At 39.5% G+C, this 72,089-nt stretch overlaps 3 protein-coding genes and 1 non-coding gene across 6 annotated transcripts; 3 read left to right on the forward strand and 1 right to left on the reverse strand.

The window, feature by feature from the left end:
* Positions 1-1,594: 1,594 nt before the first annotated feature.
* kri1 (KRI1 homolog) lies at positions 1,595-29,890 on the forward strand. Its single transcript, XM_028454691.1, has 18 exons — positions 1,595-1,817; positions 1,895-1,971; positions 4,968-5,070; positions 5,196-5,295; positions 16,731-16,773; positions 16,849-16,898; positions 16,959-17,064; positions 17,139-17,216; positions 17,291-17,400; positions 18,284-18,512; positions 18,596-18,766; positions 20,017-20,092; positions 20,175-20,269; positions 20,363-20,522; positions 20,602-20,732; positions 28,813-28,877; positions 28,939-29,034; positions 29,100-29,890. The coding sequence occupies exons 1-18, from the start codon at positions 1,733-1,735 to the stop codon at positions 29,500-29,502; spliced, it is 2,178 nt and encodes a 725-aa protein (XP_028310492.1). The 5' UTR covers positions 1,595-1,732; the 3' UTR covers positions 29,503-29,890.
* On the forward strand, positions 28,644-28,740 carry LOC114469091 (Z30 small nucleolar RNA). Its single transcript, XR_003674718.1, has one exon. It is a non-coding gene; the product is annotated as a Z30 small nucleolar RNA (small nucleolar RNA).
* A 772-nt stretch (positions 29,891-30,662) lies between the features above and the next one.
* spc24 (SPC24 component of NDC80 kinetochore complex) lies at positions 30,663-43,906 on the forward strand. The gene is made up of 6 exons (XM_028454695.1): positions 30,663-30,741; positions 31,922-32,110; positions 33,145-33,289; positions 35,848-35,952; positions 42,870-42,946; positions 43,735-43,906. Exons 2-6 carry the CDS (start codon positions 31,945-31,947, stop codon positions 43,839-43,841), a joined length of 600 nt encoding a protein of 199 aa, XP_028310496.1. The 5' UTR covers positions 30,663-30,741; positions 31,922-31,944; the 3' UTR covers positions 43,842-43,906.
* A 1,771-nt stretch (positions 43,907-45,677) lies between these two features.
* Positions 45,678-48,432, reverse strand: s1pr5a (sphingosine-1-phosphate receptor 5a). Of its 3 annotated transcripts, XM_028454693.1 has the most exons (3): positions 48,298-48,370; positions 48,000-48,040; positions 45,678-47,915 (listed from the first exon to the last, which is right to left on the reverse strand). In XM_028454693.1, exon 3 carries the CDS (start codon positions 47,724-47,726, stop codon positions 46,524-46,526), a length of 1,203 nt encoding a protein of 400 aa, XP_028310494.1. In that variant the 5' UTR covers positions 47,727-47,915; positions 48,000-48,040; positions 48,298-48,370; the 3' UTR covers positions 45,678-46,523. The 3 variants fall into 3 exon arrangements, with proteins under 3 accessions (XP_028310494.1, XP_028310493.1, XP_028310495.1); XM_028454692.1 differs by lacking the exon at positions 48,000-48,040 and having other exon boundaries at positions 48,298-48,432; XM_028454694.1 differs by lacking the exon at positions 48,000-48,040 and having other exon boundaries at positions 45,678-47,805; positions 48,298-48,362.
* Between the last annotated feature and the right edge of the window lie 23,657 nt (positions 48,433-72,089).

Genomic DNA, 72,089 nt, shown 5'->3' on the forward strand with positions numbered 1-72,089 from the left:
TTAGTAATTAGTAATAAATAAATAAAAAGGTTTAGGGTTAGTAATTAGTAATAATAAATAAATAAAGAAGAAAAAATAAATAAATAAAAAGGGTTAGTAATTAGTAATAAATAAATAAACAGGGTTAGTAATTAGTAATAAATAAATAAAAAGGGTTAGGGTTAGTAATTAGTAATAAATAAATAAAAAGGTTTAGGGTTAGTAATTAGTAATAAATAAATAAAAAGGGTTAGGTTAGTAATTAGTAATAAATAAATGAAAAGGTTTAGGGTTAGTAATTAGTAATAAATAAATAAAAAGGTTTAGGGTTAGTAATTAGTAATAAATAAATAAAGAAGAAAAAATAAATAAATAAAAAGGGTTAGGGTTAGTGATTAGTAATAAATAAATAAACAGGGTTAGTAATTAGTAATAAATAAATAAAGAAGTAAAAATAAAAAAATAAAAAGGGTTAGAGTTAGTAATTAGTAATAAATAAATAAACAGGGTTAGGGTTAGTAATTAGTAATAAATAAATAAAAAGGGTTAGGTTAGTAATTAGTAATAAATAAATAAAAAGGTTTAGGGTTAGTAATTAATAATAAATAAATAAACAGGGTTAGGGTTAGTAATTAGTAATAAATAAATAAACAGGGTTAGGGTTAGTAATTAGTAATAAATAAATAAAAAGGGTTAGGGTTAGTAATTCGTAATAAATAAATAAAAAGGTTTAGGGTTAGTAATTAGTAATAAATAAATAAACAGGGTTAGGGTTAGTAATTAATAATAAATAAATAAACAGGGTTAGGGTTAGTAATTAGTAATAAATAAATAAATAAACAGGGTTAGTAATTAGTAATAAATAAATAAAAAGGGTTAGTAATTAGTAATAAATAAATAAACAGGGTTAGTAATTAGTAATAAATAAATAAAAAGGGTTAGTATTTAGTAATAAATAAATAAACAGGGTTAGTATTTAGTAATAAATAAATAAAAAGGGTTAGTAATTAGTAATAAATAAATAAAAAGGGTTAGGGTTAGTAATTAGTAATAAATAAATAAAAAGGGTTAGTAATTAGTAATAAATAAATAAATAAACAGGGTTAGTAATTAGTAATAAATAAATAAAAAGGGTTAGGGTTAGTAATTAGTAATAAATAAATAAAAAGGATTAGTAATTAGTAATAAATAAATAAACAGGGTTAGTAATTAGTAATAAATAAATAAAAAGGGTTAGGGTTAGTAATTAGTAATAAATAAATAAAAAGGGTTAGTAATTAGTAATAAATAAATAAACAGGGTTAGTAATTAGTAATAAATAAATAAAAAGGGTTAGTATTTAGTAATAAATAAATAAACAGGGTTAGTAATAAATAAATAAAAAGGGTTAGGGTTAGTAATTAGTAATAAATAAATAAAAAGGGTTAGGGTTAGTAATTTGTAATAAATAAATAAAAAGGGTTAGGGTTAGTAATTAGTAATAAATAAATAAACAGGGTTAGTAATTAGTAATAAATAAATAAAGAAGAAAGGAGGTGACGAGGGAGAAAAGAAGAGTTGCACTGTCACGGAATGAACCAGCACGAGGCGCTAGTGCATCTAACCGGATGTAACCAGTTGTAAAAATACGAAGAAGAAGAAAACTACCGGAAACCACGTGCTGTTGACCAGCATTGGTGGAGGGCTGGAAAACATTACGTCTTTAATAAAGGACATTTACAGTGTTTTAACCTATTTAAAAGATACCTCAATCATGTCCGGAAAATCTGAATTGAAGATTAACACCCAGTTCGCGCAAAAATACGACAAATACCGACAGAAAGAGGAGCTCCAGAGACGTGAGTCAGTTTTGTGCTTTTACTTAGCACGTGTGTTGAACTTATTATTATTTTTGTAATCTTTTACATTCGTGCAGTGAAGGATCGATACGGGGATCGAGGAGAAGAGAGCGGGTCTGAGTCGTCCGATAGCAGCTCTGATGACAGTGAAGTGGTCAGTTCTTCTTCTAATGGTTTCCAGCAGGCTGCACTCTAAAAAGGCGCAATGCTGCCCTCTTCTGTTCAAAAGAATCACTTCACTTTAGATTCTCAGAGGTTGGTAGAGAAAAGATAGCTCATGACTGCCTTATGTTATCTATTGAACACAAATTTGTTCTTGACAAAAACATCGATTTGATTGAAAACACTGTAAGCCCAAGGGTTGAAAGTTCTTTAAATTACATTTCTCTTTCAACAGAGTAACGTACACTCGACAATAAAATACGTGAAATAGTCTCAAGCTGACCGCACTGACATAGTCCATGTGGATGCTTGTCCATTTGATTTAAATATGCAGCAAGCCCACAATGCCCCAGTCTTAATCTGGTTATTTTCACTTGATTTGATTGTCTGGTTGACCACAGGAGTCTACTGCCCTGTACACAAGGTTAACAATTAAAATAGTCTCTCCCTCTAGTCCCATTCTCACACTCCATTTGCCATTGTTGATACATAGTAGGTTTAAAAATACTGATACTCTCAGCCTTCCCCAAACGGAGCATATCTTACATTTCCGTGTGGAGAAGAGCCTCCTTAGTTAGCTTATGGTAAATGGACTTGATTTTATATAGCGCTTTATCACCACACTGAAGCAGTCTCAAAGCGCTTTACATATCAGCTCATTCACCCAATCACTCTCACATTCACACACCAGTGGGACAGGACTGCCATGCAAGGCGCTAGTCGACCACTGGGAGCAACTTAGGGTTCAGTGTCTTGCCCAAGGACACTTCGACACATAGTCAGGTACTGGGATCGAACCCCCAACCTCTCGATCAGAAGACGACCCACTATCACATGAGCCACGGTCGCCCTTATCAACAGCTTCATTCCCCACAATACCTGAATGAGATGGGATCCAGGCAAAAAACAATACTAGACCCCATCAACTCTATCTGACGAAGGCAACACAAAGTCTCCAGCACAATATCTGCCCCAGCCCCAAGAACGGCTGTCAGAAATTGTCTGTAAGGCAGCCATAGAATCAGAATAAATGTATGTTTCTAGGTTTATTTTGCTCAATTCAATCTAAAGCCCACCAAATAGCTAACAGCTCAGTAGTGAACACAGATACATAATCAGATACTCGCATACCTTTCCCAATTTCATCATTCATAATGTAGACTCCCAAACCAGCTTTTTTCAAGCTCGGATTCTTCGACCCATCTGTAAAAATGTGATAAGAAGTTTCCTTATTAAAAACCACAAACTCATTTACTTGGCCATTAACAGGACTCTTGTCCAGCCCCAGCAGGCCCAATTGGACCTCTGGTTTTGGCAAAAGCCAGAATGGAACGGGGGACCACACTGATGCAATCCTGCTAGTCTGGCCCAGTACTGGAGCCCCAGCTTCTGCCTTCTAATGTTTAAAGCTGTCTCCCCCATTTCAACCAATAGTGCGGGTGTGGGTGTGGTTCTAAAAGCTCCACGGCAAACAGTTTTAGCCACAGCACCAAATACAAACAACCATAATTCAATGTCGATCTTATCATTGCTCTATAAATCATAAGCAGAGTTGACCTATCTGCTCCCCAGTCACCGCCAGCCAAATTACAAAGTACATTAGTAACTATTTCACACTTACCAACAATCTTTTCCAATATGCGTGTTCCATGTTAGCCTCTCATCCATCCACATTCCAAGAAATTTAAACACTTTTACCTTTTCTAACTGGTTTTCATATAAATACTAAAGTCATTTGGGGAATTTTCTTTTTCAGACCAAAGATCATATAATTACCTTTAGATGCTAAAACCCCACATATTTGCCCAATGTACTACTTCATGAGTTTGATTAATTAAATGTTTCATATTTTTACCCCTACGTCAAATAGCTCCATCATCTAAACAGGGATGTTCCAAAAACTGGATTAACACACTGAAAAATACTTTTCATCATTACATTAAATAAAACAGGACTAATTACGTTTTAGAGAGTTGATTTTCTATTCTTACCTGTATTGTTCTACCGTTAAAGAAATCTTTAATCCATAGAAACATTCATCCCCTAATGCCGGCATCAAAAAGTTTAAACAGCAAACCCTCCCACCACATACTTTCATAAGCCTTTTCTATGTCGAGGAAAACTGCCACCACATCCTACTTGTTAATCACTGCCCTTTGAATATCGTGATCCAATACTGCAACTGAGTCCGTGGTATCTCTACCAAACCTAAATCTGTTTTGATAATTCACAAAAAAAACCAGTAACCTCTAAAAAATACAAGTCTATTAGTGACCATCCTCTTCATCGCCTTACACAGCACTGAAGTCAATGCAATAGGTCTGGAAGACGACGGAGAGGATGGATCCTTTCCCGGCTTCAAGATTGGAATTACTAAAGCATGATTCCAAACCTTTGGTAGCGACTCAGCTTCCCAAATGTAGTTAAACAAGGCATGGATCTCTTCGAGCACTGGATCATCCAGACGTAGCAAAAGCTTATATCGTAATTTCCGGGCTATAAACACACTGTTTCATTGGCCGCATTACAATAATTTAGTAATTTTCGAAGAAAAATTCACACAAATGCTGCAGCCTAACTTAGGCCGCACCCTAATGGCTGATGAGGGTGCCCTTCAGACAACTCGGCCAATCAGAACGGGCAGGTAGGCGGGCTGCTGTCACGGAAATGTCCGTGTTTCAACTGATAAGTTTCCTTTACTACATGAAGTCTCCTCCTCACTGCCCCACGTCTACATATCAGTCAATTTACAGCTTTTTATGGTCACTTTTTACTGGAACCAGACTGATACACCACTTCATCTACTCTTCTTACCTAGTTACTGTGGTTTTCAAGAAGTTAACCGCTTTAATTTTCCCCCGATAAATTGAGGAAGCCGTACAACCTCCGCTGCAGATTGGGTTATGAAATCTTATTTTATCATACAGTCATGCAATGCAATGAATGGTTGAGCCATAGTGATGATTTGTTGATGGATTGTCTCTTTAGGAACTGGACCCTGACACAGAGAGGGATTTCTACAGGACATTGTCTCTGTTGAAGCAGAAAGACCCCAAGATCTACAACAAAGATGCACAGTTCTACGCCAAAGGTGATTGTGTTTTTATCTAAATTAGAATATTCTACTCGTATTAAATGTAAGCTGGCCCGTGGTGAGACACTGCTGTGCTATTACTGAGACAGGCGACGCTGATGATGGTTTTTTGTCCTGTTCAGACGCAGTAACCGGTCAGGAGAAGCCCAGCACCTCCAAGCATGTGGTGAAGCCCATGTACCTGAAGGACTATGAACGTAAAGTCATCCTGGAAAGAGACGGGTCAGTCTGTCTGTCACTCATCTAATACATGCTTTATTCTCGGGATGTTGATGATAAGGCTGAACGATTAACTTTAATCGCATCAGTATTAAGGTTTTTACTACTGCGATTACGTAACCTCAGATGCTGGAGGTTTTTTTCCATCTCCATCATTTGAGTGACATATATGTTCACCAATCAGAATGGCTGAGAACCGCCTTCCTGGACTGCTGGCCAATCAGCAATGGTTACAGGACACGCGCTTGTATGCGCGACAGCGAGACTCTGAGTGCGCTAACATTGTCAAATAGTTTTTTTAAAGACAGTGGATTTGATAGATATTGGAGCTCTTGTTGAGTATCAGAGCAGCCACAGCCAGAGGTTGGATGCTCTATTTACAAATGAGACACGACGGAGATGGCTCTGCACGACACAAGACAGCAGGAGCGTGAACGGACTGACCGGGGGGCGACATTGGACCCATTTAGAGGAGAACAATGTATTAGAGAAGTTCCCATTGGCACAGCTAATGTCTCCTCGACCACATGTTTTTTACCTCCATGCTGCTCTACAAGGAGTTTTAAAGACAGTTACTCAATTAAACCTCTAATTAGGGCCAGAGCACAACGGTGCATAAACCCTATTGTACTGCACCTTGTTTTTATTGTATTTGGCATTGAAAATTGCCAAATACATTGTAATCGTAGGAGTTATTATTTTTCTTCCCCAACTTGATTTGTTGTCCTAGGCTATTAATGCAGCACTAGTGATACATATGTCAACTTATAGGGGCTATGCCAAGGGTGTGCAGTTGACATTTTTTGGCGCCAAAATGTCAAGGTCACATCAAGTGTCAAAATCCAAATTTTCCTGTATCTCTGCGAATATTCATCGTACAAGTTTGATGCTTACATTTCTGAAAGGCTCATCTCCAGTTGAGTATTTTATTTTCATGTGGCGAAGCTCTACGACCCACCAGTAAAAAGATTGGTAGGGGTCAAAGTTCATGACCTCACAGAGAGAAAGAAAAAACCTGAAAAATTGGGCACAAATTGAGATACAGTTCTCAGACTCGTACCTTTGAACATTTCCTTTCAGTGTGTGACCTTGAACTTTGCTCAAGGTTAAAAAAAAAAATATGTTGAAGGTCAAAGTGAATGGGGAACACCATATTAGAAAAATGTATATAACTTTAATATACAGAGTTTACACTGCCTCATATTCGATACACATCATGACTGTCCATCCCTAAACAAGACTCAATGTTGAAATTACCCATCATGCCTTGCGTTCTTGACTGGTACATTTAGCATGCCATAAGAGAAAAACCGCTATAACTCTCAAATGCAAAGTTCAAATTGCTTCATATTTGATACACATATTGACTATCCAATCCTAAACAAGACTCAATGTCAAAATTACCCATCATGCTTTGCGTTCACAAATGAGGAGTATCTCTGATTTGTTACTTTTTAGGATTAGAAAGTTTTCTTGGAGCCATGTTTTGATATCAGAAAGACAGTTTGAGAGTGTGGAGTGGGTTTCATGGGTGATAGACTTGGTGGAGATGTATAATTGGACGTCATCGTCGTAACAGTGAAAACGGAGACCATGACGACGAATGATTTGACCGAGGGTTAGGAGGTAGATGGTGAAGAGGAGAGGGCCAAGCACAGATGCCTGGGGGACTCCTTGGAACAGGGGGGCAGTGGAGGAGGAGCAGTTGTTAATGAAGATGAATTGTTTTCTGTTAGCAAGGTAAGACTTTAAACAGGTGAGGGCATCGCCAGTGATATTGAGGAGGGATTTTAAGCAGGAAAGTAGGATGGAGTGGTTGATTGTGTCAACCATCAGACCGAGAAGAACCAGAATTGAGAGTAGGCTGGAGTCAGATGAAATTCACATGTATTCTTGACCCCAAGATGAGCTAAAAGTTACATTATGACCCCGCCCAAAACCAAACAGGAAGTCGGCCATCTTGGGTTGATGGCGTTTCGATATAACTTTCAAATGCAAAGTTCAAACTGTTTCATATTTGATACACATGTTGATTGTCCATCCCTAAACAAGACTCAATGTCAAAATTACCCATCATGCTTTGCGTTCTCGACTGGCGGCATTTAGTACGCCATAATAGAAAATGCGATAACACTCATATACAAAGATCAAACCGCTTCATATTAAATATCACCTTCACTCAAGGTCATATTTAAGGTCAAGGTCAGTCTTCTGTTTTTCCTGCATTTTTTTTTTTCAATTTAATTAGTGAAAACAACAACATTAAGGGACATTGCTCAAAAACAAAACACACACAATAAGATGTCTTTCACATGAACAATTCTTACAATTCAGAAATTTGAACTTTTAACTAGGGATGGGCGATATGGACTAAAAAAATTATCCCAATAATTTCTGGTATTTATCACGATTACAATAAACATCATGATAAATAAAAAACTATAAATAAATAAAACAATTCCCAGCTTAAAGTGTAAACAAGTTCAACAAACAAATTTGAATACATCAACACATTATAAAAGGCTACAATAGCTGCTGACTCAAAGAGCTCATGAGCTGATATTTTATGGAATCTATCAGTACATGTGGATCACTATTAGTGTTATTGTACGAAATTAATTTATTTCCTCACTTAAAATGAAATTATTTTCTAAAAAAAAAAAAAGCACATGAAAAGCACAAATAACTCCATCAGTGTTTTTACTGTTGCTGAATCTAGTTTAATTTATCTTATGAGTTACATAAAGTTATGATTGATAAATAACTCTGATTTCCTATAATTAAACCAGATCAAGCTGATGATTTAATTATTCAGCATATTTAGGTATAATAATCTCAATAGTTACATTAGTCTAATGGGACCAGTTTTGTCTGTGAACTTGTGAAATATAATTACAAAATATTGCGTTTCACAAGTTGGGACGGACGAATAGTGACATTAATATTATGTTAATATTTATTGCACACAACGTGTGACATGTTTAGATTTTATCCTTCCATACAAGTGTTAAATCTTACTATAAACAAATCAGTGGCTCTCTGTGGTTTTATGACATTAAGTTCTTTTTATTTGGTCTATTCCTTATATGGAGTGGTTAGCATTAGCTCTTAGCCCAGTCTTTGTGTCGGTGGGTTAGCTTAGCATAGTTAGCTTTAGTTGAGTTTCCAGTTCATAATCGTTGCTTCGGGTTCATCTCTGTCCCCGTGTTTGTGGAACTTTGGGTGGACATGACGGAGGAACTTGGCTTGGTTCACTTTGTTGGATGGTTATCTGGTTTTAACCAAGTAGTGGTTCATGACCAGAGAATCTCTGGTCTTTGGAGACAGCAGACGTGTTTTCGTTTGCTCCGATAACACGACCTTGGCTACAGCTGGCTACAGCTGAACAGCCTGAACAGCCTGAAAAACTGGGCCCAAGACTGAAGGAAAATGGTGAAAAAACCGCAGGGAGGCCCTTCAGAACCCAATTCGGGTTTGGAAGAGGTCAAGGAGATGATACGCGAGGGTCTACAAAACCTATCTGCCGAGATAAAGTCGTTGGAAAAGACGCTGGAAAACTCACTGGAAAGACTACAAAGCGAAACAAAGGTACTGAAAGAAAAGAATGAAAGAAATGCTGAAGAGATAAAATTGTTGAACGCGAGGGTTGAACAGCTGGAACAAAAGGAAAGAGAGAAAGATGTCATCATCACAGGCCTAAAGATAAAACCCAGGAGTGACGAAGAAACAAAATCGATTGAACAACAGGTCATTGACTTCCTGAAGTCGAAGGACATTGTCCTGAACCCTGACAACATCAACTCCTGCCATCTCCTGCCAAAGAGAAATGATACCAGAGCTGTAAAAATAACCTTCACGAATATAAAATTCAAAGGAGAAATACTCAAGCAAGGAAACAAACTCAAGGGAACGAAGGTGTACATCAATGAAAACCTGACGAAACAAAATGCAAGCATTGCATGGAAAGCACGCCAAATAAAAAAAGAAGGAAAGATTATGAAGACTTGGTCAAAAAACTGCAGGATTTACATCCAGGAAGAAGAGGACGGAAAACCAGTTCTCGTCAAAACGATGGACAACTTGGGAAAATACGAAGGATCCACCTAAACAACAACATTACTGATGGTAATCATGGATATGGACCCAGATCTATATAAACACTGGAAACAAAACTCAGACTGTGATTATTTTACGGAGACCGATTTAAATGTGAAACCAAGAGTAAAAAAGGTCTGTCATTTATTCATTTCAATTGCTAGGTGGTGGGGTGATTAAGGATTACATTAAATTTAAATTCAAAGTGTTTATTGTCATATGTGCAGTTAGAAACACGTTTTTTCTTTTTATACAATGAAATTACTGCCTTGCTTATGAGCTGGGATATAATAATGTGTTTATACAAGTTAAATCTAACAGTGGAAAATACAACACTGCCAATAAAACTAACAACAGCAGTTAGAAACACGCTTATGAACTAAGATATATTACATTAAAATACTGCCTTGCTTGTGAACTGGGATGTAGTGATGTGTTTATACAAGTTGGATCTGATCCCATCATCAGACAGTGGAGGATACAACACTGCCAATGGAACTAACAACAGCTGGATTACCCTTGATGTAGAGACAAAACAAGGTGACATTGTGGATGAAAAGGGAAAAACCTTCCAAACACCTTCGAAAGAGGAACTATTCTTGAACTGGAGGAATGCTAACAACGTCTGGCAGGGAACAAGGCCAATACAAACAAAGATAGAGAGGACAACACTGACTACAGATGGACGTTCAGAAGAAATCAAGAATGTTTGACCAGAGAGACATGTAAACCCATGTAAATTTGCGATGGTAAAACAGGGGACGGGACCCGGATAAGCAAACTGCTTCTCTCGTCTCCTTTTTCGGCATGTACAAAAAAAGAAAAAAAAAAAGTGAATGTAACCATGTCGGAAATAAACTGAATAAATGATGTATCGCTGCTCGGCAGCTTCAGGTAGCCATGACGAGCACCGCCGTCTGTGGGTGTGAGAGCTGGGGGTGGGAGGCGTGGTGGGAGGCGTGGTGCACACCGCGGCTACGGAGGCTTCGCTGCGGAGTTCCCGTAAACAGCGTTCAGCTCATAAAATAATAAGTTGACAACATACAGAGGCAGTTTTGTCCTGTGGAACAAGGTTTTTAGGGACATTCTTGGCTAAATTGAGGGACAAATGGCCTGTGGCCCTCTCTAATTTCCGACATGGGAATTAATCGTTTATATCGTGAGATGACATATTCTTACCGGTGAGATTGTTGTTGTAGCGGCTAAACTAGCATGTACACAAGGCGATCATGTCTGCACTGATTTAATGCATTAAGGGGTCCGCTGACGGCTAGGTTTCTTTTGCTAGTTACTCTGATTTTAAACATAAGTTGATGTTCACAATGTATCGTACCTAGCAACATCACTGCTTACTACTAAGAAGTTCGTATCTTTGACTTAGGGCCCTATAAAATCTGTTTTATTTTTTTACAAATTACGTTTTATTTTTTCCCAAATTCTATTTTATTTTTCCCCAAATTCCGTGTTTTACACTTTATTTTTTTAAATTACTTTTTTTAAAAAAAAATATTTATAATTTTTTAAAGAAAATGTTAGTTTTTAACTCCTGTGAGGAAACAACATAAATAATAATACATAAAAAACTCATAATTAAACAAAAATGTATGTCAACAATAAAGTAAGATACAATTAAAAGGTAGATATAAATTGTAGTGACATGGATTATTCTGACTGCTCCTTTTTAATTATTTATATGTCATATAATGATGTATGAGAACAGCATTAATGTCACCACATTTCCTCTCAATGGTTTACTGACTCTGATCAGGTTTAATAATTAGGTTTTGATCAACTTAGTTTAAATTGACCTAATTTAAATTATCCTATCTTCTGTAGCTCTGAAGAGATGTTGTTTGAATGTAACTAATAACGTTGTTCCAACGGACTTTTATTTTGTAAACTGGAAGTTCCCATTGAAACGTTTTTACTTTTTTTGTTTAATGTTTTTATTAATGTGCACAGGAACATTGTATCTCAATTGTACAATACAAGTGAAAGTAAGCACACTGTTTCATTTAGTTTTTCTTTTAAACATAATGTAAAGTAAAAAAAAAAAAAAGTAAAAATAAAACAAAAAAAACAAAAAAAAAAAACAAAGAAAGAAAGGGGGGGGGGGTTACGCTTCCTCAAAAAGGTTAAGAAATGCTTGCCACTTTTGAAAGAATTTGTCAGTCATACCTTTCTTGGAGTATCTAATCTTTTCAACTTTCAGAAAAGACATGACCTCATTTATCCATTGAGTGCTGGATGGGGAACTTGTTGACTTCCTATGTATGAGGAGATGCCGTCTGGCAATAAGAGATGTGAATGCTAAAATCTGCAGGTGAAGAGCTGAATAATTGGAGTAGTTCTCGGGGGATACCGAAAATAGCCACATGAGAAGAAACATCAACGTTTTTTGAAAGCACTTTAGACATGGTATTAAAATAGATTTGCCAAAATGTATTTAAAGTTGGACAGGAGAAAAACATGAGCAAGATCACAGGGCGATCCACCACACCTATCACAAATGTCTATGGTAGTTGGAAAAATTCGAGCAAGCCTTGCTTTTGAGTAATGACACCTGAACAAAACCTTAAATTGGATCAATGTCAAACGAGCACAGATAGTTGTCTTATGAATAAGTTTCAACGCAGAGTCCCACCAGCATTGGTTAAAGACTACTCCTAGTTCATTCTCCCAGGCTTCTTTTGTTTTTTGTGGTTAAATAGTTATCATATGATTGAATAATGTTATATATTTTAGAGATGATTGACTTTTGTGAGGGGGTTAATCGTAAAAGTTCAGTCCAAGGCTGCTCAGGAGGAAGGTAAGGAAAACCAGGGAATAGTGCTTTGGCACAATTTCTCACCTGGAAATATCTAAATAGATGAGTGGGCAGTAGATTAAAGTCAAGAGAAAGATCTGTAAAAGAGCAAAAAACCCCGTCCTTGTAGAAATCTTTAAAACGCCTCAATCCCTTATCATGCCATGACTTAAAAACAGGGTCAGTAAATGTGGGTTTGAACCTATGATTTTTCAACAATGGTGTTAAAGGCGTAGAATCGATAAATTTGAATTGCCTCCGAAACTGAAAAAAAATCCTAAGAGTAGAAATCACCACCAAGTTACAAGTAAGGCCAGAGAGGTTGACAGAAACAGAGTCAGTTAATAACGCAGAGAGGGATGACAAGGGACAGGACAGCATCTCCAAATTACACCAGGGAACATCAACTGACCCTGACCAATATGTAATCCTAGATGTATTCACTGCCCAGTAATAAAACTGGAAATTAGGCAAGGACAAGCCACCATCAAATTTGCAACTTTGAAGTACTTTTAGCCTGACACGAGGTGATTTGCCGTTCCACAAAAAATGTGAAATAGTTGAATCAATCGATTTAAAAACCGTTTTGGTAAAAAAAATGGGCAGGCACTGAAAACAAAAATAAAAATTTCGGTAAAACATTCATCTTTACTGTATTAATTTTCCCAATCAACGTGAGGGGGAGTGAAGCCCATCTTTGAAAATCAGATTCAATCTCAGATAACAGGGGGGAGAAATTGGCAGAATGAAGAGATTTGAAGGACCTAACTATATTGACGCCCAAATACCTGAATCCAGAGGGGCTAAACTTAAAAGGAATATCTGATGGACACATTTGCATTGCTAGTTTATTAATAGGGTAGCATTCACTCTTTGATATATTGAAAAAGAACCAAATCTATGAAAAAAGGAAAGAATGTTTGGAAAGACAGTCTTAGGATTGGTAATATACAACAATAAATCATCAGCGTACAGTGAAAGTTTGAATTCCTTTTGTAGCCGGGTAATGCCAGTGAGGTCTGGTGCAGACCTCAAATATATTGACAGGGGCTCAATTGCGAGTGCAAATAGGAGGGGCGACAGTGGGCAGCCCTGCTTGCAGCCTCTATTTAGAGGAAAACATCTAGATCTGACATTATTGGTGACGCTGCTAGCACATGGAGATGTATAAAGAAGTCGTATCCATGATATGAATTCATCACCTAATCCAAATTTTGCCAGGACTGCAAACAAGTAATGCCATTCAACTCTATCGAACGCCTTTTCTGCGTCAATCGACAATACTACTTCCGGTTTATTAGTGGTACCTTTAGAATAGATTATATTTAGCAGAGTGCGAACATTGTAAAACAGCTGGCGCCCCTTTATGAAACCTGTCTGTTCCTTAGAGATAATGCTTGGAAGCACATTCTCTAAACGGCGAGCGAGAGCCTTAGCCAATATTTTCGAATCTACATTCATTAAAGAAATGGGTCTGTATGAGGAACATAACTGTGGATCTTTATCTTTTTTTTGAAGGACGCTAATAGAGGCCTGCCTCAGTGTAGGGGGAAGATTGCCACATGATAGGGATTCAATATAAACTGAATGTAATATCGGAATAAGTTTAGAATGAAATGTTTTAAAGAACTCCACCGGAAATCCATCCGGGCCCGGCGCTTTATTATTTTGCATGTTTTGTAAAGCCAAATTAAGTTCTGCAACTGTCAGTTTCGAGTTTAACTGATTAAGTGCTTCTGAGTTTACAGTAGGAAATGTAAGATCATCTAAAAAAGCATGCATGTCTGTTGAATCAGAGAATTCGGAACTGTACAAGGACTCATAGAAAGAGGAGAAAACTGAATTAATAAGGGCAGGGTCTTCCACCAGGGCTCCAGAATAATTTTTAATACGAGGTATTAATCGGGATGCTGCTTGACGGCGCAACTGATAAGCAAGTAGTCTGCCCGACTTATCTCCATGTTCGTAATATTTACAACGTGAGTGTAATAATAAAGGCTCCGCCTCGTTGGTAGTAATAAGGTCCAACTCTGTTTGTATGGCAACTCGGCGTCTAAGCAAATCAGTAGTTTGGATGACTGCAAGCTGTTGGTCTAAAGATTTAAGTTCGGTCAATAATGTTTGGATTTTCCACATCCTTATTTTTTTCACGTGCGCAGAATATGAGATGATCTGGCCTCGCAAATAGGCCTTTAAAGATTCCCATAGTAACGCCATTGGGATAGGCTGCGACTCACATTGGTTAAAGCTGATGAAATCATCTATTGCCTTGGAAATCAGTTCACAAAATTTTCCATCTGATAAGAGAGGTGTTGAATCTCCAGTGTGAGGAGTAATTCAGACTAGGCAATATTTGTACATCCAAAGACACAGGCGCATGATCCGAGATAGTAATAGGGTGGTACCCAACATCTGAGACCTTAGGCATAAGCTTAGCATCTACAAAAAAATAATCTATACGCGAAAAAGTCTGGTGCACGTGCGAGAAAAACGAGTACTGTCTGCCAGTCGGATTACGAAATCTCCAGGGGTCTACATAGCCTCCACTGGACATAAAAGAACTAAGAGACTTAGCCATCTGGGAATGAGCTGGTCCAGGGTTAGAACGGTCTAACTGAGGGTTAATTGTACAATTTATATCCCCACCAAATATCAATAAGCTATCATTTAAAGAGGGCAATTTTTCAAATAGTGTATTCATAAAATTTGGGTTATCAAAGTTTGGCGCGTATACATTAACTAATAAAACAGGAACTCGAGATATAAAACCAGAGATAATCAAGTACCTGCCATCTCTGTCAGAAATGGTTTTGGTGTGAGTGAATGGGACAGATTTACCAATCACTACGGCAACCCCTCTGGCCCTGGAATTGAAGCTAGAATGGAATATCTTGGCAACCCAGGGACAACACAGTCTGACATGATCATTTGTTCTCATGTGGGTCTCCTGCAGAAAGACAATATCAGATTTTAAGCGTTTTAAATGAGAAAAGACCTTGGATCTTTTAACAGCACTTCCTAAACCTTTGATGTTCCAGCTAATAAATCTGATATTTTAGCTTTTAGTGTCAGTCATGTGTATTAAACATTAACACAAAGGGACAACTTGAATCCAAACCCCCCAACCCCAAGAGGGAGAGAGTGAGAGAAGAAAAGGAAGCAGAGAAATAAAAAAAAAAAAAGGGGGAGAAAAAACACCAACATGAACGAGTGGACCCCGAACCCTCCCCCCTCCCCCCAAAGCACTTACCACTACCCCATCCCCAAACGATAGGATGCCAGTGCAAACTCCACTAGGAGTCAAACCCCAAAAAGACAGACTCAAGGCTGTAGACCTAAGAACCTTCCTCATACATACAGGCGCCCGCAGAGGAAGTAAATAATCAAACTGTAAGGCAAATATATTTTGAAATATATACAGGTATATATTAAACAAAAGTAAGTTATATCTATTCAGGTTATTACTAACAAGAACATTATTTAAGTGTGCAAAATATTGTTTGAAATGTGTGTAACAGTGTGTAGCTGCATTGTATTGAATGTTCTCTAATTATGTTCTTAGAGCGTGTGCGTCTCTAAGCATGTTCTTAGAGCGTGTGCGTCTCTAAGCATGTTCTTAGAGCGTGTGCATCATTAAGCATGTTCGTAGAGCGTGTGCGTCTCTGAGCATGTTATTATAGTGTGTGCATCTCTAAGCATGTTCTTAGAGCGTGTGCATCATTAAGCATGTTCTTAGAGCGTGTGCTTCTCTAAGCATGTTCTTAGAGCGTGTGCATCATTAAGCATGTTCGTAGAGCGTGTGCGTCTCGAAGCATGTTCTCTAATTATGTTCTTAGAGCGTGTGCATCATTAAGCATGTTCGTAGAGCGTGTGCGTCTCTTAGCATGTTCTCTAAGCATGTTCTTAGAGCGTGTGCTTCTCTAAGCATGTTCTTAGAGCGTGTGCGTCTCTGAGCATGTTATTATAGTGTGTGCATCTCTAAGCATGTTCTTAGAGCGTGTGCATCATTAAGCATGTTCGTAGAGCGTGTGCATCATTAAGCATGTTCATAGAGCATGTGCGTTTCTAAGCATGTTCTTAGAGCGTGTGCGTCTCTAAGCATGTTCTTAGAGCATGTGCGAGTCTGTGTGCTCTGATTGCAGCGTGCATCATTTCTCGTGTGCGCTGGTTTAATCCTATTCAAGTAATGATCTTTATAACATGGACCACGTACAGTTGTGATAACGTCCAGAGAAACATAAAACACACGAAGACACTTTAATGCTCAGATTAATTGAAATACAGACGCTCCACGAGTCCACGGACAAGTTGGCCTGTTTCCAGACAAGCGCTGACCATGCTGTTTGCTTGCGTCATCACAACATTCTGTGTTGGTCGGCTTGTTTCCGTGAGAATAGTGTTTAGTCTGAAAACCAAAAATGCACTTTTAGGCCATTTTTGGCCGAAAATCTTTGCTGGCCGAATTTTCAGTCATTGGTCATCAAATCTTAGGGAAGTGATGCTCATCCAATGTAATTTCTTTCTTTTCCTTTTGCAGTAAATTTGAAGATGAAAGTGATGATGATGAAGAAGCTGCCAAGGTAATGGAGGTGGATCACATGACATTAATAACATATCAGAGATGTCACTTTGACCGCTATTGTTTTCCTTTGTAGAGGACATCCTCCCCCAGCTACATGCAAGAGCAGAGGGAGCTCAAAGAAAGGTACATCACTAACCGCTGCCCCAAACTACTTTCTCACTGACCAGCCAACTCTGTCTGTAGCTTCAGGAAGTTCATCCAGGACAGTGATGAAGAGGAGGATGAGGAAGGCAAAGAAGGCAGAGCTTCCCATCTGTTGACCAGGAGGATCAAAACACAGGAAGAAAAGGTAGAAAAAGCTGCAGCTGCTGCTCACATTTTTAATCAGAGTGAGATCACAGGTGTGTGTGTGTGTGCGTGTAGGACCAGGAGGAGGAGGACTATGTCGCCTGGCTCAAAGGTCAGGCTGAACTGGATAGTCCACAGGAAGTCACGGACATGGTGAGTGTGTGAAAGCACCGTACCACAAGCATGTTTGTGTTCATGAAGTTAAAGGATGTTATTTGTTGAGACAGAAACACTTAAGAGACTACTGGAATGACCCTCAGCTGGATGAAAAGGAGCGCTTCCTCAGGGATTACATGCTGAACAAGGCCTACCTGGAAGATAAGGACACTGATGATCGGTACTGCACACATTACATAATTTGGGCCCCCTGCTACACATGATTGAGTGTATAGAAGCAATCAGACATCAGCTTTAGATGTTTTTTCTTCTTATTAATCACTGTACTGTATTACATAAATTTTGGTTGAAATATTAACTATAGAGAGCAGAACATGCTTTAATGTGACTGGAAAAGATGAGGAAAAATCTTGTTTACAAAGAAAGACATTTGGTGCATGGAGAAACATGAAATAAAAAAATTACCTTATGGAGCAAAATGCTACGTTCATCACTACAATGAATACATGCAGAGACATGAAGACTTCCATGTTTTTTTAAATTCTCTCACTATCAGGCTCCACTGACAAAGTGAAGATGTCGTCCACGTGATTTGTTATTTTACACTTTGAGAGTAGATTTACAATTGGCATACCTGTGTACAGGAACACATCTGTAGGAGTCCTGTAAGGGGAGCCGTGGAGTTAGACTGGAGTTCCACTGACTACATCTACATGAACAGAAAAGAGCTGCACTAGCAACTCAAATACTGTTGCATTTTATAGAAAATGTTCTTCTCATGTTCCCAACTAATGATAAACTTTTATCAGTGTGCCACTCTCAGTTGTGAGACCAACATTCTCTCATTCTCTGGTCATATATTTACAGACCTGACGGGAGACCAACAGTGCCACCTACTCCTAATGTAAAACTATGGCACTTAGTGGTGATGGGAGGAAGTGCAACAAAAAATACATTCAGACTGATGGGATTGGGGGAAAATATTTAAAAATTAAAAATAACAATTTCAAATATGGCCAAGGGGCCAAAACCAATCCGGGCGCTGAATTGGACGTCCCTGGTGTATAGGCTGAGCTAATGATGTGATATTATCATGTGTTCAGCATCCCAACCTATTATGAGCTGGTCCAGGAGGACGTGGATGACTCTGAAGAAGAAGAGGAAAGCTTCTTAGAGCGACAGGAGAACTTTGAGAGAAACTACAACTTTCGCTTTGAAGAGCCCGACGCTCAGGAGATCAAAACCTACCCACGCAACATTGCCACGTCAGTGCGCTCCAAGGACGACCGGCGCAAACTCAAAAGGGATGAAGTGAAAGAAAGGAAAACTAAGGTGTGGTTTTTGGTTTAATCAGGATCTGGACCTGTTGCTTTCCTTTGTAGCAATTGCATTAAACGTGTGTGTGTGTCTTTCAGGAGAAAGAGCAGAAAAAAGAGCAGCTGAAGCAGCTGAAGAACCTGAAGAGGAAGGAGCTCTTGGAGAAGCTGAAGCAGCTACAGGAGCTGACGGGCAATGAGGAGCTGGCTTTCAGCCAACAGGACCTGGACGGAGATTTTAATCCAGACGAACACGACGAGCTCATGAAGGTCAGAAAAGTTACCGTAATTTCCGGACTATAAGCCACTACATTTTTTCTCATGCTTTGAACCCTGCGTCTTAAACAATGACGTGGCTAAATTGTGGATTTTTCCCGGTTTTATAAGCTTCATGTCGCCAAAAAATTGAGCTCTGTCACATTAGACCAGGTGGATCAATGAAATTGTTAACATTAAATCGTCGTTGCTCGCACTGAATCATTTTGATCACTCATTTGGTCATGATACACACTGCCTCACATAGCAACGACGTGGAGAAATGTTGTCAGAGAGAGAGAGAGAAAAAGAGAGAGGGTATCCAGGCTGTATTCAGGCTGTTCTGATCTCTGCTCCGTCTACAGTAAAAGTCAGCCAGTTTGTAATAGTAGCATAAATAAATAAAGTTACCAAATCACCACATTGGATTTGTTCAGAAGTGATCACGTCCATTTTCTGACTCAGAGTCTGACTCGATGTGATCGCTCCATGGTAGTTCACGGTAAGAGGAGCAGATGAAGTAGTGTATCAGTCTGGTTCTAGTAAAAAGTGACCATAAAAGCTGTAAATGGACTGATATGTAGACGTGGAGCAGTGAGGAGGTGACTTCATGTAGTAAAGAAAACTTATCAGTTGAAACACATTTCAGTGAAACCGAACTTGAGTACAGCAGCCCGCCTACCTGCTCGTTCTGATGGGCCGAGTTGTCTGAAGGGCACCCTCATCAGCCATTATAGTGCGGCGTATGTTATGCTGCGACATTTGTGTGAATTTTTCATAATCCCTGATTACGTTTATTTCAACATTGTAATATTTAAACAAGTTAAGTTCAAAATGTTTAAATTAAATGTTTTTACACTAAATGAGTGAAGTGAACATTATAAATAAAATGAAAATAAACTAAAAGATACAAATGGTATTTATTAGTGTTCAACTTTTCTGATGAAATCAAGTTGAAATACTGCCTCCTGTTGGAACGAAAAAAATCAAATTCCTACAGAATTATTTTGAATGTTCAAACTGAAATTGATATCCAGATCAAAACCAGGATCGGATTATGATCAGAATTCTTCTTTCATTTTGAATAACCTTTGACCAATAGGAAGTTAGTTTAGGTGTTACTGCCCTGTGCTGTTTGATGAACAGGTGGTAATAAAGGTAAAGTCTATAATCAGCCAATCAGCTGCATGTTGTTTAGCTGAGATCCTGATTACTAGCTGTTTAAAGCTCATTTAAGTGACGTGAGTGCATTTCTCTGCTTGCAGAAGTTTTTTGGTGAAGACTATTATGGAGAGCAGGAAGAAGAGAAGCCTCAGTTTGAAGATGATGAAGATCTGGAGGGTTAGTTCTTCATTTCTTAATCCATTAAACGATTTTCATCAGAAGCTGGGAGAGTGTCACCGGCTACTTGTTTTTGTAATAGAGCATTGGAACTGGGACACCTGGACAGGAGAGGAGCGATGTGAGGAAGACGAGTACAAAGCCTCTGAGCTGCACTGTGAGGACCAAGGCTTTGTCGTGAGTCAGCTTCTTTTAAAGAATATTTCAAAGCAAACACTGTTGGACTACTTTAACCTAAGTTGTTTGTCTGTGTGAATCCTCTGTTCAAAGATGGATGCCGACTTTGACCCCAACCAGCAAAGCACCTCCAAGAAGAAGAAGAAAAAGGAAAAGAATGTGAAAAAGCAGGACCTTCCAAAGATGGGCAAAAAGAGAAAGAGGTCTATCTTTGCTGAGGCTATCACAAAAACCAAGCCAGTGTTTGATCCCCGTGAGTGAGTGTGTGTGTGTGTGTGTGTTAACGCCCTGTAGGTGTGTGTGTGTGCTAACTGAAGGCTGCTGTTCTATAGAGGAGAAGAGCTTCGACCAGTACCTGGATGAGTACTACAAACTGGACTATGAGGATATTGTGGATGACCTTCCTTGCAGGTTTCGCTACAGACAGGTTGTGGCCAACGACTTTGGTCTCTCCACAGATGAGGTGACAACACTAACACTGTTACTTATGTGCTCTCATTGTCTCACATATGATCCCTATTTCTGCCCTTATGTGATTTTTAGCCCTCGTTAGTTCATGTTGGATCAGATGGAACCGTGGTAGTCCCCTGATTTAACCTTTTACAAGGTGTTAGTCTAGCTCTGTTTAAAGGGACATGTTTCTGATACCAATGAGTGTTACCCAAATATAGGGCCCTATGAAATCCACATTAACAAAATCACGGAATCGACCAAAGAAAACAGAATTCACTGTTGAACATGGAAATGGACAGAATCAGCATGGAACACTCTCACTGGCAAAGGATGTATTTTAATGAGGAAACACCCTCCCCACTCTCATCCTGGCTGCTTCAAACACTGCTTAAACCACCCCAAACGCCGTCTAAACTACCACACCGCCTAAATCACCCCAAACACTGCCTTAATCACCCCAAACACCACCTAAACCACCCCAAACACCATCTAAATCACCCCAAACACCACCAAAACCACCAGACCACCACCCTAAACACTGTCTAAACCACCCCAAACACTGTCTAAACCACCCCAAACATGATCTAAACCACCTCAAACACCGCCTAAACCATCACACTGCCTAAACCACCCCAAACACTGTCTAAACCACCCCAAACACCGCTAAACCGCCCCAAACACTGCCCAAACCACCACAATCACCACCTATACCGCCACAAACACCACCTAAACCACCCCAAACACCGCCTTAACCACCACAATCACCACCTAAACCACCACAAACACTGCCTAAACCACCCCAAATACCGCCTTAACCACCACAATCACCACCTAAACCACCCCAACCACCGCCTAAACTACCCCAAACACCACCTAAACCACCCCAAACACCATCTAAACCACCCCAAACACCACCTATACCACCCTAAACACCGTCTAAACCACCCCAAACACCATCTAAATTACCCCAAACACCGCCTAAACCATCAAACTGTCTAAACCACCCAAACACCACCTAAACCACCCCAAACGCCTCCTAAACTACCTCCTAATTTACACCAAACACTGCCTAAATCACCACAAACGCCATCTAAACCACCCCAAACGCCGTCTAAACCACCCCAAACACGGTCTAAACCACCCCAAACACGGTCTAAACCACACCAAACGCCTCTTAAACTACACCAAACACCGCCCAAACCATCCCAAACACCTCCTAATTTACACCAAACACTGCCTAAACCATCCCAAACACTGCCTAAATCACCACAAACACTGTCTAAACCACCCCAAACACCGTCTAAACCACCCCAAACACCGCCTTCACCACCACAAACACCGCCTAAAACACCCCAAACACCGCCTAAAACACCCCAAACACCGCCTAAAACACCACAATCACCACCTAAACCACCACAAACACTGCCTAAGCCACCCCAAAAACCGCCTAAACCACCCCAAACACTGTCTAAACCCCCTCAAACACTGCCTAAACCATCACACTGCCCAAACCACCCCAAACACCGCCAAGATTAAGATTAAGATTAAATCGGGGCTTTCGCCTTTAATTGGCCATGTAATGTTACTACATTAATGGAATTTGTCCTCTGCATTTAACCCACCCTGGGGGGGAAGTTAATCACCCCAAACACCGTTTATATCACCCCAACCACCGCGTACACCACCCCAAACACCGCCTAAACCACCCCAAACACTTCCTAAACCACCACACTGCCTAAACCACACCAAACACTGTCTAAACCACTCCAAACACCACCTAAAGCATCACACTGCCTAAACCACCCCAAACACTGTCTAAACCACCCCAAACACTGTCTAAACCACCCCAAACACCGCTAAACCACCCCAAACACTGCCTAACCCACCCCAAACACCGCCTAAACCGCCACAATCACCGCCACAAATACCACCACAAATACCACCTAAACCACCACAAACACCGTCTAAACCAGGGCTGTTAAACTCCAGTCCTGAGACTTTTAGATGTGTCCCTGCTCCAACACACCTGAATCTACTGAATAGCGCGTTATCATGCTTTTGCAGAGCTTGATGACATTGGTTTCAACCAATGTGGTGTTTGATCAAACCCAGCTCAGGGTTAAGTCCAGGTTTAACCTGAGAGTCCGGCTCCGTTAAGCCGGACTCTCACCTGCACCTGTAGTGTCTATAGTGTTGGATGTGATATCCAACAGCATCCAACAGCCCTGCTGCTGCTCCCACTGTTCATTTAGTGCTGAGTTCAACAAACTATTCATCAAACACGCACAAGTCTCATTAATTATATATTATTTAATTGTGATTACATTATCTCCTTTATTAAATGCTGACAGGTGTTAAAAAACTTATTAAACACACATGATCAGTTGTTTGCTATGATAAATTGACTAAATAACACCTTTAACCCTTTACTACTTTTAAAATGTTCAAACCACAGTCTGTTTTTTTTTTTTTTTAAACTAACGTGTTCGTCATTTATTTTCACTGCTCAGTAACAAATGACGTCACGTCCTGTTGTTCTTAGCATTGGTTCCTATTGGCTTCTCATTCATCGTAAAAGCTGCAGCTCATGCGCCGTCACCCTCTAATCATTAAATCTGTGATCGATTTCGTGGGTTTAATGAAGACAATTCACTTAAGCTAAACACTGTGAGCTGATTGGCTCAGCTGGAGAGATTGAAGCTGAGAAGAGTTTGATGAAATGGTTAAATCCATCATGGTCACGGATGGCTCAGCTGAACCAGGCTTAAAGGGGACATATGCTAAATCCACTTTTTTAGCCCTTAAATGCATTTTGATATATATTTAGAGTGTTTAGAAGTACAGAAAAGTTCAAATTAGTCTCTTCAGGTGCTCCGTTGATATCTTTATATTCTGTTTTGGTCATATTTTTCAATCTGTTTTGATTTTTCGATTCTCTATTACGTTTTTTGAACAACAACGTCACAGTATTTGCAGCGGAACTGCCAAATTAGGACATCGACTCCAGGCCCAACACTTAGAGCAATCCGCCATTTTTATTTCTCGCTGCGATTTTGTAGTCCAAGCTCAAGGATGCCGAAGTTACGACAGGATAAGTCAAAATGTTCGGTTTTTGGATGTAGTAACCCACACGCTTCATTACACCGTCTCCCAGCATCAGAACCTTTTCAAAGTACCTGGTTGAGTTTTATTTTTTATGGAAATGTACCCACATCTGTGGTTAAGGTCATTTTTGTGTGCGCGAAGCACTTCAAGGATAACTGCTTCATCAACCTCCACCAGTATAAAGAAGGATTTGCCGAAAGACTTTGTCTGATTGAGGGTTCAATTCCTTCTATCTTTGGAGATGACGAACAGAGCACTTCGGTAAGCTGTAAATAATGCTAAAAAGTGTGATGATAAGACGTCCCTGTCATTGTTTTGTTAGCATTAGCAGTTGCACCATCTTCATATGTTAGCGCTGTGTGCTCGTTTTCGATCCTTGATGATATGGCCTACGTGATTTAATTTAAGTCTAAAGTTTTTATTAGTCATTTCCTTTTGCCGTTTTTGTCTCCGAAAAGACTGTATTAAAATGCATTTCGTGACGTTAGCTTGGCGCTAGCGTTAGCCCGGTGCTTGTGTTAGCTCACTTGTTAGGGTTCTGCAGGTTCATCATCTTCATTTTCATCTCGCTCCGCCGGGTCAGACTCTGGTTCGAACATGTAAAGCTGGATGAACAAGTCTTCCGTTGTTGACATTGTGTAAATAACCTCTGAATAAAAAGTTTATGCGCCGCTACATAGCCGTATCTCTTCTATCAAACTACAAAAATGGCCGAGCAGGGTGGAGTTGAACCGAGTGTCACCTGAAGAGGGGGCGGGGTATGGAGTGTCTCATTTGCATTTAAAGAGGCCGCACCAAAACGAGTTTCTCTCAGAAGCACATCAGAAAAGGGGTAGAAAAGGGGCCTGTGGAGCTATAATAATGAGGAATTCAGACCCAAGCATTGCAGTTCCGCTTTATATAGACCACAACTGTATGATTTATATCTAAAAAGAAAGGATTTAAAACCATGATATGTCCCCTTTAAACCATAAGCCTGGCTCTACTTAGAACACTTTGATGAAATAACCCCCAGGTGTGTTGGAGCAGGGACACATCTAAAAGTCTCAGGAATCCGGCCCTCGAGGACTGGAGTTTGACAACCCTAGCCTAAATCACCCCAAGCACCATCTAAACTGCCAAAACACTACGCAAATCATCACTGACTTCTAAATACAGAGCTGACTAGTAGGGCTGTAGTCAACCAAGGAAATGGTTGGTCGACCAAGACTATGGCACATGTAGTGATTAGTTAACCAAAAAAAAAAGAAAACGGAAAATTAATGAGCAGGTGCAGAGGAGGACAAGGAGAAAGAAAAAGAGAGATATATTTAGTTTTGGTGTTTTGTGGCGCTGCTTTGCTTTTAAACACAGACCATTTATGAAATGAACCTTTGACTTTGACCAGAACCCTACAAAGCAAAAGTGAAACCTACAGGTCCGACAGACATTAGGTATTTATATCAGAGCCTGACCTGAAACCCACAATTAAAACCGATTTGTTCCTCATACAAATGACGTATTTACATTTGTTTTAGTGGTAAGCCTGCTTTTATTAATAAACTGTTAATGTCAACATCAGATCAGCGCACGTGGAAACAAATGCACGTCAAACACAGGTGAGCAGTGTGCCCACAGTGCCAGAGACAGCAATGGATCTATTTATATAATCCACGTATCAAATATAAAGATAATTCATGTTCTTGTGCAGAAAAAGGATTGATTCAATAGTGGATGCTTGTGCGTCAAGCCTGTCTTAATTTGTTCCCTCTCTGCTCCAAATCAGAGCGGTCAGTGACAACACTTTTTTTTCTTTTTTTTTGCAGCCAGCACTCACTCACACAGAGCTGTATGTCTCTGGACATATAATCATGTTTAGACTTTAACTCATTCAGTGCCAGCCATTTTCAGATTTTCTACCCCCTCAGTGCCAGCCGTTTTTGAGCATTTTGACTGATTTTAAAGACCCACAGAATATTTTCTATGACTATCTGAAATCTGACACCAGATTCTGAAAGATTGAAGACTCTACTTTTATCAAAAAAATTCATTTGTTTCTGGCTCATTTCATTCTTTTGTAATCATCCGTTGAATAGAGCAAGTTTTACACAAATCTTCAGTTTCAGAGCAAAAAGCTGAGAAAACAGATATTTGTAAAAAAAAAAAAAACCCTGTCAGTGACTTGAAAGCTATTTTTTTTGCTTTAGTGACAACTAACATCTGAACATTGTTTCCTTATATAAAACGGAAAAAAAAATCAAACAGGGCTTTTGATGGCAAAATTATTATTATTTATCTATGTCAGAGTTGAATGTATTTCTTACTGTATTTTGGCGTTCCTCCAGCTTTCTCTCCCATCAGTCTGCACACACATACCTTCCTCTTCCTCCCCGACATGCAGAGTGTCACTGCTTGCCCCGTTTTTTTATGGTTTTATCTCACCATCGCCACATTATCCATGAGTTCCACACATGCTCTGGTCGAGTGTGCTGGGAACGTCAACTCTGTATGTAGTGCCATTTTCTGTCTCAAACTCCTTTCTTCTCTCCCTCTGAGCTCTGCTGAGCATGGATGATCTCTCATCCAAAGGTGCGCTGCTACCTCCTACATGTCACCTATTATTTTGCTATCTGGCCCACAGGCTGGGGGTATTTTGTACCCCCCTCCTCCCGACACGCAGCGATGACCCGTTTAGCCTGGGTAGTTGATGGTTTTATCTCACGATCACAACATTATCAATAATCCACTCAGGTCCACACATGTTTTGTGTTAGTATGTGGAGCTGTGAGCTGCTGGATACGTCACAATATCACTCTGTAGTGCCATAATCTCCCTTTTTCCTGCTTCTTCCTCCTTTTCTGGGTAGCATCAGTGGCTAGTCTCTCATCTAAAGGTGTACTGCTGCCATCTTGAGGTCACAGGTGGTCACTACATCACCCCACAGCTTAGATATTGATGAGGGACCTCCGCCAGGGTGTTTTCTAGTAATCCCTGAGAAAAAACGCAAATGACGAGTTATCTCGTCAATGGCACTGCGCGTTTGGATTTGAAATGACAAGTCATCTCATCAATGGCACAGAGCGTTTGGATTTGAAATGACGAGTTATCTCGTCAATGGCACTGAGTGAGTTAAATACATCATATTGATATTTAATCCTTATCACCATTATAAGTGCTTTTTTTTTTAAAAAAACGGTATTGAAACTGATACAGTTGCTGGTCGACCAATGAAAGTCTTGGTCAACCACGACGGTATTAGTCGATTAAACGACCAAAGTTGGCAGCCCTACTGACTAGTGCCCACTTAACTTTGCTGTGCCTGTGAAACTCTGCCTGTTTCTCGTCAAGCGGGAAATCAGGTGACATTAATGCTGTTCTCATACATCTTTATATGACATATACATAATTAAAAATGAGCAGTCAGAAAAATCCATGTCACTACAACTTATATCTATCTTTTACTTGTACAGTATCTTACTTTATTTTTGACTTACATCTTTGTTTAATTATGGGGTTTTTATTTATTATTTATTTTGTTTTTTCACAAGAGTTAAAAACTAATATTTTCTGAAAAAATTGGATTAACATTTCAAAAAAAATTTAATTAAATTAACGTGTAAAATATGGAATTTGGGAAAGAATAAAAAAGATTTAATAGGGCCCTATATATAGTTATTTAGGAATCAAGTTAAGCTGATGTTGAGAGGACGAGTCTGTATCGTTCACGCTATAATCCATTAGTGTTAATCTGAGCAGCCTTTGGTTTTACTCGGACACCTCAGTGAAACTACAGCTCCTCTTCGTTTGAATTTCCCAAAGAAAATGTTACGAGGCAAACTACAGTAACCTTGGAATATACTTAGTCCTAGGATACACTAAAATACAAATAAAGTGAAATTAAATCAGGACTAAGCAACAGCAGGAAATCTGACAAGCCACAAATAGTGAAAAAAGAAATAAAGTAACTAATATCTTCGTTAAAATGGAGAGAAGGAGTCCTGTGAGACTTAGTTCAGATTTACCATTTCTAAAAACCCTGACTCAGCAATTTTGTACTTGTCCAGCAGCAGCACAAAGACATCACAATTCCCTCACTCTCTGGCTTTTCTACATGTTAAACACAGTCAATTTTAAATTGATTGCTTCATAAGCTTCATTTTTTTTCAAAGTGTTATTAGTGTTCATTGTTTAACAATAAACTACCATCTCATTTAAAGCAGGACTAAGTAACTTATGCTTAGTGCTCCTGCTAAAGGTCTCTTTTGGTTATGTCACTGTCGTAAACACTCTGCACCCAGCCCCCTGCCCCACCCCACAGCTACATGCACACCTTTGCTCTCCAAAGACATTAGCAACAGTGGCTTAGTCCGTACGGACATGGGTTGGGAACCGGAGGGTCGGGGGTTCAAGTCCCATGTACATGTTCATGCACATGATGAATGCAAATCCTTACATTTCTTACAGAAATATGTGAAATATTTTTTAAAATATAGTTTTTTTAAAAAGAAAAACATCTTTAGTGCCTGTCTAATGCATTTTTCCTCTATTATTAATCTAAAAACGATCATTGTTTTTTTAAAGTGAAGGCAACTTCAGTTTTTAAAGAAAACAAAACTTTTATTTACATCATTCCGTCATTACAAGGTTTCCAACAGTTTTAAAGTGTGTTGTGGAAATATATTCAAATGTAAATGAATATACAGTAAATAACAAATGCTCGCCATGTGTTTCCTTTTAAAAACGGAGCTGACGGGTGGTCATGTGACGCTCTGAGAGGCGTCTGTAGGATGTCTGGCATTGCACAGGGGACAAGCGTAGTCATGCGCACACACACACCATGCAGTGATGAGCCGACAGTGACTGAACTGGTATTGTCTCCTTACTAATGAGCTCTGACCAGGAAATGATGTCACAGTAATCTTCTCTCTGAGCAGAATCTTTTCTAAGTGTTTGTAACTTATACACAAAGTTCGTCTTTGTCTTAAAAACATTCTTTTTCTTCTCAGATTTTGAGCGCAGACGACAAGGAGCTGAACCGCTGGTGCTCCCTGAAGAAGACCTGCATGTTCAGGTATGATCCACACCTCCATGTGTTCCTGGACTTTTTCTACTCATCTTTATCTCACCATAAGGTCTGAGAAAGAGGAGCTGAGTGATCTGAAGAACTATCAAATAAAAGCACAGAATAATGGAAAGAAGAAAGAAATCCTGAGCTCTGTGTACTCTGGGTGAGTAGAACATATTTCACCCATCACTGCTGTCAATGTGACGTTCCTCTGAATATCACCTGCAGAGAGGACAAAGAGGAAGCCTTGGCCCCAGGAAAGAGGAAGAGGGACCCTGAGAACAAAGCCCACCGAGCAGAGGACGAGAATGTGTTCACAGCTGATTCTAAAGAGGAAATCAACAGCACTCGCCAGGAACTAGGAGAAGATGACGAAGAGGAAGAGATCCTGATTCCCAAGAAGATGAAACCAGAGGTGACTGCTGAGGAAGCAGCAGTGCAGAAACCAAAGGATGGAAGCAGGACTGACAGGCCACGGTGGTTAAAGAAGCCCCAGCGTTCAGGGGGGGTGAGAATCGGTGGGCGAGAGTTCAGCAGACAGAGACTGAAAGCTTACGGCCTGAATCCAAAGAGACTTTACTTCAGACAGCTAGGCCGACAGAGAAGGAAAGCACAGAAAAACAGTCAGTGAGTTCACATTGTGTTAGAAATAAGTTCCTGATTGGAGGGTTAGAGTGTTTTATTCATACATTCTATTAACAAACACCCATTTTTCAACACATTTTGGTCTTTTCCATTGAAATGTGTGACTGGAACTCTGGTTTGTACCACAACTAACTCTACATCCTCTTTCAGCTAAAGAATATATATATATATGAAGCTGCAAACTTGTGTTTCCTGTTAAGAATGTAATTCTAATACAGTTAAGAGGCCATGTCACTAACATTTACCCATGCAGTTCTCTGAATGAATATTAAAATGTTCTTTGAGTTTTAAAAATGTTAAATGTTTGACTGGTGTTTGCAAAATATGTGAAGTTTGTAACTTCCATTGCAGGAAAAATAAAGGAAATAAGTTGTTGTAGTTTTTGAATCATGATTTTGCTAAAAACAAGCTAAAGTAAAATTCATACAGAATTTAGTTTTTTAATTGCAATAATAAACATGCAATGCTGTCGCAAAAAGATTCCACTGCATTCTTTTATATATATAACCAAATTCATACAGAAGACAAAGTGATTTCATAGTTTATATCTTGTCAGAGGCTAAATGCACAGGAGAACAAAACACTTAATAATAATAATTTTGCAGGTAAGAGAAAAGATATGATGAAAGAAATGCTATCAAAACATTATTCATCAGAAACGAAGAGAGTTCAGAACCTAAAATAATTTCTAGTGAAATCTTTGAATTGCTTATAAAAAAATCATATTTGATCAACTTCCCACATTAACCAAGACTAAAGTTTATTTGAGATGCGTAAATTACGATGAATGAATTGTGTAAATTAATTCAGATACATTCAGACAAACATTTGGGATATCATTAAAGATTTGTATCCAAAGTTCTAATTGAAGCTCTCAGTGAACAGAAACTTCCTCCAAGTATGACACAGGGTTATGATTTTAATTTTAAAACCAGGTAAAAGTGGGACCTATCACTTTGTTTAATAATGGTTTTATACTACTAGCACTACACGTACACAAAATGTGTAAAAAGCTCATCTTAAGTGGCCAATGTCAGGATTCCTGAATAAGACGCATTAGATCAGTGTTTTCTCACCACAAATTAAAGGTTCCAGGGAAAAATCAGAAGCTTAAGTTCGATGAAGTGTTGTTTTATTGTGAAGTTCTCCTCCGATACAGCACGTGGCGCTGACAACCGGAAACCAGCCTAATGAGGCGCGCGCTGCAGCGTTTGAACAACAACCGGTACGTTTGCTTTTCTCATTTAAACTACAACAGTTATGAACTATTAACTATTATAAATATATAAACTTTAAAACCGTCGATAAAGGAACAATAATAAGATTTCTATGAAAATATATCTTTACTCATATTTAAGAGACAGTTTTCTACACGGCTTCTGGCTGTTGCTGACAAATATAAAATTGTTTATGTATTTAAAACAAGACAATGTCTTAACTGGTGTACCGTAGTTTTGTATGAAGTAAAGATTGACGTAACTTTAAAAAAATAAAATTAAAGCATAACAACAGGTTACATGTTCGTTTTTTTATTTTGCAGAAAGGTTGTACTTTAATTAAGTTAACAGTAGCATAACCAACTTAGCATCTGCATTGTTTCACCTTATGGAATTAAATTCAGAGGGTCCAGCTCTGATAGTGGGGTCTCCTAACCCTCTTCCCCTGGTCAGGGGTCTGTGACCTTTACTCTACAAGGAACCATTTAACCTCATCTCACCTGGATTATCTCCTCCTGGAGCCATAAATACCTTCTCAATGAAGACAATACAGTGTATTAAATTATATACAGTTAAAATTATATAGAATAATGTTTGATTTAATTTGATGTGATTTCTATTGATCATGTAAATGGAAACTTAAAAACAGTTTAAAAAAAATAAATTGACATCAAGAAATAAAACAATATCTTTCATCTTCAAATTCTTACACATCTCAGTTTACATAAACACAATGTTATATAAAGAATATTTTTATAGTTAATGTATTTGAAAGGCTACAAAAAATAACTTGAATTTGATAACACATGATCATGTGATCAACACATATACTCGCATATGCGACTATCTTGGTCGCAGTCTCGAGCCGTGATGTGTCATTGAAGGAGATGTGTATGTTTTTAACGTTATCTCATTTTGTCTGCACTAATTTGTATGTTCAGCAAAATGACAATAAAGCTTGATTTGATTTTGATTAAATAAGGTGTTGAAAGATATTACAGTGCATTGATATAACTATACATTAATGCACCTAGTGAAAAGAGGGAGGGGCCTATATATCGGGCCTGCTGTAAAGTATGAGAATCTTTTGGTGTGGATTATGAAATAAGGAGTGCTTTTTAAATATGTCCCTTCTTGTGTTAGATGGCTTTTGTTGGAGACTGACGTGTGTCCTGACCTGCTTTTTAGATCAATCAGACGTGTGGCGTGCCATGGCTCAGGGCCATAAGTTCCAGGACCTGGAGGAGACTGGAGAGGCTCTGGTGGGCTTCATCAACAGCAGTCAGCTGGAGAGTCTGAGCCGTGTGAAGCAGGAGCACCAGGAGCTGTTTGATCAGCAGACACACACGGCACAAACACTCATCCACATTCTAAAAGGTCTGATCAATAATGCACTTTCATTCACCCCCAACTACACTTTCTGTTTTTTGCCGCTTATTGGTCGGTTTCAACATTTTATTGCAGGTTGTGTTCACATTCAGGGTGTAAGAAAAAATGGATTCAGCGATTTATCACGACATTTCACTGTGCAATTATCGTACCACTTTTTGTAGCCTTTCAAATACATTATAACTAAAAAAATCTTCTTTATATAACATTGTGTTCATGTAAACTGAGATGTGTAAGAATTTAAAGTCAATTTATTTTATTTTAAACTATTTTAAAGTTTCCATTTACATGATCAATATAAATCACATCAAATTAAATCAAACATTATTCTACATAATTTTAACTGTATATAATTTAATACACTGTATTGTCTTCATTGAGAAGGTATTTTTTGGCTCCAGGACTTTAATCCAGGTGAGATGAGGTTAAATGGTTCCTGGTAGAGTAAAGGTTGCAGACCCCTGACCAGGGGAAGAGGGTTATGCTACTGTTAAGTTAATTCAAGCACAGCATTTCTGCAAAATAAATAAAAAAAAGCATAATACATGGAACCTGTTGTTATGCTTTGCTGTCAATTAAAAAAAATTGTTACGTCTTCTTTTAAAATTATATAAAATAAATAACCTGTTATTTCAGTGACTGCTTGTTGCAGAAAAACTTAATATTGGCACTAAAACATTAAAACATTTAGCAAATATATCTCGAGTCATTGTCAATCTTTACTTCATACAAAACTACGGTACGGTTAAGTCAACTATTCATCAGCATGCATGGCTATGCTGTACACAGCCCCCCCCCCGTTCAAAAAAAGGGTGCGACCAAATTATGTGCTGCACCAGTGCTACAACTGGAAAAGTTGGTGTCGAGCCCTGAATATTTAGTATCAGAATATAATGTGTCATGACGTGTGTAAATAGTGAATTGTATGGTAGTGTACAGCCCTAGTTCACATAAAGTCCTCATCTACTGTATTTTTCAGCTTCCACTACATTTCATGTGTAATAATTGTGCGTGTGCTGCAGACGTGGCTCGTATTGAAGAGAATGTGGGTCAGACGCTGCTGGACACGGAGAAGGAGAAGAAGGAGAACGAGAGGCAGCTGGAGAGCCTGGAGGAGCAGCTCAGACGGTGCACGGCCAAGGGTCAAATGACTGACTCAGAGATACAGTATCCATCAAACATATAGTGAAAATACCTTGAAAGAATAAATCATATCTATGTATAGATTTAGAATCAGAATATACTTTAATGATCCCAGGAGGAAATTACTTGAAGCTAGGGTAGGCGATTTCCTCCAGATACACTTTTTAAGTTTTTGGTTGAAATTGTCCTTATGTCCCAACAGAAATTAAGATCTCATGTGCTCTGAAAAAGGAACGAACAAAATCTATCATCTGCAGCATTTGTAAACCTGTAATAACTTTGACCAATGGAATATACATATATTTTATTTTATTTATTTATTCAGTTTATTTCCGACATGGTTACATTCACTTTTTTTTTTTTTACATTTTTTTTTTTTTTGTACATGCCGAAAAAGGAGATGAGAGAAGCAGTTTGCTTATCGAGGTCCCGTCCCCTGTTTTGTACATCGAAAATTTACATGGGTTTGGTCAAACATTCTTAGATTGTTCTGAACAGTCCTTTTTTGTGTAGGATTTATTCTCATCTGTAGTCAGTTGTCTTTTTTTTTTAATTTTTTTTTTTTTATTCCTCCTCCTCTCTATCGTTGTTCGTGTCGGCCTTGTTCCCTGCCAGACGGTGTTTGCATTCCTCCAGTTCAAGAAAAGTTCATCTTCTTTCGAAGTTGTTCGAAAGGTTTTTCCCTTTTCATCCATGACGTCACCACTCGGGAATGTCTCTTTTGGACACACAAGTTTGCAGCTTGTTTTGTCTCTACGTCAAGGTTATTCCAGCTGTTGTTAGTTCTATTGGCAGTGTTGTATTTTCCACTGTTATATTTAACGCTTTCTTGTATAAACACATTACTATGTCTTAGTTCATAAGGAAGGTAGTAATGTAATCCTTAATCACCCCACCACCTAGCAATTGAAATGAATAAATGACAGACCTTTTTTACTCTTGGTTTCCACATTGAATTCAGTGTCAGTGAAATAATCACAGTCTGAGTTTTTGTTTCCAGTGTTTATATAGATTTGGGTCCATGTCCGTGATTGCCATCAGTAATGTTGTTTTTTAGGTGGATCCTTCGTATTTTCCCAAGTCTTCCATCGTTTTGATGAATATCGGTTTTCCGTTCTCTTCTCTCAGTGGTGTGATATAAATCCTGCAGTTTTTCGTCCACGTCTTTAGAATCTTTCCTCCTTTTTTATTTGGCGTGCCTTCCATGCAATGCTTGCGTTTTGTTTTGTCAAGTTTTCATTAATAAAAACCTTCGTTTCCTTCAGTTTTTTGCCTTGCTTCAGTAGTTGTCCTTTAAATTTCACATTCGTGAAGGTGATTTTTACAGCTCTGTTATCATTTCTCTTTGACAGGAGATGGCAGGAGTTGATGTTGTCAGGGTTCAGGTTAATGTCCTTCGACTCCAAGTAGTCAATGACCTGTTGTTCAATCGATTTGGTTTGTTCGTCACTCGTGTAACTCCTGGGTATTATCTTTAGGCCTGTGATGATGACATCTTTCTCTCTTTCCTTTTGTTCTAGCTCTTCAACCCTCGCGTTCAACAGTTTTATCTCTTCAGCATTCCTCTCATTCTGCTGTTTCAGTACCTTTGCTTCACTTTAAAGGTTTTCCAGTGATTTTTCCGGCGTCTTTTCCAATGACTTTATCTCGGCAGCTAGACCGTCTTTGAAGTTTCGTAGACCCTCGCGTATCATCTCCTTGACCTCTTCCAAACCCGGATCAGGTTCTGGAGGGCCTCCATGCGGTTTCTTAACCATTTTTCTTTTTGTCTTGGGCCCAATTTTTCAGGCTGTAGCCAAGGTTGTGTTATCGGAGAGTGAAAACACGTATATATAATGGTAAAGTTTTGTTTACTTACTGCTAAATGAGACATGAGACAGCGTAGTTTCTACACAATACAAGCGATGAGCTGAGCTCTTCTGCAGCAGCTGTGAGCATGCATGTGAGTGAGACGGAGCACGCAGGGGCGGGAGGCAGAGCCGTCGGGGAGGCTATATTCAAAATCATGCTAGCTTTCAAAAATTGCCTACCCTACCTTTAAACATGACTTATTTAAACATGATTGTAACAAATGCAGATGAAATTAATCAATAACTGCAACTTGAAACAACAAACTAGTTTAATTGTGAAGCCAAAAGTGTTTATGTACATTTTTTATTAGTATGGATGTCTTGTGTGTACAAATATGTGCAATGATGTCACAACTGCAAACTACACAGTGTGACACAAGGATTTAAGGGTTATTTAAGGAGTGTGTGATGATTAGGTTAGGGTTAGTCTGAGTCACATGACCTAAACTGGCCAATGAGGGGTGCAGCGTACAGATAGAATGTCGATATATTGATACGGCAACCATACGGCTAGACACTGCCTATTTTATTTGGAGTGAACGCGTGTACAATTAAAGAAAGATCTTAAGACACAAATTAAGGAAATGCTCATGATTTAGACACATTAACTAAAGGAGCTGATGCAGAAAAACGCATGGTTGTCTAACGTCATGCATGTGCACACATGTAGAGCATGTTACATCTTTAACATGCACATGTGTAGAGCGTGTTGCATCCTTAACGTGCACGCAGGTTTCTGCAGCGAGAGCTGGAGAGTGTGAGAAACGCTGATCATGAACTGAAGACTCAACAGAACGAGGTGGACCAAGACACCACTGAGATTATCCCGTCTGCCCTGTGAGTGTCATCTACAATTTACTTTACTTTGAAAATCTACACCATGCTTTTTATCAGGGTTGTGTGACGTGTTGTGTTTGCTGAATACATGAACATTTCTGATGACGTTATAGTTAATCTGTACAGGTTAAAACGGGTTCTATTTCATAATATTTTGTGAGATGTCTCACTACGAGAGGAAACCTCTGTCTGCATTCCTCAGAAGCATTATTTCAATCTGCCAATCCTGATTGGCCGGTGAAGCGTGTCCGTCCGCGAGGGGGAGACCCACCTCCTATAAAAGGAGGACACGGACAGACGCGCACCATTCAAACACCTCTTCTCCTCTCAGCTATCTCGCGTTTTCTTTTGCCAGTTTAACTGTCCACAGGCGGATTTTCTTTATTTCAGTCGCCGGACGCTGACAGGAATAGCGCCTGCTCTGGACCACAACTGGTCGAGAAGTGGGTAGAAAACGACTCTTACCTTGCTTTGCTTCGTAGGTGCTTTCCTTTGCTGCCGAAAGGTAGTGAACCTCCGAGCCTCAGCTCCGGCTGAAGGCTCCTTCCATCATGTTGCTCTTTCACACTGGCGTTATCGCCGCTGCATGCTCCTTGCCACAAGGCCGGTGTGTTGACCTCAGCACACCTCGCTGTCATCTTGGTCCCACTGCCTTCGGTGCCTACGGGCCAGTGCCTACGTCGGTTCTCCCCCTGGGCTCTCACAAAAATGTGTAGCCCGGCTCCAGCTCCTGATACTATGGTGGCCGAGCTTCAGACTAAAACAGAAGCTGCTGTCTCGAAAGAAACCAACGCTGTCCTCGACATCTCAGACGGTCCAGCACACGTTGGCCTGCATCCCTGCTTGCACCTGTGCTAGCTACCTCGTGGTAGCGCTTGCTAAGCCACCTGCTCTCCTGACTGCGTCACGCAGTGATGGAGACTAAATCTCCTCTCACCGAGGGAGCGGGTTGCTCTGGGGCTCGCCTCTGTCCATGTGGGGGTCAAATCTCCGCCAAAGACAAGCACGAAGTCTGCCCCAGCTGCCTGGGTCTGGAACATGCCCATGTGGCGGTCGAGTCTCCGGGCTCGTGCCAGCACTACGCTGCGTTCAACGCATGGAGCCTCCACGGAAGGCTGGCACGCCAGATTGGCCAGTCCGAGCAGGACTCCTTCCCTCCTCACGACATCTTTGTAGAGGCGGATGAGGTAGAGACTCCGCTGATGGACACTGCAGCTGCTCAGGTTTCCAGCTGGGGTTCCCACCTCGACCTGGCGACCCCCTCCCCGCTTCACAAGGATGTCCTCATGATTGACTGTGGAAAGTTTGATTAGGACTCTGACCCACCCTCGGGTGTGGACAAGGAGGATGAACCTTTCATCACCCCGGCTCGGGGCAAGCTTCGTGCTGCCTCTTTTGCCTCTCAGGAGGAGATGAAGGGCTCCATGCCCGTCTCCTATCCTCCCAGCCTGAACACGGTGGACGTGTGTAAGCAAACTGCGGCCTGGCTGGCCATTCCATGGCCCACCGTAGTGACTTAAACCACCAGGTCCCGCTAAGAAGGGAAGAAGCTTCCTTTTTTACACAGCGCTCCGAGACAGGTCGTTCCTGTCTTCCCTGAGCTGCTCATTGAGGTTGCGCGCCCCTGGAAGGACCATCCATTCACCGGGAAAAACCCTGTGTCACGTGCCTCATCCCTCAACTGTGAGACGATGGAGAGCCTCGGACTACTTTGCATGCCGCCGGTTGAGCCCCTCATTGCAGCTCACCTGCTCCCTCGACAGCCTGGTGTGTCTCTTTGTGGGCCTGTGTTGCCGTCCAGAGAGGACCGTCTCCAGTCAAACCTGTCTGGTAGGACATATGCAGCCGCTGCACTCTCAGTCAGGGCGCTGAATGTCCACTCTCTCCTCACTGCCTATCAGGCCAAACTCTATGAGGATTTTGCCCTGTCTCAGGACCCGGCGACAATGGAGGAGATGTGCAGGCCATGGGGAAGGTGATGGGTAACATGGTTGTGGGTAACATTGGAGTGTTGTCATCCTGGATGCCCAGGGCACTGAGAGGAGAAAAAGAGAGACGATGAGGCTCTCCGCTTCTGCCTCCCCAGGAAACCCCCGCTCACATCTCCACTGGTGCAACGAGGGGCTTTCCCTCAGGCTGCTCTCCAGGGTCCGCGGTGAGACCTTTCGTTCCCCGACCAGCTCCGCCCACCTGGCCCAGGAACTCCACAGGTCCGACGGCCGATGCTGCGCCGGCACAACCTACACAGGCACAGCGCACGCAGTAGTCTAGGAGGAAGAGAAAGACTGTCTGACCACTCTTCTCCTCTAATAATAAAGCTAATGCCCCCCCCCCCCCGCCCCACATGTCCACAAGCACACACTCACACATATATTCAAAACAGAGTGATGTGTTCATCGCTCACGCCCCAGCCAAAGGCAAGGGGCACATCATGTGAAATCAATGTCAGCCACAATAGTGGTGGAGGGTCCAGTTATTTCCACTCGCAGGGAGGCTCAGGCCCCTTCCTGGTCAGGAATGGCAGTTTCCCCGTCGTCACCCTGTCCCCTAGAGCGAGCGGTGTGTGTTCGCTCCGGGGGTGTTACCCTGTTCCACTGGCAGGGGGTGCCTCCGCTGTGCAGGAAATTCCTCTGTTGTTGGTTGGGCGGCCGCCAGCAGAAGGCTCCACTGCGCTGTGGACGGGCCCTCTGGTGATAAACGGCCCACTGCCACGAGGGGGCTGTACGGGCGGCCTCTAACAGGGGGCACTGTCATGCCACTTTTGGGCTCTCCGGTTGCTTACGGTCTGCCTCTGAGAGAGGGCGCCATCTCTCTGTGTAGGGCTCCTCTCTCAGTGGGTACACCAGAGCGTGGATCATTCACCACAAATGTGGGATTTGTGGTGAATGCGGAAAAGAGCGTGTTTCACTGGAGTGGATGAAGATGTGCGGGGCGTGTCTGGCATCTGTTAAGTTCAGATTGTGTCTTTGTTTACTCGGGTCGATGCTTCGGCCATCCTTGTGATCCGCCTTGGTTGCCTTCACATGAGGAATTTCTAACTGTGGGTGCACTCACATGGGCTTGATCCTGTACGTCATGGCACACGGAGGGTTTTGGTTATGCCAGAGTGCAGTGTGGCATGCCCCGGGCTTCCTGACGGACGGGGTGCCTATGGGCATCGTTACGTTCAGGAAGGTGGTCTCCAAGATCACCGCTTGTCACGTTGGCTTTGGGGATAGGTCGGCCAGTCAACACCCGCTGATCTGCCTGTTTATGAAGGGAGCATGTAGGCCAGACCACTGGTGCCACTGTGGGATCTGGCGGTGGTTTTGGTGGATTTAAACGTCCTCCTTTCGAACCACTAGAGGAGGCGGGCCTGAAGTTCGCCTCTCTTAAGGCTGTCTTGTTACTGGCTCTGGCTTCGGCCAAGAGGTTCGGTGACATCCATGCGCTCTCGGTTCATCTGTCGTGCGCTCAGCTTTTCCCAGGTGATACGAGGATCATCCTGAGACCCAACATGGCCTTTGTGCCGAAGGTTGTGGGCTTGTGTTCTCACATTTACCTTTCAACCTTTTCTGCCTCACAGGGCGAGCAGCGGCTGAATGTGTTATGTCCAATTTGTGCGATCCGCACTTATATAGATATGACGACGAGCCTCAGGAGGAGCGATCAGCTGTTCGTCTCCTGTGCCAATCCCTGTAAGGAGAAGCCTGTTACTAAGCACCGCCTGTCACACTGGGTGGTGGAGGCTATTGCTTTGGCTTACTCGTGTCAGGGTCTACAGCCGCCTATGGGTCTGCGTGCACACTCGACTTGGGGTCTTGCCACATCCTGGACTTTGTTCAGGAGAGTGTCTGTTCAGGACATCTGTGCAGCTGCGTGTTGGACATCGCCCCTCACGTTTGTCGGCTTTTACATGCTGGAGGTTTCCGCTCCGTACGTGGCACGGGTGGTTTTACCATCCTGATGTGATCAGACTTCTGCCCTGGGAGCTGGTACCACTCGATGCACTACCCCATACCCCATAGTGAGACATCTCCTGAAATATTATGAAATAGATCTTTAGGTTACGTATATAACCACGGTTTTATAAGTAATATGAGTGAGATGTCTCACCAGACTACCCTGTTTGCTCGAACGAGGAGAAGAGGTGCTTATTTGGTGTGCACTTCACCAGCCAATCAGGATTGGCAGAATGAAATAAATGCTTCTTTTTTTTTTTTTTTTTTTTTTTTTTTTTTTTTACTTGTCTGCACATGCTGTCAAAGGTCAACACCACAGGAAGTGCAATCATTATGAGACAGCAATGCATATTTTGTTATTGCAATAAAATACATTGATTTATTTTATTGCTTAATTGTGACCATCACCAGCCCTCCCTAAGGAAGGGTAAGAAATCTTTTATTATAGGGAGGATATAAAAAGGCAGAGCAGTGTTACACCTAAGTGGAGGGGGAGGGGGAAGGGGAGGGGAAAGGGAGCAGGGAGGAGAGACTCAAGACAGGAAATAGAAAAGGGGGGGAAGAATAGACTGTTTTGCAGTGAGGGTGAGATGTGAGGTTGTAGAATATATTGTGCTTATTATGTTGTGTAATCCAGCCACTATGGTGACAAGTGTGAAGCTTAGCTATAATGGTGGTGGCTGTGGACAGGAGGAATGTGTGAATGGTAGTACCTGAAACCGGTATTTGGGATTAACGTGTCTAAGGTTAAGCCCAGTATGAGTTTTATCCCACATCCCAAGGCGTGCCAGTGCATCGTATACCAGTATATGTTCAAAAAAAAAAAAACGCTACTGCAAGCCCAGGAACTGCCCTGGGCCCGCAGATGCAGCCAGGCCAGCAGAAAGAGAAAGAAAATAAATGCTTCTGAGGAATGCAGACAGAGGTCGCATCCCATAGTGAGACATCTCACTCATATTGCTCAGAGAACCGGGGTTATATACATAAACTAAAGTTCTCAAACGTGGGGTCAGGACCTCATTTGGGGTTGTGAGACACTGGGAGGGGGTTGCCAGATCACTTCACTAAGAATATTTTTGGAACAATTTGAGCCCAGTTTTGCTTATTTTATCCCTTTTCTGCAACTACACCAAATTCACCACATTTTAACCTACTGTATTTTCCACACTTTTTCTCACCATACTTTTGCTTCTTTTAATGTATTTTTGCTACATTACTCCCATTTCTTACACTTTTACTTCACATTTCAATGCCTTTTCTGCACATTTTTTCCACTTTCAAGACATTTTCAGCACTTATAAACCCTTTCCACCACTTTTCCACATAATGTCACCACAAAATAAAGGTTCCAGAGAGCGGGGACCCCCACTGTAGCTGAAGGTGGTTGAACACAGACATGAACATTGAAGAACAGTCATGTGGAGACTATTATTCATCTGAATAATATCCACTGTTATCCAGGAACGTTCACTATTATTATAGTCATCTTAAAGATGTAAATCCTGGTTTTAATCACAAATAAAATGGATTCAATGTGACCAAAAATGGGGGAAAAGGTGGTGAAATGGGATTTTAAAAACCACAGAAATTGGTTAAAAGTTGCAAATTATAGTCGACAAAAATAGACTGAAACAGTGGTAAAAAGGGTTCAAAGTGTCAATATTGGAACAATTAGTTTAAACTCAAATAACGGACATGACGAATGGTGAATGTGGTTAAAAAATGGAAAATGGAAAAAAATAATCATGAAATATGGTGAAAAAAGGTTAAAAGTGGCAATAATGGGTTAACTAACATGTGTGACATTATGTGTAAAAGTGGCGGAAAGGGTTTATAAGTGCTGAAAATGTCTGGAAAGTGGAAAAAATGCACAGAAAAGACAGTCAGAAAAGGCAGTAATGTAGCAAAAATACATTAACAGGAGCAAAAATATGGCAAGAAAAAGTGAAGAAAATAGGTTAAAATGATGAGTTTGGTGCAGTTGCTGAAAAAGGCTAAAAAGAAACGAAGATGGGCTCAAATTGTTCAGAAAATATTCCTAGTTACTTGAAGGCAACCCCAAATGGGGTCCTGACCCCAAGGTTGAGAACCACTGTCAGAAGCTTCTCCTCCAGCTCTAATATTTCAATCAATCAATCTTTTATTTGTATAGCGCCAAATCATAACCAATGGTATCTCAAGGCACTTTACAGTAGAGCAGTCTTAGGGACGGACTCTTCATTTTATGGATACACACATATGCATATATACGTATATACACACACATATGTATCCCACACCACACATGAATTCATCATGGCGGCAAGGAAAACCTTCTGTTAAGCAGCAGGAACCTTGTGTGGATCCCATTCCTATGATGAACAGCCATCCACGTTATGCTGTGTTGGGTGTGTGCAGAGGAAAGGGTGGAGACAGAGCCGCTGAGACTCTGTAACTCCACACTGAGGATCCCACGGACCTGCAAGACAAAAGCCAGAAGGAGTACAGGAGCAAACACACAAGGGAAGAAGCAGACATAGAGGGAGTGTTTGAGAGAGGAATGGGACCCTCTCCGGTCCCTCTCTAACCTAAATGACCTCTCTCTTAACGCCCTCTCCAACCTCTCTCCAACCGAGTATGCCAGACCCCCCCCCCCGGCAGTCTATGCCTATTGCATCTTAATTATGAGCTATGAGCTGGTTCCTAACTAAAAGCTTTATCAAAGAGGAATGTTTTGAGTCTAACCTTAAAGGTAGAGAGGGTGTCTGCCCCCCGAACCGTGGTTGGTAGATGGTTCCAGAGAAGTGGGGCCTGATAACTGAAAGCTCTTCCTCCTATACTACTTTTAGAGACAAATGGAACAACGAGTAGTCCAGCATTTTGAGAGCGTAGTGTTCTGGGGGGATTGTATGGCACTACAAGCTCCTTGAGTAAGACTGGTGCCTGTCCATTTAGGGCTTTATAAGTGAGAATATTTCTTCTTCTTGTCGTCAACAGACACGTGGCCCAGCTGTACCATAAGATCACTAAGATCAGGTGGGAATACGACACTGCACCCAACATTCTACAAGCAGGTAAACTTTATTTATCTGTTGATTTATTACTTTATTTATTTGTTCGTTTGTGAACAAACTAACTCAAAAACGAATGGATGGATTCTGAACATATTGAAACGTGACAATTAAGAAGTGATTAGATTTTAGGGATGATCAGATCAATATATAGAATATGATTCTAGGCCAGTTGAATAAACTCTTATGACCGATCATTATGAAATGTAACTTATGTGGGGTTAGTTTCTTATTACTACACAGTTTCTCCTGAAACAGATCTGATTGTGCATGATTCATTTAGAAACATGGGGTGACACGCATTTGGACCTACTGTACCTTAAAGTGTGGATAATAATGGCTCTATAACTGTGATAATATACATGATATCATAATATGGCTCTAAGTGCTCTTGTTTATTACGTTGTTTGTCTGGTTAGGATTATATTAAAGTACGTCACGGATCTTGACAAAATTTTAACCAAAGAAAGACTTCATTACGGAAGATTCCATTACGTTTTAAAGGGGATCCAGAACGATTTAGGGATTCTGGATCACGTTCAAAAATCAGAAGATCCCCATCGTCCTTCAGTTCCACTGAGTTTCATTCAGATTTCATCACCATTTCTTTGAAATATAATCAATAATTATGTCTTTAAAGTGTAAATAATTCTGATTAGATAATGGCAAATATCTGGCAAAGAGGAGATTTCTTTATTAGCAAATAACAACTGTTAGCATGTTTCCTTTTTTTTTTAAAGTAGTTTTGTAATTCCTGCTGTTCTAATGAAAACACTGTCCTTTCTTCTTAGTACACTATGGTGCAGACCTGGCAACCCCCATCAGCATGGACTCCTCCACCCAATCACGGGCTGACATCAGTGAGCAGCTGTGGGGCTTTGTGAGCACTCAGTGGTAGAATGTGATGTCATGTTTCATGTAATCTGTACAATAAAATCAAAACCTGTGGTTGGTTGTTCACTACCAGAGTTGGACTTAATTATAGAGTAGAATTTTCTTTATTCATCTGGTAGGAACATGACAGCAAAATAAAAAAAGACAAGACAAGGTAACGCACAGGAAAAGAGGAAATATTGTGATGAAATAAACAAGAAGCTAAAGAAAAAACTATCTAAAAAGAATAAAGGATACAGGTGAGAATAAAGGACACAATTCTATTTTTAAATTACAATTACATCTTCAATTACCATTACTTTGATCAGCATTTTTTCCAATTAAAGTTAAAAAGATTAATTCCCCTGAAAGTCAATTAAATTTATGTTTTAAGTTATTTAAGTTCAATAAATAATCCTTATTAAACGTAACCTTCCTCTAGTGTTAGCCTTCTGTTAGCATCTCTAATGCTAACAGCTCAGTTTAACCCATGTCTTAAATCAGCTTTAAAATACACTAAGAAATATTATCTATAATCTAATTAGTTTCTCATCTATTGGTTACCTTGAAAATATTGGTCTTAATCTTTTTGTGTGGGCGTCTCAGCATTTTTTCTGTCTGTATATCCCTAAATGTATTTTTTTAAATGGTAAAATAATCCTCAAGAGCACCAACAGGTAAACTTGATATGAAACATATTTGCCTTATTTTTAACTACCAACATAGAACTGTAGTTTTGTGTTTAATTAAATTGTAAATGACAGTTTTTATACAGATTCAGTTTCAAATACATCCATTTAATGACCCATTGGCTCCTTTTCAGGGTTGCAGAGTCATTTACAATTACAAAGTCAATTATCTGAACTCATTTACAATTACACCAGCAACATACAACTTTGATTACAATTATAATTGTCATAATTGTAATTAATTAATATTTAAGGGTTCATTAAGGGATGTAACAACACTTAATTATTGTTCCATTTGTGCTGAATTTTCTAAAGTAGCAAAAACGTACCGCAACATTTGATTTCAACCACAGTCCAGCAAAAACAATAAATAAAAGTACATAGACCACCATGCAGATATGGTTTCAACCCTAGATTCAAACAAAAGCTATTCAATCGCTCATCAAGAACTGAAGAATAAACTTACCTTAGAGACTAAGTCACACGAAACAATAACCATACATTACTACTTTAATCATAATGCTGTGATCAAACTTAAAGGGAATTAGCATTACGAAGTTTCTTCAATGTCCACATATGCCGATAATAGTTTTTAGTTGTTAAAGTCAGATCTGTGTTTTTGTGCTAATAATAATCAAATATTAGAAACGGAGGCAGTACCTGTGGATTCCTGCAGGTGGAGCACTAAGCCCACACATCAAATAAAATCACATTAACAAGTTTGGAAATGAGTGCATCATCACAATAAAATCCAAATTAAACCTACAATTGTAACACTTTGTCACTGGGATAAATAAAGTATTTCTTATAATGGTGGATGTGGAGTTTAATGTTCTGTTAATAATGAATAAGGATCTAACTGCATAACATTAGGCCACCAATACCATTTCCTTTAGATCTTAACTTCTAAAGTCCTGGAATTTGTGACAAGTTATCTTAAATTCTGTGAGATTATGTGTGAGAAATTCCAGGGATTTAGAAAACAGATTTCACAATTTGTGAAAAAAATGACTGCAATCGTGTTAGAAATCCAAATATGGAAAATGTAAGACAAGAAGAAGATAAAAATCAGTTTCATGCAGTTAAAGAATGAGAAAAGTTCAACTGTTCTAAACATGTTTCCCTTGTGTAGCTTTGAAATGAATAAATGAATAAGTACATTTATATTGAAATTAGAAAATCTGTAGCACTTTTATGTTCAACATTCTAAGCTTCACAGGGGTGACTTTAGTGTGAGGTTTTCCTCTTGTGGTGAGTAAAAGTAATAATTCATCCTTTTTTAGCCTTTTACAGTGTGAAACATGCACATACCCATGTCAGCAGTAGGCCACAGTGTTACAACTGATCACATCTATACTTATGTATATGAATATTCATGAGGTAATACAAGATCAACATGGTTTAAAGGGCAGTAAAACATTGTTTACAAATGATTCACATATCTTTATTCAGTGCATATATAAGTTAAGTGAGGATTTAACAGTTCACAAAGGTTATAGATATTCACACACGTCACAAAGAGTAAATATATGTTTTTCTTTACATTTCTGTACAAAGATTTTGCCACAAAGTTAGGACAAATCTTCCAGTTAATGTTTTGCTTCAGGGTTGACGTGTGATTGATTACATGTGAGTTTAGTTGATTGTTCCACCCAGCCTCGTGTGAACCTCTCAGTTTAGCTCACAGACATTTCTCCATAACCGCTGATGACCAAAACTCGTGGGTAAAATGAGAGCATTTTGGGAGCAGTTTTCTGGGCGTGGAGACTTCATGTCTGTAATAATGTGTCATTACATGCTATGCTTGCTTCTGGTTGGTCCTCTGGGAAACACCGATTGGGTGAAATGTCTGTTTTGATCATCTCGGAAGGAAGTTCCACTTCCAAATACTGGCCTTTTTCCCATAGAAAATACATGGTCTTTCTTCATGAAAAGGTCCTTCTTTTAGTTTGGCAATAGGTGGAAGAGAAGGTAAGGTACAGCGTCACGGTTTAGGTTCAGATCTAAGCACCACTTCATCATGTCTTAGAGATCCGGGGATAAATGGCCTTAATGGTGGGAGGGGAAAAGTTCCCAGAGGAAATGGTTGTCTCCAATCCCTCTAGTTTATGAGAAGCTGCATCCACTTTACTTGTGCTGCACTCCAGGAAAGGCACCCCGATCTTCTTCACGTGTCCGTCCTTTGTCAGAAGGCAGCGTCTGCAGAGCAGCCTGAGGATAGCCTTCCTCATGTCCTTACTGGTCAACGTGTAGATAATGGGGTTAAGTAGAGAGTTGAACATAGCGATGCCCAGGAAGTAGTCCGCCTTGAAGAGGACCTCACAGCTTTTGGTTGGACAGAAGAAGTCCAGCAGTAGGAGGATGAAGAGTGGCAACCAGCATGCGATGAAGACTCCCAGTACAATGGTGACGGTCTTTAGCAGGGCCATGTACTTTTCCGACTTACGATAGAGACCCTTTCGCTGTGGAACTGAAGCCAAGCGCTTGGTGTTGGACTTGACGATGCGAAAGATGCGTACGTAGAGGACCACGATGGACAAGAGGATGGTGCTGAAGATGGTGATGCAGAAGAGGATGTAGCTCTTGGCGTAGAGAGGGAGGACAGTGGAGCAGTGCTGCAGGTGGCCCATACAGTTCCACCCCAGGACGGGTAGGACCCCCAGGAACACCGACAGAACCCAGCTCACTCCAATTAGGGCAAACATCCGCCCCTGTTTGTCCGCCTGATATGGTTTCATCCTCACCATGGTTACGTGGCGCTCAATGGCAATGGCCAGCAGACTGATCACAGAGGCCGCCAACATGATAAACACGCCCCCCTCCCTGAGGAAATATAGCACAGGGGTCATGTTTAAGGTGTTGGCACCAGATGTCATGAGGTTGACCATGTAGGTGAAGCCTGCCAGCAGGTCAGAGAGCGTCAGATTACCTAGCAGGTAGTACATGGGCATGTGGAACTTCTTATTTTTCCAAATGGCCAATAGTACCACAGCATTTTCCACAACAATCAGGAGACAGACCAGCAGGAAAGCTATGGCCTCCGGTTTGAGTCCATCCTTGTATTTGTTCTTCTGGAGCTTGCCAGTGTAGTTGTAGTGCTCAATAATGACTGCGTTGCTTTGGTACTCGCTGAACATTCCCAGCATTCCCGTAGATGGAGAGGAAGAGACTGAAGTTGGAGTTACAACAGCAAACGCAGCACGCAAAGACTCAGTGGTCATTGTTCCAGGAGAGGCACTATTCAACTTAAATCCACAGTGAAACGCTCATATAGTCCTTTGGCTGTGCATTCTTTAGTTCCTGGAAGGTGCGAAAAGAGAAAAACTAAAAAATATATCCTGGATTTTATTCACAATGTTGAGCTTTTTCTCCCCAAACCCTTAGTGCTCAGTATGGGGCTGAGCCAGTCCCTACGGGGAGCAAGAAAGAGGAATTAAACACAACCACAAATCAAAGAAAGCTTTCAATAAAACCGTGAGGGCTATTTTACTGACTTGTAAATGATGAATTAGTAGGAGAACAAAAACAGGCTTCTCTGCAGTTGGAAAACAAAGAAAGAAAGTAGAAATAATTCCTATAAAAGCTTTTCACATCCAAACAGTGCGTGACGCTGCGTAATTGCGCACAGTGTTTCTGAAGTGTATGTCTAACTTTAGAACTCAAATGTTTTTAAAGCCAAATGGATCATTTTAAACACGCAGCACATTGAAAAAATGCGCGCACACGCCTAAGGCGCATCCCCGCACTTTAGGGACTAAAACAGGTCTAATGTCGGTAAAAGTTCACACGCACCTTTAAAACGTAATCTCATCCAGCTGCAAAGGACGCAGAGTACGTGTCTCCGTGCGCACCGCGGCTCTGCAACATGCGGGACTGGGAGGCTGTGAGGGCGGGACGCAGCAGGCAGTGGGCCCGTCCGGGTTAGCTCCTCCCCCTCCTCAATCCTTCAGCCTGACCCTAACCCTGGCTTCATCTGAAAGCCACTGATTTACAACTAATGATGTTGTTGGATCCATGCATGTTCCCACAGAGACACTGAGCAGAACCCTGGAAACAGCAAAGCCACAGTGGAAACTGTGAGTAGCACAGCTGGCTCTGATTTCACTAAACAACTGTAATTACCACAGTCACGTGTGTTTCTGTGTAAACGAGCAGTGATTTCATTCTGCTGTGTGCGCTGTGCACAGGTGGACCACATACTCAACTTAATCACTGAGTAAAAGTACAAGTACATAGGGCTGGGTATCGACAGGTACCGCACGATACAATGTATTGCCATATTTTTTCCTCACGGTTGCGATATTATCACAATACAACAATAATCGATATATCACAGGGAATTTCATCCACAATACATTATCTGTTACTGAAGAAATTAAAAATTTATTGACTGCACTGAATTCATTTCACAGGATTTACAAAACATTGTAATTTCACATGAATGACATCCAAGTAACACACACACACACACACACACACACACACACAGTGTAAATGTCTAAATATCCATTCCTCACCTATTGTCTCATTGTACTGTCAGTGATGTACCGTGACCACTAGGGTTGGGTAGGCAATGACAATTTCATATGTTTCTGCTGGCAAGTGTTAATTCAATTCAAATCAATTTTATTTGTATAAAGCAATTTCCAACAAAGTCATCTCAATGTGCTTATCAAAATATAAAATTCATAATAAGAAAGAAAAAACCCAACAAGATCCACATGAACAAGCATTTAGCCATCTAACAAAATCAACATCATAAACACCATTAAAAAAACATGAACAATTATTAAATATAGCCTCCATACTCTCCCAACAAGATATGTATCATGACACGGCAGTGCATCCGTTGTTTGTGTTGGAAACACAGAAACACGGAGAAAATGACAACAACTTAGAACAGCCTCAGTGAGGAGCATCCACAAAGTCAATCCTTCCTTTTGTTCCATTCACTGTGAAAAGCATGAAACATGTTCTGACTTTACCTTTGCTGAAGCTCTGGTAACTCAGGTGTTGGTCTCCATCTTTTAAAAGCTGTCGTTTTTCCTCAAAACAAAGTTTCTCTATCATCTCTAGTGCTGTCATCCACACTGTAGTGTTATCCCGCCCACTAGCTAGAGAACGTAGCAGCAGCGGTCACGTGATATCTATTCACTAATGTACTGTGAACTTACAGTACGTATAGCATTTAGCATAGCGCGGTTACGTGCAAAGGCAGCTCTCTACGCTGCCTTTACACGTAAATGGTTGTCAGCTTGGGGACCTGACTGCGCATGCGCAAACACGTAAAATCACGCAATGAGAACGGAGGCAGAAGAGCAATATGCCTTTGGGAGGGGGCGTGGCCTCCCTCTGCCTTACAGCGGAGCGAAAAAAAAAAAAAAAAAGACTGCAGCTATTCCAGGAAATAGCGCTGTTTAGTAATTTGGGCTATGAAACTCACAAAATGCGGACACTTTCAAACTTATAGGTACTGTAGGCTATTGGAAATAGAAAAATAAATAATTTATAATTAAATGATAATTAAAAAAAAAAAAAAATATATATATATATATATATATATACATATATATATATATATATATATATATATATATATATATATATATATATATATATAAAATTAAATAATCAAAATATCAATTCACCCTTGGGTAGGCACTGCCTACCTTGCCTACCCTGACGGCACGTCACTGTGTACTGTGTATGTGCTCCATCATCTGTGTATCATGTGTATATATATATGTATATATAGTTAATCATGTCTTACATGTTGCAATTAAAAAAAGTTAAATAAAATTAAAAAACAAAAAAACCTAGTGAATTGATAACGTATTGCGAGACGAAACCTTGTGATATATCATCGTATCGATATTTTGGCAGACCCCTAAGCTTAATTATGATATTACTTTGGTGAAAGTATCAAAGTAATTGTAATTTTAGATGTAATTAACAACATTAAACATTTTTTTTAATCATCAAAAGTGGAAATAGGAAAATTATGCTCAATCTGTAACAGTAATAATTACTGAATGTGGTGTTTCATTCAATAGTACTTGTTCACACAGCCGGGACCCATCGGTCTAGGATCCATTGATCTAGGACCCATTGATCTAGGACCCATCAGTCTAGGACCCATCGGTCTAGGACCCATTGATCTAGGACCCATTGATCTAGGACCCATCGGTCTAGGACCCAACGGTCTAGGACCCATTGATCTAGGACCCATTGGTCTAGGACCCATTGATCTAGGACCCATCGGTCTAGGACCCATTGATCTAGGACCCATTGATCTAGGACCCATCAGTCTAGGACCCATTGATCTAGGACCCATCGGTCTAGGACCCAACGGTCTAGGACCCATTGATCTAGGACCCATTGGTCTAGGACCCATTGAGATAGGACCCATCGGTCTAGGACCCATTGATCTAGGACCCATTGATCTAGGACCCATTGATCTAGGACCCATCGGTCTAGGACCCAACGGTCTAGGACCCAACGGTCTAGGACCCATTGATCTAGGACCCATTGGTCTAGGACCCATCGATCTAGGACCCATCGGTCTAGGACCCATTGATCTAGGACCCATCAGTCTAGGACCCATTGATCTAGGACCCATCGGTCTAGGACCCAACGGTCTAGGACCCATTGATCTAGGACCCATTGGTCTAGGACCCATTGAGATAGGACCCATCGGTCTAGGACCCATTGATCTAGGACCCATTGATCTAAGACCCATTGATCTAGGACCCATCGGTCTAGGACCCATCGGTCTAGGACCCATTGGTCTAGGACCCATTGAGATAGGACCCATCGGTCTAGGACCCATTGAGTTAGGACCCATCGGTCTAGGACCCATTGAGTTAGGACCCTACCATTTTTTTCTCCACAGCACCAACTAGAGGCCGGATGTCTGAATGTCTTGAGGTCTGGGACCCATTGGTTTAGGACCGTGATATTTTCCCCAAGATTACAGTTTTTAAACACATTTTTTATCATTCTTGAAAATTGACATGTATTGGCACATATGATCATGCAATCAACATTCAGTTATTAACCATATACATAACTCTAAAACCTGCCAAATATGTGTTGTGTCCAAATATAATCTATTAAAGCTGCTCACTGGTTTATTTCACACTGTTAGAACTGATATTGTATAGAATAACCAAATCAATAAATGAAAATACCACAAACATGATTGTTCTCTTCTTTTTTTATTGTGAACACAACATATTAAAACCACAACACTTTGATGATCACACACACACACACACACATATGTATATATTTCACTAACAATGTAGTGAATCAGTTCACCAAACAATGTCATTTTTTCATAAGCCGATTAAAGCATAAAGGAAACACTAAGAAACACTATTGCACAACAGATTGATGGAGTAGATATATTTGATATGATTTTATATAAATTAGTATTAAAGCACTATGCCAGCTGCAATGTTATTGCATGGGGCACTAATTATTTTTGATGCTTTAATGACAACATTCTGACCATTGCATTAACACCACCTATGTTTAGCATAAATTTGCTATTTTTAATTAACCACCAATTGTTTCACATAGTTAATTATTGAGTAGTCTGCACCACCGCCCCTCCACCTCCTCTTCTCACAGCACATGGTGTGCCAGACATCATTTACAGTAGATACGATTCAGAACTAAATAATATGCTTGTCGCCATCCATCGTCCATGCTCTAATTCCACATCATAAACCTGCGTTCCCAAACATCAACCTTTAGTTGGTGCTGTTGCAAAAAAAAAAAAAAAAGGTTCCTAAACCGAGGGTCCTAATTCAATGGGTCCTAGAACAATGGTTTTAGGCTGTGCAAACATATGCTCCTTGTTTCATTGATGACCGTAATGTTTAGGTTGGTGTTACAAAACACATTAAATCAACCTAATCACCATTACACAGGCCAGTAATAATAGGCCCAAAATAAAGGTTCTATTTATTGAAAGTCGATTGAACATATATTAGATATTTTTGATATCAAAGCTCAGTTTCCTGTACTAGTGAGGTCTTTGACTGTACTAGTTTACTAGTAGAACACTCAAACATGTACTAGTAAACGAGTAGAGAGGAAAAATCCCTATATGTTAACTAGTAAGGTGCTAAATATCCACTAGTTAACTAGTAACATGTATTTTGTGTTTACTAGTTAACCAGCGAGCCTCAAGATGTTTACTAGTTAACTAGTAAGAGCCAAGATGTCCACTAGTTAAACTAGTTTGACTATTTTTAACCTTACTTTAACTAGTTAGGATACACAGTTTTTACAAGTTAACTAGTGAAAGCAAAAAGGTTGACTAGTTATACTATAGATGGCTTTATGAGTCATACTAGTGAGGCTCTAAATAGTAAGAGAACATATGTCCACTAGTTGCACTTACATTGTTTTTATGAGTCATACTAGTTAACTAGTAAGACATACATGATTACTAGTTAAACTTATAATGTCAACTAAATTAATTTAGTGTTCTAGGTAACTACTAAGAGAAACTGTGTCATCTAGTCACAGTAGTTGGAGTATTTCAAACTCTACTAGTTAACTAGTGAGGCTCAGAAATGTTTACTACTTAACTAGTAAATGCAAAGTTTTTACTATACTAGTTTACTAGTAAAGTCCCGTACAGTTTACTAGTAGTGCCTCAATGTCCACTAGTTAAACTAGCAGAAGTGTTTTTGACCTCAGCAGTAAACAAGTGGGAGACATTGTGTGACACTAGGAGTGTTAACGTTACTTTAAAAAAGTAATTAGTTATAGTTACTCACTACTTGTTCAAAAAAGTAACTGCGTTAGTAATTAAATTACTCTATAATAAAAGTAACTCATTACCAAGGAAAGTAACTATTTACGTTACTGTTAAAAAAAAAAAAAGTTGCTCTATGTCAAATAATTCACATTTTCTAGATGTGTGTGTCATTGTGAGGTGCTTCATTAAATTTGAGTTGCTTACAACAGATGTGGACAAATAATATAATGAACACTTCACATACACGTTCTTGTCTTTAATTTAAAGTAGTGTTTGTATCGCCGTGTGTGTGTGTGTGTGTGTGTGTGTGTGTGTGTGTGTGTGTGTAAAAACACTGGCTCTGATTGGCTACCATGAAAAATGACGCCACCTTAGCCAATCATAATCTCTCACCTTGTTTTTAACCCACCTCCTCACTACAGCTGAGTAAGAAGCCAGGGATGCGTTCAGATAACATTTTATTCAATCAATACATGTAACGTACCGCATTTAACGTTCAGTAACAATAACGGCGTTGTAACGGCGTAAAAAGTAATTAGTTAGATTACCTCGTTACTGAAAAAAAAACACTGTTATTTTAAACGCCGTTATTTTAAACGCAGTTATTCCAAACACTGGGCACTAGTAAACTAGTAGTGGACAAAACAACATACTAGTGGACATCTGCTGTTGACTAGTTATCTAGTTGTATGCTACAATTTAACATGCTTACATGCTGAGCAGCCAAAACACTTTACAAGTTAACTAGTTGAACATAGATGTCCACTAGTACCATGATTTGTTCACAACTAGTTTACTAGTGCCACAAGGTGAGCAAATAGTTACTTTTCTTGGTAATGAGTTACTTTAATTATAGAGTAATTAATTATTAACTCAGTTACTTTTTGGATCAAGTAGTGAGTAACTATAACTGACTGCTAGTGCGGTCAAAAACACTTCTGCTAGTTTAACTAGTGGACATTGAGGCACTACTAGTTTACTAGTAAACTGAACAGGACTTTACTAGTAAACTAGTATAGTAAAAACTGTTTTCACTAGTGTGACTAGTTAACATTTTAGCATTTACTAGTTACGTAGTAAACATTTCTGAGTCTCACTAGTTAACTAGTAGGGTTTGAAATACTACTGTGACTAGATGACACAGTGTCTCTTAGTAGTTACCTAGAACACTAAAATAATTATTCACTAGTATAACTAGTTGACATTATGAGTTTAACTAGTTAACTAGTAATAATTTATGTCTTACTAGTTCACTAGTAAGATGAAGACATATTAAACTTGTTTAAATCATTTAAACTGACTAGTTGACTTGTGTGCAATATGTAAATGAGGTGGGTGGGGTTCTATCATAATCTGATTTGATGTTTTTTTATTCTTATTTTGAGAGCCTATTGGAAGCCTCACTCTTCACTTATTCCCCACCTCCTCATTATCATTTTGTGCAACAAGAGTTACTAGTAACATTTTAGATCTAACTAGTCTACTAGTAAAACATGTAAGTCTTACTAGTTAACTAGTAAACATTTTGAGGCTCACTAGTTAACTAGTAAACACAAAATACATGTTACTAGTTAACATATAGGGATTTTTCCTCTCTACTCGTTTACTAGTACATGTTTGAGTGTTCTACTAGTAAACTAGTACAGTCAAAGACCTCACTAGTACAGGAAACTGAGCTTTGATATCAATAATATCTAATATATGTTCAATCGACTTTCAATACCAAGAGAGTGGGGACCCTCCAAAATAAAGGACCCCCACTGTAGCTGAAGGTGGTTGAACACAGACATGAACATTGAAGAACAGTCATGTGGAGACAGGACCATCTATAAGGGGGAATAAAGGGGAGAGATTTTTGGGGTCCATCCATAAAGTCAGTAAAATGATGGTCTATTGTTCTATGAATCTGTGATAATCACATTTATTTATTCATCCGAATAATATCCACTGTTTTCCAGGAACGTTTATTATTATTATTATTATAGTCATCTTAAAGATGTAAATCCTGGTTTTAATCACAAATAAAATGGATTCAATGTGACCAAAAAGGTGGAAAAGGTGGTGAAATGGGATTTTAAAAACCACAGAAATTGGTTAAAAGTTGCAAATTAGAATGGATAAAAACAGACAAACAGTGGTAAAAAGGGTTCAAAGTGTCAATATTGGAACAATTAGTTTAAACTGGTAAATAACGGACATGACAAATGGTGAATGTGGTTAAACTGGAAAAAAGTAATCATGAAATATGGTGAAAAAAGGTCAAAAGTGACAATAATGGGTCAACATGTGACATTATGTGGAAAAGTGGCGGAAAAGTGTTGGAAATGGTTTATAAGTGCTGAAAATGTCTGGAAAAAGGAAAAAAATTACAGAAAAAACATTGAAATGTGATGGAGAAGTGTCAGAAATGGGAGTAATGTAGCAAAAATACATTAACAGGAGCAAAAATATAGCAAGAAAAAGTGATGAAAATAGGTTAAAATATGATGAGTTTGGTGTAGTTGCAGAAAAAGGCTAAAAATAAGGAAAAATAGGCTCAAAATGTTCATAAAATATTAGTTTCTTGAAGGCATCTGGCGACTCCCTCCCAGTGTCTCACAACTCCAAATGGGGTCCTGACCCCAAGGTTGAGAACCACTGATAGCTTAAAAAAAGCTGTTCAGTAGGCTCAACAAAACTGTATTGACCAACCAATGCAATGGTTTTATGATGAAAACTGTAAAGCCAACCAAAATCTGTAGGATTATCACAAAAATGACTAATAGTAACGTTTGAGAATCATGAGGTATAATAATTGAAACAATTATTTATAATATTAATAACAATGTTTCTATACAAGGAAGCCATGGTCTAAACAACAACTCTCTGGTTTGCTCGGGGTTCAACCATGTGAGGATCAACTTTACAATAAAAGTGAAACAATGAAAAAACATGAGCTGAGAGGAGAGAAAAAGTAGTGAGTTTACAGTGAGAGCAACTATAGACATGTAGCCGAGTCAAAAATTCAACCAAAGTAAAGTATAGAATAAAATAGTACTTTAGTACTGTACTTTACCTTTTTCATCTTATATTTATCTTTTTTTTACTGTGCTGCTGTATAAATTCATATCCCTCTACTGTGGGCTGAATAAAGAACTATCTGATCTGATCTGATCTTTGTAACTGTCCACCACTGTAAAGTGTGAGGTTTTGGTAATAATTAGATGTTTGTCCAACGCAATCCAGACATGCTCAGCTGTTTGTACAAACACAAAAAATAAAAGCTTAAAGAAAGCATGTGATCTTAATGAAATGATGAACCTGAGTGTCTTCGTCACTCTTTTCACTGCACACGATGAACAAGATTTCTGAGAAACTGTTGCAGGATCACATGCAGAACGCAGAGGAAATGAGTGAACAGGAAGCTGCTTCATTGTGCCTAGAAAGGAGGGATATCCTTCAGAAGGACACCAGGAAGTCAGCGACGGCAGCAGTGACGTTAATGTCATTTATTTACAGGCTTTAGTTTTCATCTGACATGTAGTGTTTACTACTGATAGATATAGGGGTGATAGATCACCTCTGTTGTCATACTGTATGTACAGGTACATCTGTATTAACCCCTCCCTGAGGACCAGGACCTGCTTCTTTAACCACTAAACCATTACAACCAGTTCATGACTATGAATACATTGTGGGTTGCAATTCTTTTAAAAACTGCTTCTGTTGGGGTTCTTTTTTATATACTGCTTATTATTGTATATTTGTATATATTCTATTTTTATTAGCGGTGTTTTTCTATTTTATTATTTTATACTAATATTATTTAACTTTTTTTAAAGGTTTAAAGGAGAACTTGAGAAAGTTATTTTGTTATGCACATATTGACAAAACAAAATGTTAAAAATGAATGTGGTTAAATAAGCCTGACAGCAAATATAATAAACACAACTCTATATTGAATATTTTGAAGTCATCTTTTGTTTATTTCACAAAAACATCTGAGGAAAAATAGATGTTTTTGAACAACATATCTATGTTGTTACAGTTTTTCTTGATAAATAAGACACAAGGTTCCCTTCAATGCACACACATCATGGTTTACACACACTTTTCAAAACTCTTTTTGCAATAGACTGAACACACTTTTCATAGACACATTTTAAAAAGTGAACTCTAAGAGGCAGAATTTGTTCCAACACAGTGTCACAATTAAGACGCAACAAAAAAAAAACTGAAAACACAGCCAATAAAATGCAAACTAATAAATCTTCTGGGAAACAGCATTAGCTGTTCAACATGGACGTCAGACCATAGTCCAGAACCAGAACCTGTCCATTCACCTGGTCTTGGACCACGACCCAGACCAGGACCACTGCATAAACTTTGATGGGCACAAAGTCCCAGATACCTTGCAACACCCTGCTTTTGTTAGACTTGGCGAGGGCAACTGGTATCAGCGTGTTTTTGAAAAAGACACTATTTTTGTTGTTGTCTGGGACAATGTTAGTTTTCATAGAGGGCCATAGACCTCCATTTACAGTAATTGTAGTCAAGGCCGGCTCTACGCAGAGGCAAGAGGGGCCAGCGCCCCCTAAAATAAATATCTTGCCCCCTCAAATCATAATTTTAGAAGTAGTGGAAAAATTTGCTGAAAAGGGGACTTGAAGATGATATCAGAATCAGAATCAGAATCAGAATCAGCTTTATTGACCAGGTACAGTTTAGAACAATACGAGGAATTTGACTTGGTAGTTGCAGTGAAAGAAGACACATCAACACACCGGAGCAGCCGTTTGCGGCGCCCACTTGTATCAGCTTCCTCTCATCTCTCTGTCCCTCTGCTGTGAGCGTTCACACACATGCACACACACACCCCCAGCCCTCAGTATACATCCAATCACTGTTAGTATGCAAATGAGCCAAGACGTAGCTGGACAGTATGGTGTCAGGTTTCAGCGCAGCCACAGAGCATTAAGACTTTGAAGAAGCAGCTGCTTTTTCTCATTCACAACTGCTTTGTTTCATTTAATCACAGCGTTTTTTTACAAAGTCAGCTTATTTATGTTCCACTCCAGCTTCCTGCAGCTCACTAAGAGAAAGTTAATGCTGTGTCATGCATCAATCTGTTTTTCAGAGCTTTTAAAAAGTGTAGTGTTCCTGTGGAGTGGAGAGAAAGAAGATTTTTGAACTGTTTGGTTGCTAACAAAAATGTATTATTTATTATTATATTAATTGTTAGTTATAAGACTACCTTTCAGTTTTGTAAGTATTGATCATAGTGTGTGAAGTTTTACGTTACGAGAATTAGGCCATGCAGTTAATATATGTTATGTTGTTGGTTGATGAAATCTGAATGAAGGACATTTTATTTATGTTATTTTTCTTTTTCCTACTTCCCCCTTGATGGATTCCCACCGTATTGTGGTCAGGGGGTTTGGTGCCTCAGTGACCTTCAGAGCTATAGCAGCAGGAGCTTATAGTCTTCAGGTGGGACACCCATGGACAGGTGTGAAGCCTGACTAAGGTTAATCCACTTCTCTGGGGTGGGGGTGGACACATACAGTAGCTAACAACCCATTTCAGTGAAGAAAACACTGTTACTATAAACACAGGGAGACAAAATGCTGGAGCATGATGTGTACGTATGATGCCCCCTCATATATGCCTGCCTACAACCGCCTGTAGTTTTTCTGCCGCCATTTTCTCCCTTTCTGAATCCCTTTGAAGAATTGTTCTGTGCATGGAGGTGAAAGAATATGAGCAGCAGCCATACTGTACATTTGGAACATCTCTTGTAATCTATGGTGTTGGCATGTGATGATGTTTCTGTTGAAGCATCAGGTCTGGATCAGATACACTAGGTGTTTTTTTCCATGTTTTTTCCTGGTCAGAGAAATCATAGCTTGTGATGTTGATGAGATCCTATTGCCTGACCACGCTGAACAATTTAATAATGTACAGTCAGGCACTGCAATGCTCCTCCGATTCATCCATAGGATGCACTTGTGTTTACTGTAAGTTGTCATTTTTGGAGACTATATCATTTTAATACTTCATGTGAACATACAGTGAGAAACAGTGTAGTGCTACTTTTCCTCTGTTTGTGCTCGTTTTGAAGAAAAAGTTCACATTTTGACAATAAACAGTACTTTTGACTCAATTTGCAGTGCTTTGTGAATTATGTCTAAATAAAGAAAATAGGATGTTATTTTTCAGGAACAGTGTCATCAATTAAGGAAAACTGTCATGTATTTAATTGTGATTTTAAGAAATTAATCAAAATGCTCTTATTATTCCTGTTCTCAGATCATTGTCCGTCTTCCCAGAACCAGCAAACTCTGCACAAATACACTTCAAACCTACACATTATACAAAGAAACCAATAGTTCCACAATCACTGGCTCCATGATCTTTTTTAATTCTCAATTAATTATTCCAAATCAAATTATTCTGAATTAAAGTATTCTGCTTTGTGTTTACATGGAAATAATAAATCTGAATTGAGGTTTACATTGAAAACATGTTTATTCGCCTTTATTCATTGTGCTTTAGATTTCCATTACATCTTCTAAGGCTCTTATAAAATAAAGAGTCTCGGCTCTTGGATTATGACATCACCAGCACATCATCGTGACAGGACGAGCATGCTCAGAACAACTGTAATACATTTAAAACAGGAATAAGTGTTTCCAAGATCGAGGAATTATTTAATTTGGAATGAACCAGCCAATTAATTCAAATTGAAGTTTCATTCAGAATGACCATTTTCATTCTAAATTAAGTGTTTACAAGGTCAGTTTAAAGAACATTTATTTTTTTGTTCTGAATAAAGAGCTGTCATGTAAACGTGGTCATTATGAACCACATCAGCTATATTTATATCACTGCAGAATATAAAGCACAAAAGACAGTACCACAGACCATATGTTGGACATTGCTCCTCTGCAGCATTTCAACCTTTCCCAGTGATCCCCCCCATGGTGACCCAGTGAGCCCCCCCACCCCCCAGCGTGCTGCTATCTGATTAGTTTTCACACAAAGCCCTGACAGCTGGGCTCTGGTAGCTTCTACGCTAAGAGTGAAAAGTTACAGGTGTGGTCACCCTGATCCTGGAGGAGGGGTGAAGCTATGGGGGTGACCTTATTGTGCTTGCAGAAAGGACGTTTTAGTCACTCCTCTCTGTGTTTGAAATGTCTGCTTTACTATCCCAGCTGCTGTTTGGACTGATGATGATTAAAGGGATGACATGAATGTGGCCTAAAATCTTTGAAATGCCCTTATTAATAGATCTATGTCTAAAAAAACACATTATTTGGCACCATATTCATTTTATTAACTTTTAAAAATGGGACTACATTACCCTGTGCACCGCCATGTTGAAATGACATCATTGATGATGTAAATCACCCCTTTCAGTCCATTGAGTTCTATAGCAGGTGAAGCATTCAGGATCATTTAGCAGCTTGTGCTGCTTTTTGTTGCTCTAAACATCAGTAAAAGTTAAAAAAGTTGATGTAAATCTCTTTTGTTTACCAAAATCTGTGACCACAGGGGGCGACAGTTCCAACTCTGCTGTTTCATAGACAGCATGAAGAAGAGAAGAAGAGCAAAAAATCTGGAATTCATCCATTAAAGGTGCAGTCCGTAACTCTTAAAAGTAACTTTTTGTTATATTTGCTCAAGCTGTCACTATGTAAGCACAGCTTTACATCAAACTAGTAGTTCCTCCTGCTGCCTTTGGCAGATTCCCAGAATGCACTGCGGCCGAGAAAAAAGAACCAATCAGAGCCAGGATTGTGTTTGATGGACTGTCTGTCAGCTGTTGCTCACAGGCCCCACCCCTTTCCCAGGCTGGAGTGCTGTCGTTTTTACAGTGTATGGTCTGGAGGATTAGAAGATGGAATTAGTGACTTTTCTGCTTGAAAGGTGCTTGATTTACATTATGTTTGATTTGTAATTGTTACACTAGAACTCTGTAGTGCATGTGTTGTTTGTTAGTGTGTGCCGCTCCGTGTGGGCTGCTGTATGTGACACTGTGTTGTTGCTGCTAAATTAGTGTGTGCACATTGAGCGAGAGAAGCGCTGCAGTAACATGCTTTAAACAGTGTATGTATTACTGTGATGGTGCTGTCGGGCTAATGTTAGCTTGTTAGCCGAGGGAGGGACTTTGGAGGCAGGGCAAAAGAGCAGCGGGGGGGGGGGGGGGGGGGGGGGGGATCTGAAAGTGACGGACTGCACCTTGAAATCAAACCTTCAACCATTCCTGACAAGAACACCGGTTCTTTGCAGCAGATGGATTCTACTTTGGTCGGCATTAATGAGCAACAGAGGATCCTGGTTGTCTGTATTTACGTGCACCGAGCTCTTCTTCATGCTGTCTATGAAACAGCAGAGATGAAACTGTCACCCCCCTGTGGTCACAGATTTTTTTGGGTCACTGATTTTGTTTATCAAATTTTGGTAAACAAAAGAGGTTTACATTTTTTTTTTTAACTTTTACTGATTTTTAGAGCAACCCAAAGCAGCATAAGTTGTTATTTTGATTGAAAAAGCTGCTTTTTTAATAATGAAACCAAAAAAATCCAAAAACCAGAAGGGCAGCACAAAAACACCAGGGAGCATGGCACAAAAACAGCAGGACATGAGAAGGGTAGACATTGACATAAGACAATGATCCAGCAGCCATGCTGTGTCCAAGCACTCAGCTAAATAGTGAGGGAAGCTGATTGGGAATGGGCCACACCTGGGTGGAAACATGAGGGAGTTAATCAGTCACAAACTAAGCACACAGACATCACTGGGGGGTGGGGCCATTAGCAGGAATTCCTGGAACACAGAGACAAGAGTTACACTATAAAACAGAACAAACAAAGACTCAGAACACAAGGGCTAAACACAAACTAAACAGAACCTGACTAAATAATCCTGAATGCTTCACCTCCTATAGAACTCAATGGACTGAAAGGGGCGATTGGCGTCATCAATGACGTCATTTCAACATGGCGGAACACAGGCTCTATAACGGTCAAGTAGTCCTATTTTTAAAAGTTAATAAAACGAATATGGTGCAAAATAATGTGTTTTTGTTAGGCATAAGAACATTTCAATGGTTTTAGGGCACAATAGTAAAATCAGTGGAGGATCCCTTGAAGTAACTAATCTGAGGGAGACTGTGTTCCTCTTAGTATGTGTTGGGACACCTTTAACAAAATAAATATCATTGTTATCAGAAAGGACACAATGGTGATAGAAATGTTGTTTATATGCTAAAGAACCATAATCGTCCAACATTCCTGCACTCAATAAAACTGAGCACATTTTCCATGGCCTCCATCAAACCAATCAAAGACACGTTCAACAGAAAACAGTAGAACACAAACGTAAAAGAACTCTTCGTTCATGCCTCATTAAAACCCAATAAAATGAATTCTAAAAACATGTATCACAAATCTATAGATTTGTAAGAAAAGTGCAGTGACCTTTGACCTTAGCTGTGGAGTCCAAAACGAGACAAGAGCTAAACTCACCAGGGAGGCCTAACAATGGAAACTCTATTATTACTCCTAACCCTGAATGGCAGCCCTATCCCAACCGTTTTAAACTTCCCTTTGACAGAGGAGATGAGAAAACTCATTAAGACATATCATCTCTGAGGAAGACTGGCAGTTGACAGTCTGAACATGTAAGGAGATAAAGTTTCCTGAAAAACCTTGACTGAATAATTGAAACCTTAACATATATTTAAGTGAAGAAGACACAATTAATGACTAATTATTACCTTTGACCCATGAGACATGGTCATAGGGACTCCTTCACTTTCTTAAGGATTGATCAAAACAGTGACCGAATCTGAAGTCAATGTGTTTATGAAGTGAAGGATGATAGAATTCCCTTTAGAAGATGATTATGAAAATGCAAGAATGACATCAACGCCTTCTTTAGTTTGAGTTTACACGCTTTATACTTATACTATAACTAACCCTAACAAAATAATAACTACACTTTTTTTATGAAGTGGATGGGCTTTTACCATAAGCTAAAGGTATATTTGTTTTTACACGTTAAGTTTTGTTTTGTACAAATTTTTCAATTGTGAGTTTTATTTTGTCCAAATGTCAAACTTCCATGTGTTCCATAAAAGCTTTAATTGTTGTTCAAAAATAAAACTCTAGCAACAGACCTACTAAAAACACAAGTTTAAGGCATCTGTCAAGTGGAGAAATTCACATTTGTTTCAAAACAAAGAGCAAAAGGAAAGCTGGAAAATGAGACAGGCACAGAAAGAAGGAGGAAAAGAAAAACAGGAACTCCATAAAACCATATTGTCACATTATATAGTTGCTGTGAAAGATTTATGGAAAGGCTGAAAATAGCCAACATTTGTCAGTCCAGTGTGTGTTGTGCAGCTGTGCCGCGCTGCGACGGAAATGTAAGAAACATTTTCCACTGCCTCCAAGTCTTCATTTCACTAAAATCACCTTCTTTTTTCTTGATTACATCCAATCCACAAAACAGAGATGTTTTATTAGCCGCTAAATAGAATGACATCTGAATACAGTGTGTTCTGTGTGTAAATTCATGTTGTTTTCCTTTGTTTCAGGCCTCGAGCCAAACAACCACAGTTGTATTCTTGAAGATTCTTATTTTCATACATATCTTTGGCTGTCATTGAACACAGGAAATGAAGATTATTTAAGATAGTTTTGACTGAACTTAAATGGAACACAAAATCATTAGATGTATTCATCACACACACACACAAACACACACACAAACACACACACACACCCTTCAGTTCCCACTGAAAAAGCCCCATTTAGAGCCAAATCTAATTCCTGTCTAGAAATCTAATCTAATCTGACCAAACTACAGTGGTATGAAGATAAATAAACCGCTCTTTCCTCTTTATCAGCACACACACACACACACACACTCGCCAGAAAAACTTTTTAGGCCTAAATTGTTTTTTTTGAAACTTGCATTATCATTAACTAAAATAAATAAAATATCCTAACTGAAATAATAATAATTGTGTTAAACATTACCATGTTAAAGCACTGCTTTTTTCTTTTTTTACCTCTGTGTGACAGTACCGCCTTTATCTCTTCTGTTTATGACACAAGAGTTTAATCACATTCACCAATTGGAGTATAGGGACCTCCCAGTCACGTGTCACACAACAGCCAAACTTCCTGTAGAACTTAGGTTTCCAATGTGGGGCATGAGTCACCCTTTGAGTGTGATGCTTATATTCTCCCATTCAATTATCTATTTATTGTTTTCATGATCATGACCTTTGGTCCTCGCAGCTTGTTGTTTGACGCGACACTGACCTGGAAAAGTCGCGCCTCCAGGAAGCTGTCTGCCGTGATTGACATGTAAACAGACACGCCCACAAAGGTGAGCATTTCAGCGTCCTCTGCGCTGTGATAATGTATGTATTTTCTACAGTCTATGTATGTACCGGTGAACGCCCCGCCCCCACGCTCTGTTTCGTGTTTATAAAGCAGCATGAGCTCAGCTACAGTGTGGGTGGGAGGAGGGTGGGCCGTCCTCTGGCCCTACGTCACTGCCTGGGGAGGAGGAAGTCAGTGTCCCGTTTATTACTAGATAAATGATAATGCTATGTTAAAGCTAATACTAATTTTAATGCTATGCTAATGTTATTGCTAGGTTAATGTTATTGCTAGGTTATTGCTATTGTTAGGTAGTGTTCTGTTCAAGACCACACTATCCGAGACCAAGACTTGCCCAAGACCAGAATGCAGCGAGACCAAGACAAGACCAAGACTGTCGGGAGGCGAGACCGAGTCAAGACCATAAACATTTTTTTGTTCAATTTAAAAAAATATGTAAATAAATAAAATGATGACAAGGTTCAACAGTTAAATAAACTTCTCTCTTTAATTTTAGTTTCTTTTAAATACATTTGACGGACAAAAAAGGTGCCTGCAAAAAATTAACTAAAATATTAAAACTACTACTGCTACTGATAAATTCACAATTATTCTACATATTTGAAAACAAGATTTTTATGTCAGCTGAATGTACAGCAAGTGTTTAAAAGCATTTCTGCCAAGAAATAATGATTCTTGATTCAGATTCTTTGAGTTGTTCAGGTTTAACAGGTCACAGATTTCATAAGATAATTTTTTAGTTTGAAAAAGCCTTTACACAGGTTATTTTTATTAATTCACTTAGTTGATATAGTTTAATTTGGTTACTGTAATGTAACTAGGATATTCAATTCACAAAGGTTTCCAACTGTAACTGTAAAAGTGAAACTTTCTGAAATAAAACTACAAACAAGTTGTCATCAGTGTAAAAAACATAGATCTACAGGTAGATGTGAAACTAAATAAAACAAACTCAAACCCTGGATCAGTCATGTGACAAATCAATCAATAGTTCTTGTTGAGAATTATTATTATTATTCTGGATACAGTAGAAACAGAAACTATAAAAAATAATTATATTATGAACATATTATATACATAAAAGTAATTGGAGTCTAAAGACACAAAAAAACACCACTTTAAAAAGATCATAGACTAATATAAGACCTTTTTACAGTTATTTGACTCATTCTGGGCTTGTGCAACTTGTGGTGATGACGCGCTAGTGACGACATAATCCAAGATGGCGGCGGCCCGGACTACAGCCGATACTATGTAATAGAAGCCTTAAAAGACATGGATATAATGAAAAGAGTGGATGGACAGAGGCATAAACATGCAGACACACACAAACTTATTAAACACACACAAACCTATTAAACACACATGGACCTCAGTAAACACGGTAAACGGAACATGCTTCACCAGCCGGCTGGCACTAGGACCCAGAGGCAGAGTAAGTGCGTCTTCATACCGCATTCACAGGCTGTAATATCATCAGTTTATTATTTTACCTGTTGTTAGAGCTACTGTCTTTACCAGGGAGATAATATTTATTACTGGTGATTGTTTTCTGGAGTTTTACTGGGATTTTTACCGGTGATTAGTTCATATCTCCTTCTGCTCCGCGCTCACACACGTCACTCAGTCACATTAGGGAAGGTTGTGGTCATTATACGGGGTGGATTAAAGAATGAATAAAAGATTGTTATATCCAGTTCTTCTCCGTGTTATTATCACATTATAAAAAAGTTTTAAAATAGCAGGAATTAGTGCTGGTCTCGAACGGTCTTGAGAGAAAATCCCGAGTCCGAGACGAGACCGAGACCTTTAAAATTTGGTCTCGAGACCAAGACTGGACTACCACAACACTATTGTTAGACTAATGATAAGCTAATGCAGTGCAATGCGGGCCAGCACCTGCATTCTCACTTGCATTTCCTTCAGGAAATGCAAATATTCTAATTATTATTATTATTATTATTATTATTATTATTATTATTATTATTATTATTATTATTATTATTATTATTATTATTATTATTATTATTTATTATATATTCTTCAACAGGATAGGTAAAATTCACTGTAGGGCTGTATATGACATTACATTATTATGTTTTTTAAGTATGCAGGAGTAGGGGGTACATGGTTTCAGGTTGAATGTCTGAAATGTAGAGCGTTCAGGCCGTCCTCCTCTTCCTCTCCTTAGCCTGGGTGCGCTGAGCGGGCTGTGCCGGCACAGCTGCAGCTGCGGCCGAAGGCTTTCCGGGTCAGTCGGACGAACCGCTGGGCGGGCCGAGGAGGTGTTGTGAACTGCAGGCCCTGAGGAGCAGTTTGCGGGAAAGCCTTCCATTGCACGGGTGAAGATGGGGGGATTTCTCAGGAAGACAGCGGTGGAGGGCCTCATCGTCCAACTTTTTAGCCTCACATTGTCGTTGCATGGAGGCCAGCGTGGAGCCAAAGATCCCCCCGTTTGGACTAAGGCATGTCCAGGATGTTTTTTTTATGCTAACAAGTATTGGTTGAAACTCTTAACACAACCTGCAAATCTCTCAGTCCATGTGAAACTAAAGTATGAATCACTTTTCATTGCTTTCACACTAAGTACAGTAACCATAGTCACCAAACATCATCAACTCTTTTCTCACTCACTAGTTATTTTTTTTATTTTTTTTTAACAATTTTTTTTTTAATTTAATTTTCAAACAACAACAAAATTACACACCAACGTAAACATACACAAGTCCAGGGCAACAAGAACACTACATGATGAAACACAATTTGCACTCAAACAAAAACTAAACTTAAAGAAGGGATGACTTAAGTTCTTTAATTGCACTGTCCCACATATTGGTGGTGTCCACCCTAGCACCATGTATCCGCGCCGTGGAGAGCTCAAGGTAAGTAATGTCAATAAATGTCATAACCCACTGTCGACAAGACAGCAAGTGAGGGGGCTTCCACCTTGTGGCGACCATCTTTTTGGCAGCTGTAAGTACCGCCAAAAGGACTCTTTGTTTTGCCCTGTTCAGTTCAAGCCGAGAAAAGTCATTCAGAAGAAAAACCAGGGGAGAGCAGGGAACCAGGCACGATAAGAGAAGAGACAGATTACCAGCCACCATCTCCCAAAACCGAGCAACCCCTGGGCACTCCCAAACCATGTGGAAGTAGGTCCCCACAACGCCATCATGGCACAAAGTGCAGGTCGGATCCGGCTTACACTTCATGGAAAATAGTCTCCGTGGAGTCAAGTACGTCCTATGTAAAAAGTTCAGATGTATCTGTTGGTGATCTGGATTTTTCGAGGAACAGAGTACAGTGTCCCACACAGTGTGCCAATCAAAGTCCACAGGAAAATTTGAAATATCTGACCTCAATCTCTGCTCTAAGAGCAATGGTACATAAATCTGTCCCAAAAAGTGAGAGTACATTTTAGAAATGACACCTTTTAATCCACATGTACCATCTACAAACTTTAACAAGGGATGTGGCTGTAAAGGGAACTGCCAAGGTACTCTGTACATTTTCATGGCGGTTCTTAATTGTAAATAAAAGAAAAAAGATGATCACTGTAAATTAAACTGGATGCAGAGGTCCTCAAATGAATGAAGGCCCCTGCCACTAAACATATCTCCAAGGGAACATATTCCTTTTTCATACCAATGTTTACATTGAGATTGCCTAACAGGACATTTGTTAATAAGAATGTCAGTTATTAAAATAGGGGAGTAAGGATTCCATTTAATTGTGTGACCACATGTTTTGTCAGCGGAACGCCAGACTGCAATGCAATGAGATAGAATCGGCCCAAACCGGACATGGCATTTACTAGGTGGAGTGTTTGCAAATAATACCTCAGTCAAACCCAATGGACGCGCTGTTGATTCATCTAAAGATCGCCAGGCCACATCAACTGAACTATCAAACCATGCAAACAGAGGACGCAGTACAAAAGTCCAGTGATATAATTTAAAATTTGGAAGTGACAGTCCGCCTGCAGCTCTGTTACGTTGCACTGTGGACAGTTTAAGGCGTGGGCGTTTGCCCTTCCAGATAAATTTAGTGACGGCACTGTGAAGCCTGTCCCAATAACCTGCTGGAGGCGGAAGTGGAATCATAAAACTGAGAAAATTTATGCAGGGTAGCAAGTTCATCTTAACTATTGAAACACGAGAACGAAGAGAATTTTGTAGCGAAGACCAGCCATAATTTTAAAGAAAGCACCTTCATAAATAGTTTTAACGATAGATTGCAAAGATGAGATTTCAATTCCCAAATACTTAAACTGTTTCACAATCGTAATTCCAGGGAGGAGAGTAGAGTTCCTCATAGTCTCATTCAGTGGTAAGAAAGCAGACTTATCCCAATTAATCTTGTAACCAGATATGTCACTGAAGTTATTAAATATTGATAACAAATTAGGGATTGACTGAACATCCCCCACATACAAAAGAACATTGTCTGTGTATAAGGAAATGTAATGTTCATTTCAATTGGAGTGACTTTATCAGACAGACGAATAACTTGAGCTCCAGAGAGAGCGCAAACAAAAGAGGGCTAAGAGGACATCCCTGTCTAGAGCCTCTGGCAATAGCAAAGGGTGAGGAACATTTCTTGCCGGTGAGTACCATTGCTGATGGATTATTATAAAGGACCTGGACCATTTTTAGGAAATTTGTACCCATGCCAAAAGATTTTAATAAAGACCACAGGTACTGCCACTAAAGCCTATCAAAAGCCTTCATGGTATCGAGTGAAAAAACCCCTCCCGGTAATTTAGTTGTTGAGGTGCCGTCAATTATATGCAGTGACCTCCTCATATTGTCAGCAGCAGTCCTTGACTTTATAAAACCCGTTTGGTCGCAATTTACTAATGTTGTCATAAAAGACTGGAGTCTACAGGCTAATAATTTAGCAAAGATTTTCAGATCAGCATTCAACAGAGAGAGGGGCCTATAACTGGAGCATTCCTGTGGGTCTTTATCTTTTTTGAGTAATAATGAAATTATTGCAATATTAACGTCTCTCAAAAAGGATCCAGTCTCTAGGGATGCCTGAATCATGTCAAACAACAAAGAGCCAAGATGATCCCAAAAAGCTGCATAAAATTCAGGTGAGATCCCGTCAGCGCCAGGAGATTTACCTCTACGCATTTCCTGAACCGCTTCTTTGGGTAAATGAGCAGCATCTAAAAAGTTTCGGCAATCATGTTCGGTGTGTGCCAACTCTGAACTATATAATTTGGAATAAAAATAAGGAAAACAGAGTTAACACTTGTTGGTTCAACCAAAACTTGTCCATTGGTATCTTTAACAGAAGAGATATCAGAGAATTGCTTATCAGCCTTAAGCTTAAGAGCAAGTAAATGGCTTGGTCTAGCCCAGGGGTCTGCAACCTGCGGCTCTGGAGCCTCATGTGGCTCTTTGACTCTTTTGCAATGGCTCCCTATAGCTTTAAAAAAAACCTATTGAAATAAAGAGTTGTTATTTTCCTACAGAGGCTATTATTGATTAATGACAAATAAAATCATGATATAACAATTTGTTAACCTAAAAATAAATCACATTGTGCAATGACTCAGCACCTTCCTACTTCACCTCCTGCAACATCTACAGATCATCAACTTTCCTACACCTGTGGCTAACCTTAAGTTTTAAATCCCTGGTAAATAACTAAACCAACAAAAACACTATTCTGGAAGAAAATACAGATTTTAATTGTGTTGGAACAGATTAATTTAACCACCAATGTACAGGTTAAATATGCATGTTTTATGTGTGGCAAGAAATGAGTAATTATCATGTGTTGATCACATGATCATGTGTTATCAAACTTCAAGTTACTTTTTGTAGCCCTTTAAATACATGAACTAAAAATAATCTTCTTTATATAACATTGTGTTCATGTAAACTGAGATGTGTAAGAATTTGAAGATGCAAGATACTGTTTAGTTGTTATTTCTTGATGTTAATTTATTTCATTTTATTTTAATCTGTTTTTAAGTTGCCATTTATATGATCAATATAAATCAAATCATGAAATCAAACATTATTCTATGTCATTTTAACTGTATAGAATTTCATTCACTGTATTGTCTTCATTGAGAAGGTTTTTTTTTCCGGCTCCAGGACTTTAATCCAGGTGAGATGAGGCAAAATGGCTCCTTTGAGAGTAAAGGTTGCAGACCCCTGGTCAAGCCCCATCAAAATAATAGCATTGTCTTGTTTTATGTATTAAAAATTCTGCACGACGCTTACGAATATCGTTAATTTCCTTCTTCACCAAATCATACTGTATCGAGAGTTTTTCATCGAAACATAGTTGCAGTAAATTATCAAATACTTTCAGTTTGCTTTGCAGTATATGCAGTCTAGACGTCCCGGATTTTTTAAACATGTGAAGCATATCGAATAGTATTGCTGCGAATAAAACATTTAGTTGCCTCCCACAAAATTCTGGCATCATCGACAGAGCCTTTATTAACGATCACAATTCATTCAGCTCTGAAATGAATTGAGATTTAAAATTGTCATTATCTAGTAAAGTGGGATTGAAGCGCCAGCGAGGAGCACGTGGAGGGAAAAATGTCAATGAGGCATCCACAATCACCGCTTTGTGGTCAGAAAGGGCAACAATATAATGAAAAACTTTAGAAATGTCCTGAAAGCAACCCCCGGAAACAAACAAATACTCAATTCTAGAAAATGATTTATGTCTGGCCGATCTGTGCGTATAATCTCGACTACCAGGATTCATCACACGCCATAAATCATAAATAACTCATTAGCCCAGCGGTTGAGTGCCTCTGTAGCACATGTTTGCTTATAATTTTGAGAGGAATTAGATCTGTCAAGCACAGGATTCATCACGGCATTAAAATCCGCACCCACAATTAGTTTAAAATTGGAGAGTTCAAGTATTGTTTTTGTAATTTGATCATAAAACTCTTTCTCTAAAATATTAGGGGCATGCAAAGATATCAAAGCCAAATTTGTCCTCTCTATGTTCAATTTAAAAAACACAATCCTGCCTTTATCATCGGACCAGTCTCCAATTGCTTAAACTGCAAATTACGGCGGGCAAGAATTGCAACACCCTTGGATTTATTGGGTGCAGAGGAAAAAGCAACAACCTTAAAAAACGTATTGGCAAAACGGTTTATATCACGTTTCACTAAATGAGTTTGTTGTAGCAGTGCGATTTGGATCTTTTGACTCCGGAGATAACTTAAAATGGCAGACCTCTTTATTGGGCTATTCAATCCGCCTACATTAAGGGACAAAATTCTTAACTGAGTGGTACTAGTCATCTACACAGTAAAATAACATTTTGTACAGATTACACCATAGTAGAAAACATATGCCCTGGACCTGAGCAACAAACACACATAAAAACAAAGAAAAATTAACAATACAATATTACAAATA

Source organism: Gouania willdenowi, chromosome 8 (assembly GCF_900634775.1).
Source record: "Gouania willdenowi chromosome 8, fGouWil2.1, whole genome shotgun sequence".
Classification (NCBI taxonomy): Eukaryota; Metazoa; Chordata; class Actinopteri; order Blenniiformes; family Gobiesocidae; genus Gouania; species Gouania willdenowi.

What these genes read in the sequence shown, in the direction of transcription:
- kri1 (XM_028454691.1), top strand. Translation starts at nt 1,733, where the DNA reads ATGTCCGGAAAATCTGAATTGAAGATTAACACCCAGTTCGCGCAAAAA. An exon ending in CAGAGGGAGCTCAAAGAAAG is followed by an intron (nt 16,899 to 16,958) that starts GTACATCACTAA and finishes CTCTGTCTGTAG; the next exon opens with CTTCAGGAAGTTCATCCAGG. An exon ending in GTGAGGACCAAGGCTTTGTC is followed by an intron (nt 20,270 to 20,362) that starts GTGAGTCAGCTT and finishes CTCTGTTCAAAG; the next exon opens with ATGGATGCCGACTTTGACCC.
- s1pr5a (XM_028454692.1), bottom strand. Translation starts at nt 47,726, where the DNA reads ATGACCACTGAGTCTTTGCGTGCTGCGTTTGCTGTTGTAACTCCAACT.
- spc24 (XM_028454695.1), top strand. Translation starts at nt 31,945, where the DNA reads ATGGCTCAGGGCCATAAGTTCCAGGACCTGGAGGAGACTGGAGAGGCT. An exon ending in ATGACTGACTCAGAGATACA is followed by an intron (nt 33,290 to 35,847) that starts GTATCCATCAAA and finishes ACGTGCACGCAG; the next exon opens with GTTTCTGCAGCGAGAGCTGG. An exon ending in ACCCAACATTCTACAAGCAG is followed by an intron (nt 42,947 to 43,734) that starts GTAAACTTTATT and finishes CTTTCTTCTTAG; the next exon opens with TACACTATGGTGCAGACCTG.